At 34.6% G+C, this 61,029-nt stretch overlaps 4 protein-coding genes and 1 long non-coding RNA gene across 10 annotated transcripts; all 5 read left to right on the forward strand.

Moving 5' to 3' along the window:
- The first annotated feature begins 4,221 nt into the window (after positions 1 to 4,221).
- LOC145138022 (uncharacterized) lies at positions 4,222 to 7,708 on the forward strand. Its single transcript, XM_079072164.1, has 5 exons — positions 4,222 to 4,996; positions 5,083 to 5,630; positions 5,956 to 6,045; positions 6,660 to 7,241; positions 7,332 to 7,708. The coding sequence occupies exons 1-5, from the start codon at positions 4,915 to 4,917 to the stop codon at positions 7,449 to 7,451; spliced, it is 1,422 nt and encodes a 473-aa protein (XP_078928290.1). The 5' UTR covers positions 4,222 to 4,914; the 3' UTR covers positions 7,452 to 7,708.
- Positions 7,709 to 13,343: 5,635 nt separating this feature from the next.
- Positions 13,344 to 16,300, forward strand: LOC145138046 (protein-protein interaction regulator family protein). Its single transcript, XM_079072189.1, has 10 exons — positions 13,344 to 13,522; positions 13,604 to 13,717; positions 13,797 to 13,862; positions 13,954 to 14,109; positions 14,212 to 14,325; positions 14,409 to 14,480; positions 14,583 to 14,666; positions 15,013 to 15,113; positions 15,401 to 15,485; positions 15,792 to 16,300. The coding sequence occupies exons 1-10, from the start codon at positions 13,445 to 13,447 to the stop codon at positions 16,158 to 16,160; spliced, it is 1,239 nt and encodes a 412-aa protein (XP_078928315.1). The 5' UTR covers positions 13,344 to 13,444; the 3' UTR covers positions 16,161 to 16,300.
- A 6,165-nt stretch (positions 16,301 to 22,465) lies between these two features.
- Positions 22,466 to 23,877, forward strand: LOC145138364 (uncharacterized). Its single transcript, XM_079072461.1, has 2 exons — positions 22,466 to 23,122; positions 23,638 to 23,877. Exons 1-2 carry the CDS (start codon positions 22,562 to 22,564, stop codon positions 23,722 to 23,724), a joined length of 648 nt encoding a protein of 215 aa, XP_078928587.1. The 5' UTR covers positions 22,466 to 22,561; the 3' UTR covers positions 23,725 to 23,877.
- A 1,612-nt stretch (positions 23,878 to 25,489) lies between these two features.
- Positions 25,490 to 28,792, forward strand: LOC145137781 (uncharacterized). Of its 6 annotated transcripts, none has more exons than XR_013721217.1 (9): positions 25,490 to 25,746; positions 25,876 to 26,573; positions 26,710 to 26,863; positions 26,949 to 27,082; positions 27,230 to 27,305; positions 27,533 to 27,643; positions 27,711 to 27,834; positions 28,195 to 28,277; positions 28,394 to 28,792. It is a non-coding gene; the product is annotated as an uncharacterized LOC145137781 (long non-coding RNA). The 6 variants fall into 6 exon arrangements; XR_013721216.1 differs by having other exon boundaries at positions 25,491 to 25,746; positions 25,880 to 26,573; positions 27,720 to 27,834; XR_013721213.1 differs by having other exon boundaries at positions 25,492 to 25,746; positions 27,720 to 27,834.
- Positions 28,793 to 34,345: 5,553 nt separating this feature from the next.
- COP9 (COP9 signalosome, subunit CSN8) lies at positions 34,346 to 36,345 on the forward strand. Its single transcript, XM_079070080.1, has 5 exons — positions 34,346 to 34,471; positions 34,627 to 34,706; positions 35,453 to 35,634; positions 35,758 to 35,865; positions 35,941 to 36,345. Exons 1-5 carry the CDS (start codon positions 34,388 to 34,390, stop codon positions 36,078 to 36,080), a joined length of 594 nt encoding a protein of 197 aa, XP_078926206.1. The 5' UTR covers positions 34,346 to 34,387; the 3' UTR covers positions 36,081 to 36,345.
- The last annotated feature ends 24,684 nt before the right edge of the window (positions 36,346 to 61,029 follow it).

The following is a 61,029-nucleotide window of genomic DNA, read 5'->3' on the forward strand; positions in this document are numbered from 1 at the left end:
CTCCGGCTTCAATTGGTAAAGATGTGGTTGAGAAAGCTCCGAAAAAGCGGTAGCAGCGGAATCAACGTCAGAAGGAAATAGAGAATGGTGGCAGTCGAACGGAAAGGCGGAAGTCCAGTGGTCCTTGTCGCTGTCGCTGATCGGAAACGGCATGGCGGCGGCGCCGGAGGTGGAAGGTGAAGGTGGCGACTGATGTTTTGCATTAGGGTTAGGGTTACCGGGAGGGTGACGGGTTTATATACCCGATCCCCTTAAACTCATTTCCATAATGACGAAAATAGTCCCTCCTTTCCCTTTTTATTTCAAACTAAGTCTATAATTTACCTTTTAACCCCAACCATCCAAAAACTCTTCAACTTAAGTCCCAATAATTACCATGCAGCCCCTCCCTCTACAAATTATTTTCAACTGAAGTCCTTATATTACCAAATGGCCCCTCATCTACAAAACCTTTTCAACTTAGGTCCATAATTTACTCTTTAGCCCCCGAATAATCCAAATTATAACATTTGGCTCCCGAAAACCAACACCCCTCTAAAAATTATGGATTTTAGGGCTACTATTCATATTAATTTTATCTATTTATTTATTTATTAAACGGGATGTTACAGGTAAATATTTTATAGCAAAAATAGAATGGTATGGAGAATTTCATGACAACTGATGTGACAAAAAATTGGTGCGAAAACGATGACTCATACCTACTAGCTTTATGTTTCAAACTTTTAGTTGCATTAGCTTCCCCGGGTGAAAACTCCTCATAAGCACGTGTGGTACATTTTGCTATACAAAGGGTATAATGAATAATTTTTTTACTTTTCATATTTTTAGTTGTTGGCTAATGCTCAAATTGCCATTGCTAAATAATAACCATAGTCCGACCAAAAGGTTATTTGTATAATGGTGTTTGGGATATAAATGTATAAATATAAATAGAAGTAGTTAAGGAAAAGAAGATTGTTGCTTGATGATGTCATTAATATATCATATTGATTTTGTCATGTTTTCACTTGAGGAGTAAAATTTCAATTAGATATTTGTCCTCTATCAAAAACCAATATAGACAAGAGGAATTAAAATCGAGCAGTAGAAGAAAATATATGCACTACAAAGCCTAGGCATCAATAACAAAGTCAAATTGACCCAAGGAATGTATCTTAATTAGTTTTAGTTTTTCCACTTAAAAACAATTTTTTTATGTATTTTTGTTTTCTTTGTCTTATTAGTATAAAAATTCGGTTTTCATCTTTATTATTTATCTTTATAATAACAAATATATACATATAAATCATTTTAATAACCAATATATAAAATAATGTCTTAATGGATAAAGACACGTTTATATTAAATCATAAAATGATAATTTGAATAAATATGATATTTTGACAATTAAAGTAATAAAATGTTATTGTGGGTAAATATAACATTTTGATGCATTTAAGGGTATATATGATATTTTAAACATATCTTTATAAGAGGTGTATAATAAACAATTAATAAAAATAATGATTTAAAATGATTATAAAATGTTTAAACAAAAATTAGGACAAATATAATATTATGTATGTTTATTTAGGATATATATGATATTTAGATTTTAAAAAGTATAAGACATAATATTTTGTTGTTTAATTAGGACATATATAAAATTCTTTCAAAAATAATTAATGACTTTTATTAAAAATTTACTATTGAAAATACAAAAAAATAAAATGTCAAATCAACTTTTTATACAAAAAGGGTATGCAATATCGAGTTTTGAAATTTGCCAAAAAGTCTGAAAAACAAATTTTGTTCAAAAGTTGAAAAAGATATGATGAAATTTGTGATTTTGAGTCTTTACGTATATATTGGAGATTCATGGACTCTAAATTGAAACACAACGTGATGCACAATCTATTTCATAAACTCTTTGTGAAAAGGAAGGCTACGATATTTGTAAAATAACAACTTTATTTTGTGTCAACTTTTAAAATCAAACTTTTTGGATATAATTCAAAACGAATATATTAATTAGTGATCACAATACAATGAGTGCGAAGGCAAACGGACAACAAGTTGCGTCGTTAAGTTTTTTATATGATAAAATCAATTTTTTTTAATATTATATATAGATCTAGGAGACATAACATTGCTATGTCTGATCCATTGTACTCTATTAAGAAACTTCACCGCATTTGGTGTCAGAAAACCAAACGTATCAAACGCGAATGATATTAACATGTGTTGAATTTTCATATATGGTTTCTCATGTTTTGTGATTTTGCCCCGTTTTGAAACCCCTAACCTTCAACCCTCAAGCTCAAGCTCTTTGAAATCCCTAACCTTCAACCCTCAAGCTCAAGCTCTTTGAAATCCCAAGCTCAAGAGAGGATGTTGAAAATATCATCAAAATTGAGTGATTATTGGTTGATAATCTCCACTGCTATAAGTTGTTGAATTCATGTGAATTATCCAATGTACTGAAAACAAGAATACAAATATATGTTGTAATATTGTTTATGTTTCCACCATAAAATAACATTTTACTAGTGGATCATATGTGTGATTTTTTCTATCCATATACTTATATATTTCCACATTTATATCTATGTGTATATGTGGATATGATATTTGTTACAAGCTACATTGTTATATACCGAATTTGTGGAGTGATTATTTTAATTATAAATTCAAAAGGAACCTTTCCCATGTGAACGTTCTTACAACATTTGTTAATAAAGTTCTAACATATGAATAAATTCAAAAGGAACCTTTCTTGAAATAAGAAATTAATCCCTCAACCAAATCATGGAAGAAAGAATATATCCACTAGAAATGAATAATTTGGTTTTGAGAAAGCTTTCCCTTTCCATTTGAAACCATATACATTGAGTAATAAAGTTTTTAGTCTTAAACTCTTCATTAAAACATTAGAATTGGATTACATAGTAACATAAATAGACAAAACATCAATTGAAACAAAAGAAATATATAAGGGTATTACTAAAAGAGTATTTGAGCTCTACAATATAAGAAAAAAGGTAAGGGAAAACAATGATGAAATCACTTGGGCTCATTTATTTATACACAAAAAAATGCCAAATCTTTATAAACACGTATTTGTATTTGTTCACAATTGCAATCAATACCCATTATAATTGCTAGTAGATCTTTATCTATCTTGTTTTGCCTCAAACTATCAAAATTATATCTATGCAAGTTATAATGAATGTGGTGATAAGACTCAAAAGATTGTACCAAACAACATTAATATCTAGTGGTTATACTTCGACTACTTTCATATTATTGTGATACCTTCAAAAGAATATATGTTCTATTAGATGTTTTGGGAAAGTCAAAATAAATGAACTATTAAAGGTAACTCATATTTATTTTTATAGATATTTGTTTAACTTTTAATCAAATGGTTTATAATCTGACAATAAAAACTGGAAGTTATGTTCTTTAGGCATAGAAGGTTGAAGGTAAGGGTGTGTATATTAACCGAAAAACCAAATCAAAACCTAATTAACCGAAATAAATGAACTATTTTAACTGAACCATTACTAAAAACGATGATACTATTTCTGTTTTTGATTAACCAAATACATATGGTTCGGTTTATGGTTTTTCATCCAAAACCAAACCACTAAAAACCGAATCAAACAAATAATAGTAATAAATGTTTTTAATATAAAATAATATTAAATATCATGATATTTAATTATATTTAGAGTTGAAAATTTAAAGGATAATTATTTGGAATTAAGTGAGATACCTAATTTTCTATCATATTAATAAGGTTATAAACACTGAATCGTTCACTTTTTTTTTTATAACAATATACTTTATGTTTGTAAGTTTTTATAGCAAAATATTTTTTTATCTCATTTTTAACAATTATGATTGATCAATATTAACCATTAACCGAGAAAAAAACTAAACCAAACCGTCTCATTCTCGTAGTTGAAGGTCTGTTAGTGTAATTTAAGATTATATTAGAACATAGTAAAAATAAAAATATGTTCAGCTTTTATACATACCACATATATCAATATATTCATAGTTGTTTTTATCAAATTTAAGTTACATATGATATACACAAAAAATCCTTTTTTAGTAGATAGATAATCTTTTCAAAGTTTGTTTAAAAGTAGGCATGATAATTGCTAGAAATAAGGGTTAAGAACTTGTAACAAATTTATTTTTTTAAAAATTTTCATCATCACAAAAACAAACCCCACCCCCCACACCAAAGAGACCCCCACCAAAAACTTCCGCAATCCTTTTCTTCTTCTCCTTCCCCTCTCCCCCTTCTCTCACACAGTAACATAAATCTCTTCTTCCCCCACACGGCGTAATCACAGCGGTCTTTCTTTCTGCACACTCAATTCTCTTCGTTTACAACCGTTTCAAAGTTTCTTTCTTGTGATTCAAAAACCAAATTTCCATATAATACAATCGTAGAACTGAAACATCCGAAAAAACAGAGGCCGAATTAGGGTTTTTTTGGGTTTTCGTTTAATCCAACTTAGTCTAATCTTAATTTCGTGGGGGTAATTCAAGAATTTGGAATACCCATTTCTTGTTTATTCACGTTTGTTTCATTACTATATATTAAACGAACAAACCCTAGGTTTATATTTTCTTTTGCGTGTTGTGATGTTTTAAGCTCTAGGGTTTGATTATGTAATGGGATTGAAGTATCATTCATTCATAGGCGTTCTAAATTGCGTTTCTTTGATGGTATAAGACTGGTTTGTTTTCTCTGAAGGTGGTGATTCAACTTAGTTATAAGATGAGGGTCTTCTAAGTTTTGTTCAATCTCGAAAAATGGCGTCTTTCTAGTTCTTTTCTTCGATAGTGATGGTGTTGTACTTCGATGTCCATTTGGTCTTTTTTATTCTCTTCTTATGATGTTCAGTACTAATAATGGAAAAAACTGAGCCAACATTCGTACCCGAATGGTTAAAGAACAATGGAAGCTTAAGCACATCGTCTTCGTTGCATTCTGGTATGTTTTCTCCCACAATGTCGATGTTATTTTTCATGTTTTCTTAAGTTAATTTACTCATCGATAGACTTTTTAATGTGTTGTAGATGATCAACGTGTATCAAAATCTCTGAGAAATAACGATTTAGGTCGCACATCTGTTTCTGATCGAACAACTTCTTCATATTTTAGGCGTTCTTACAGTAATTTTGGGAGAAATCATCGTGATCGTGATTGGGACAAAGATTATTCTGATCCATTGGCTAATATTCTGCCAAGTAGATTTGAGAAAGATGGATTAAGACGTTCACATTCCAGTCTTTCTGCTAAGAAAAATGAGTCATGGCCTAGGAAAGTTGTAGGTGAAAGAAATGGTCATAATAATGGGAAGGTGTTATTTGAGAGAGACTTTCCATATCTTGGGGTGGAAGAAAAACAAGCTGATTCTGAGATTGGGAGAGTGCCTTCTCCGGGGTTGACCACTGCCATTCAGAGCTTACCGGTTGGTAATGTGGCGGTGATTGGCGGTGATGGGTGGACCTCCGCCTTGGCTGAGGTGCCTGTGATGGTTCAACCTACTCCGGTGGTGGCTACTAGCCGGAATATGGCTGAGACTTTGGCGCAAGGTCCTCCTCGAGCTCATACTGCTCCTCAGGTACCGTGTTTGACATGACATGACAGAATAGGTTATACTAGGTTATACTGTGTTTGACATGACATGACAGGATAAGTTATACTGTGTTTGAAAACACATGACATGACAGGATAAGTTATACTGTGTTTGAAAACACATGACATGACAGAATAGGTTATATTGTGTTTGACATGACATGACATAATATGTTGTATTGATTTGAATGGGACAAAAATTGTAAATTTTTTGTCTTGGAACTATGTTTGGTATGTGGAAAAGACATGAATGCCCTTTTCATCTTCATTACTTGGTCACATGTTTATATTTAGTTGTTTGTTGTATGTAGTTATCTGTTGGAACTCAAAGACTTGAAGAGCTTGCAGTCAAGCAATCAAGGCAATTGATTCCCGTGACTCCTTCCATGCCTAAAACCTTGGTAAGTGTTATTTTCCTTTCTTGTTGGTTTTTAAAATTATTGTTACCTTTTATATTGCTTATGTTGCCACTATTTATGGCCCATTCTTTTAGCATTGTAACATTATTTTTTTTTTTGGTAAAAGGTTAAGACTTTAGGGGAAAGGGCTTTTTTTTTCCTAACTTTCTATTTTAAGTTGTTCTTTCTGCATTAACTTACAAAGAAACACCTATATATAGTTTACCATATTAAGTTGTGTTATCATTAAGCCCATTAAGTAAAAAAGAAACAATGTCATGTTACATTTGAGTTTTGACAATGACATGGCTTATCCAAATAATAATAATAATACATCTCAATTTGGGTGATTCAAGCCTTTAAAGCATAATAGTCAAACATTATACCATACATCATTATTTCTATAACATACAAGGACAAATACATGTTCATTTAGTACAACTTTTTAAAGCATATGTTCCAAATTTTATTATAGTACAACTTGTACCATAGTACCATAGAAATAAAAAACATATTTTCTTGTATGGTAGTACATGTCTTTATTTTTACAACAAAACTTGTTACATAATTAATGTAAGCATTGGATTTGATTCTAAAATCTTTGGGAACTTTTTTAGGCAATGACCTCTTCTGAAAAGTCAAAGCTAAAAGTTGGTCAAGGTCAACCCTCCCCTCGACCTTTATCTGCAAAATCTGATGTCAGCAAGGTATCACCAACTGTGGGAAAACTTCATGTCCTTAAACCATCTCGTGAAAGAAATGGTACAATTTCAAAGGAGACCTTAAGCCCAACAAGTGGTGGTAAATTACCAAATAGCCCTCTTGCTGTACCCTCGGCTGTAACATCTAATATCCCATTGAGAAACACGGGTAGTAGTTCAGTCAATCTTGAAAAGAGACCCTCCCCTCAGGCTCAGAGTCGAAATGACTTTTTTAACCTTGTGAGGAAAAAATCCATGGCAACCAACTCGGTTACAGGGTCGGGTCAGAGTCAGACCGATGGTGCACCCAAGGGTGGTGTGGGTGATACGGTTGACCGGTCAACTAGTAATGGAAAGAGCAATTTGGGCAATGATGTAATTTTGTACTCTGAGGAAGAAGAGGCAAGATTTTTGAAGTCATTGGGGTGGGAGGAAACTACTGAGGAGGGAGGTCTTACAGAAGAGGAGATTAACTCTTTTTACAGGGATGTAAGTAAGGTAAGTACAAACCTTTTTTATTATTTTTCATTTAAATAATTATATCACTTTTTGATATTTGATTTTTCATTGATGGTTTTATGTTTGTAGTATGTGAAGAAAAGAACTGCTTCAAATTTTTTCAAAGGAACACAGCCCAAGTGTTTGATGCCAGTCATACAAATGGGGAAAAATGGTGATATTTCAGCTGACTCGAAGGTGGATTCGTGAGCTTGTGGGACCCGTTTAGTTACCCGATGGAGTGAAAGGTCTTGTTTTTATTAGGGTGTCAAGATCCGGATATTACAAAATGCTTAAAAGATTAGAACTGTGTTTTTCTTCATTTTTAAAGGGTTGATGAGGGGAGTAGGTGAAAAGAAATGTGGGTTTTAGTTTGTTTTTTCTTTTATTTTTCAATTCAACATAGTAGCTTTGTTATGGTTTATTAGTCATTTTTAAGGGAAAAAAAAGCAAGAAATTTACTTGTATGCTTGTTTCTTGATTGTTTTTTCTCTTTAAATGTTTGGTTTTTAGTCAAAAGAGTATGAGTTTTAGGGTTCCTCTTGAATCATGAGTTGATTTTGCAAAAACGTCAGACTTGTCAAAATTGACCAAGTGATTTGGATGGAATGGTTTTTGAAAGTATGTTTTTATTTAATGATCTTAATCCATTTATCTAGCTTTTTAGCATGTTAGTTTAGATGACAAATTATAATCGATGTAGAGGTTTTATTTGTATTTGAGTTAAATATAACTAAAGCATTGAAGTATTTACACACAAGATACTTATCATTCGTGTATAGACTCGAATATAGTTTATCTACTTATCATTTGTGTTAGAGTCGAATATAATTATAGAATATAGTTAATCACTTAATCTACTAATCATTTGTCTTTTGGACAATATGCTAAGATACGCCACATATTCTCTTCTGGCCAACTACTAGTTGTAAACCCCTAAGACTTAGGTCGATGCCTTACTCGATAGACCATTATGTAGTTGGTTTGAATACCATATCTAACTACATCATTGTATTAGATATTCATGATATATATAATCTGAAAAATTATATCCATGTTACATGTTTTTCATAAAAAATGAGTCTTCTATAAAGAATTGAGTTGATAACATATCTTGGTTTGTGATGTTATCTCTGAGGCTTTTTGGTAACCTTTGAATGATTTAGAGTATCTAAATAAATTTAGTTTTGAATATAAACGTGTTGTTTCATAAGGTTGCCAAATAAAAGTGCTCAATAAGAAGAATTATGATTTACCTTTCTATTTAGACCTAATAATAAATACTAACAAAACATCTTAAAAAAAAAAGAAAAATTCATACCAAGGTCAAAAGCTATAAATCTAAATATCTAATATAACTCAACAACATATAATAAACCTTCAATAACCCTCGATATCTCCTTCATGTCCATAACATGCAACAAGATATGTATATGCATTTACATTAGGCATAAAGGCTTTATCCAACGATGAAGCCGATATTTAATTTGCCCGACAAGTACTCTCATGTCTCCATTTTCCCTTATAACCACTTTGTTCGGGAAAGTTTGCCTTATTCTTTGTGCAAGTGTAACTTCAATACATGTAATGACACCAATGGAGTAAACTAACAAAGTTTTTGGTTAAAAGGAGCAACACACACAAAAACAACTTTTAGAACCCCACAAATCAATTCCACTTAAATGATCTTTAAACCAACAAATCCTTTAATTTTAAATAAGAAGCAACAAATCAGAAACCCTTATGAATATTCAAAATTTAACAAAAGAGAGAGATTATTGTATGCACTTCGAAGAATCGGATTGGGTTCTTTGCTATCAATACAACAACGTGAAGCCTCCAACACTTCAAGTAGAATGAACAATATGGACGACAAATTGGGTAGTCATTTTGTGTTTTTAGCTGACACAACATGATGTATTTTTATAAAACAAGGACATGACATAACACAAGGTCATGTTTTGTTTTACTAACACGAAAACAACCCAATTAAAACACGATAAAACGATTAACACGACAAAGAATGAAAATTATAAAATAAAACAAACCTTTAGTTTTTCAGTTAATAATTAATCATACAAAATACGACAAACACATGTTAATATCATGTCAATTTCGTGTCGTATTTTGAACATGAACACAAAAAGACACGATGTCGGGTTTTTTTATGTTTGATACAGACACGGCATGTTCCAAATACATGACTTCCTTTCGATGTATTTTATGCTAAATATTACAAAATTAACGTAAACACGGATCAACATCAGAAGCAACATTCGTTCCTTTTGACACCCAAAAATAGTATCTTAGACAATATATCCAAACATACGATACCATAAAAGCGTCTAACAAGGAATTACTAACAAGGAGGTCTTGGGTTCTGTGTCAAACAAATACTAACGAGCCGTTCTAAAAAAAATATTCTACAAACATAAATTTTGGAATCCTAATACTCAAAATATTAAACACTAAGACTATAAAAAGTAAAAGTGGTTTACAACATTCCTACTTAAAAAGTGTATCATCTTAGCGTCAGTTTCATTATATTCTTACTAATACTTACTCTATTTAGGAAATACCATCACTACACATAATTAAATATTTTTATTTTTAATTTTTTAAATACTCAAATTCAATAAAAATACAAGATTTTTAAAAGATTACTAAAAATGAAATAAAAATTATACTAAAAAAACTTAAAAAAAAACATAAAATTAAAAATAATATTACGCTTAAATTAAAAATTACATTAAAACCTAAAATTTATAAATCCTTATACTTGTCTTTCATCTTGTGTTGGAGCTTGTTGAAAAGTTCGAATTGATCGAGTGGAAGATCCGGATGAGGCGGCGTGTTTATCGTTTTCAAGTCGTTGATTACGATTTTGTACTCTAATTTTTTATTTTTTTTTAAGAAACTCAAGATGATCATCAAGTTTTTTTGAACGCATTTGAATGAAATTTGGTTTCGGTTCAACGTCTTTTTTTTTCCTTTGTCTTTTCTTGATGAAGATGTGACATGTTTCATCTTGTCCCTTCCATTAGGCGTCGAAGGGTGATCTCTTCCGATGCGTCGTTATCATCATCATCATCTTCATTGAGGTCAATTCCAAAACCCGCTTCCGGTTCCGAAGTTCTTGCTCGTTTGGTGGAACTGGTGGATTGTCTTTGCGAGTGACTAATCACGCTTGGAACAAGGACCCATTTTGGATCGGCTAGCATAACATGCCAAGTTTTTGATGAGCAAGTGGTTTACCACCATTGATGGTTTTGTATTCTTGAAAAGCGGTGCTTAAAGGTTGAAATCATTACACCCTTGATCATTTGTCCCTTCGTTGCCTTCTTGATGATTGTGGTTGTGTTTCCAACACCATTTCGACATCGTCGTGAGGATATTGGGGTTGAGAAGGTTGAGTTTGAAGTTGTTGAAATTATGATTGTTGGAATTGTTGAAATTGGTTTGGTGTTTGGAAAATGTTTGGTTGTTAGAAGTAGTTTTGTTGGTATGGTTGTTGGAAAATGGGTGATTGTGGAATTGGTGAGTTTGTTGGGAGAATTATATTCATGAAACCTCTCGGTGATGATTCAAAATTTGGATATTAGCGAGGTGTTGTGTTGAGTGTGAATGTGTCGATGTGTGAAGTGGGTGTGTGTGGGGTGTTTGGATTTTGACCCATTTTTAGGATTATAGTATAGAGAGAAAGAAATGAAAGTATGGTGTGTTATAGTGTGGAAGTTTTATTGGTATTTATACATTTAATTTAGAAGGTTTTTTTTTTAAAAAAATTGTTTCAAACGGTCAAATTTGACGGTCACAATCTCTCTCATTTGTATTGCATCGTAGCAACAACCATGATTATTCATACTTACGCTGCATGGGGGTGGTAATCGAAAGAAAGTCACGTGTGACTTCTTGTGCCAACTCATCATACGTGTAACACCTAAAATTTCAAGGTAAAAATTTCATTATTAATATAATCAAAACACTCGTTTATCTTTTACTCAAACATTTAGAAGTATTTTATAATAAAACAGTTATATGAGTACAATTCCCAAATCACAAAGTTGCGGAAAAACATGGATGTATGCGCTGCGATCAAGTCGGGCCCCTCGCATTCGAATCGGAAGTACCTGAAACCATAAACAATAAAATGTAAGCGCAAAGCTTAGTGAGTTCCCCAAAATACCTCATATCATACATACAATAGAGAATGCTATATGCCGGCTATAGTCTTGTCATTATGCCATGAGTCATATCATGATCTTTCCTTGCCAAGCTGGGGGCCAGTACCCTGGGTCTTACAGACAAGTGCCAATAGCCACCTCCTGGTCTTCCATGCAAACATCACAAAGACAACAAACATATAATCTACAACTAACAATCTACTTAACTGCCAGGGTCCGAACCTTGGTCTTGCATACAAATTTGCTAGGAGCCACCTCCGAGTCTTACATATAATACCAAGGGTCACCCCTTGGTCTTCTTATAATAAATAAGCCAATGAGCCGACATTGGTGCCTTCGACCCATAGTATAATGAGGAGACTCACTTTAGACAGCTGAAACCCATAGATAAATCTTTGACTGTAGATCCGCTAAAATCCCTGCGCTATTATTCACAAAATAACATCTAATCAATAATTGGATCCCGACTCACACTAAGAGTCTAAATTAGGGTAAAAGACCATTTTACCCTTTTCCGAACTTGGCCCAAGGCCAAGGCCCAAATCAATTGTCCAAAAGCCCAAAATCTAAAATAATCACCCAAAGCCCAAATATGGCCCAATTTTCCAAATTGGGCCTTCACCCAAGAAAGTCCAATAAAATCTCAACAGCCTAATAATAGAATTCAAATGGCCCAACAAGGCCCAAGACAACCAAAGACCAACATGGCCCAAAACCGAGAGCCCAAACGACCGAAGCCCACTTTGCTGAGTACGCGGGGCGTACTCAGCTTGTACGCTCAACGTACTCCATTAACTTGGCTAACTTCCCATTTTAGCTCTTAATCGATTAATACTTCAAGCCAAACCCATATCTGACTTCCTTAAGGTGGTTTATCACGTAAAATTACCAACTTTATGTGCATGCATGACTTAATGGGGCTTTAGAGCTCAAAAGAGTTTAATAAATGACTTAACACATGTGTGAGACCAATACCACCACAAAGTTTGCACCTTTATGCTCAAGAAGCCCTTAATGTGTCCAGATCTACAAGGATAAGCTCAAAAAATGACCTTAACTCACAATCACCAACCAAATGGACCAAAATGACCATAAACAAGCTAAAGAGTAGAACTATGAAATGAGATGCCAAGCTTTGAACTTTATACCTCAAAAGCCACGAAATGAAGGTGCTAAAGCTGGATCTCAAGGCCCTCCTCCAAAGAATGAGTCTTCAAGCTTCTTCTTCTACCACCTCAAGATGCACAACACCCACCAAAAATTTCTCAAGAGCTCAAAAGCAACACACAAAGGCTAAGGAGCGAATTAGGGTTTTCAAGGGTATGAAGGTTAGTTAAACAAGACAAAAAGAGGCTATCTTATGGTTTATATAGGGTATAAGCCCCTAAAGTGGGGTTTCTAATCTGCTCACGTACGCTAAGCATACTCCACGTATGCCGAACGTAGCTATGCGACCAACGCATGGGTACGCCCATCGTACTCCAACTTATCCGAAGTTGACAATTTTGCCCCATAGGGACCAAATCTACAAAACCTTCCACCCGTAAGGGTCTAAACTAAAAAAGCACAATGAACCAATGTTACAATACGCGTAGCAAAATAGCGGCAGTTTAGCCTAATATAAAGTTACTTACGAAAATCAAAAAGTTAATTCTAATCGTCTCAAACTCCAAAAATGTTATTCTACAAAAAACTACTCGATCGATTAAATAAATTAGATCTAAATATCTTCAAAGATTTTATTTAATAGGAATCTTACGGTAGGTTTTTCAAAACAAAAGGTTGATTTATTATTATTATTATTATTTTGGTTTGGATAAAATTTTCGGTTTTTTGCAACGCTACAAAAGTTTTGGGGTACAAAACTTAATTAATGTTTTGTTGGGGGTGAAAAATACAATTTGGGTGAACATATTCTGAATAAACGCATCCAACGAAAATAGGGGTTTTGCGAAGAGGTACAGCTCCGCTGAAACAAGGGTTTCTTGGAGGAAGAAGATCACAGAGAGACGTCCACAGATGGGAACCACCCAAGTCGAGAAGACTGAACAAGAGCTTCGAAAGGAGATCGAAGAACTCCACCGTCAACAATGGGAGGTATGTATAAAGATCCTAGGCGAGTTTGTTAATTTCTTTATGTATGCACACCATATGTTTGATAGATTGCTCCGTGTAAAGATTACAGAGCGGCTTCGTGATCCTAGAGGTATCCGCCGTGGAGGTATGACTGCTTCTGGTCCACGTAATTTCGCCGCCGGTGGTCCAGCTCGTCAGCGTGGTTTTGTTAGACCTGTAATCATCTCATCCATTTCACACTCTATCAATCGTCTACTGCTTGTTTGCTTATCTATTAACTGTTTATTTCGTATAGGCGGATAGGAACGATTCAGAAGATCAACCCGCCCCAAAGAGGCGACTTTCTTCCACTGTTGTGAAGGTACGCGAAACGTAAAACACGAATATCTAGTCGTTAATAGTTTTGATTTCTACTTTCTAATTTTTATGTGAAACTCTTCTGGATTGTGAAGATTGAAGAAGGGGAGATCATTGAGGATGCTGTGGATGCTTCAAAGGGTGACGATAGCAACAAAGAAGCAACTCCATGGGGAGGTAATGCTGAGAACCAGAACAATAGGAAGACATCAAACTGGGCTAGGAGGGATGGCACTAATAGAGCATTCAAGGTTGTACATTTTGAAATATTTATTGTGGATTTAGTCATTTAGAGTCTAAGTGACAATTGTTTGATACTTTGATGTATGCTTATTCTGTTCTGATTTGATTAGGATTCTGAAGTTCCTCCATTTGAGAATGTTCCTAGAGTGTTACCAAAAGATGAGGACCCTAGCTTGGTTAATAGGAATAGAAGAATGTTGGGACAACTCCTTGGAACTTTGGAGGTAAATATTTATTGTCTTTGTCTTTCTTGAATCTTGTTTCTATCGCATGATTAAATTTATGGTTTTTACTTGTTGATTTTCAGAAATTTAGGAAAGAAGACGTGAAACTGTCTGGATCAGAGGCGTTTATGAGGAGATCTGATTCTTTGAAAAGAGTGAGTTTATTTACATATTTGTCCTTCCCGTTTCTCTCTATCTTCCCTACCTTTAGCCTCGAGGGCTGGGGACTATATTGTAATTTTGATCACTTGACATAGGCCGAGCAAAGAGCACGTGAAGAAAGTGAAAGATTAAGGCAACAAGAACGTGAGCAAATTGCAGAGAAAAGGCGAAGAGACTTGGTAGGTTCTTTTGTCTTTATGCAATAAATAGCAACATAATTCTTTTTATTTGTTTAGAATGGAATCTTACGTATATTTCTTCGTATTTAAGTAATGTATTTTGAAAAATCTACTCATTTATAACAATAATTCAATTTTCACTGCTATAAATTGGATAGAGTTTCCAAACTACAATGTCTTAATAAAGAAAGCATTGAAAGCACAATGTTATAAAGTTATAAACTTATAATAAGTAGATTTTTCAAAGTACAATGTTGTAATAAAAAGAAATGAAAATAAAATAAAATAATAAACAAAAAAAATCAAAGTATGTTGTTATTTCATGTATTTAATTCTTTTTTTACAGACTCTTAGAGCAAGAGTTGCTGCAAAGGCAGAGGAGAAGAAATTGGAACTGCTGTTTCTTCGGTGGAGTGAGCATCAAAAAAAACTTGGCAATTTTTTAAGGTTTGTATAATGTATACGATTTTAATGTTTTTTTTTGTTAAAACTCCATATAAGTTTACTAAATTAAAAAGATTCTAACTTTGGTTAATTTTTTTATTACAGGTTATTTCTAATTTTGGTCCAAAAAAAGTATCCATATTCACAATTTTATTGAGACAAAGATAAGTTTCTTCTCAAGTGGATGGCTCGAAGATTCCTGGCTGCAGAATTTCTAGGTTAAATATATAAATATTGTGTTATAAAAACAGCTCATTTTATATTTTTTTGCTGGATTTTATTTTTTTCAGGACCAAAACAGAGCCTGCTATTTATTATTCATTTGCAAAACCGCTTGATCAAGATTCAACTTTACTTGAGGAAAAGAAAGAGCAGGTGAGCTTCTTGCTATATTTTTATATTTTTGGTCCTTGAGTATAGCTGATTTTTGTAATTTTGGTCCCAAAAATAGTCATATTACTTGGAACAGGGACCAAAAATGTCACACTAACCTTTAATAAGGGACCAAAATTGAAAAAATCATTTATACTCAAGGACCAAAAATGTAATTTACTTTAGGTACTAGGATTCATACAATAATATGTGACAACTAACAAATAAAGTACAATGCTCTTATCACAGTTTCCTACAAATTTTCCTTTATTTGTATATTCTCAGATTAATTTTATGTTTCTTTGATAGGCATTTCAAGAATGGAAGGCTATGAGGAGAGAGGAATTATCTCAATACCAAAACCAAATTGTTGAAAAGTACGTTGCCAATGTGGAAAAAGAGCTTGACAGGTGGCAAAACGGGAGAAAACCAAGAAATGGAGGAAACAACAATGATACATTAAACTTACAAGAAACAATGGACAAAGAGCTTGAGACACATAGACTTGAACATGGGCCCAAGACACGTAAGATCCCAGGTGGCGATGCCAACGAGGATGAGGATGACGTGGAAGATATTAATGTTGGTGAAGATGACATGATGGATGACGTGTTGGATGTTGATGATAATGTGAAGCCTGATGCAGGCGATCCGAGCCCACCGGAAAATAAAGATTAAATATAATTATTAAGGTCGTGGAATTGATTTTGTTATTTTATTAATGTTATGAGTGTGGGCATGTGTACTTTTTTTCTTTTCTTTTTGGAGTTTTGTTGAAATTGAATGATTTGGTGGTATTTAAGGGCGCATTAAAGATATTATAGACTTGGACACAAATTATATGGTATTGTAGATGAATTCAGATTAAGAAAATATACCTAAAATATAATAATTGCATCTGTTACTTTTAAGAGAAAAAACGAAATAGTTCGTGAAAGTACTTTTTTTGTTCCATTTTGGTCTCTCATTTTTTCTTGTCTCACGTAGGTGTTTTTTTTCTTTCTGTTTTACCGGTTTGTGTTGGTTTCAACATGACGTGGCATGAATATTTTTTAAAAATTAATTATGCCGAATAAAAATAATGACATGGAATTTTACACATCATATAAGTTCGTAATACTGAGACTGTTGAAGTTCTACATGTTTCCAAACTGTTCTACAACAGTGATCAGAGAGGTAAACGAAATAGTTCATGAAACTTTGTAGATGACATCGGTTAAGGTATTATGCTTTAGGTTGTGTTTGGCGCGTGCTAGCTAATAAGCTAGCTTATTTTTTGATATTTTTTAAGTTGTCATGTTTGACAAACCAAAAAGTAGCTTATAAGTTAGTTTTTTAAAAAGCTATTTAGATTAGTTTTTTTTAAAATTTTCAAAAATAACTCTTAATTAATTATAGAAACACATTCTTTTAAATGTCCATTTAAGTCATTTTGTATTTTTCAGTTAGTTTTTCAGCTATCAGCTAGTACACCAAACATAGTCTTAGTGTTTGTAGAAGTTTGAAAATTGAAACACTAATCTTAACAATAAAAATCAATGCATGCACAATTTAAAATTCCACAAACATTGGTGTTCCTGATTCACCAATATGCACCATAATTATTTTCTTGTTTTTCTTCATGAAACAGTTAATTCTATAATCCGCAACATGTATTAATGTACTCCAAACACACCAAAATTGTAATGGTCTTAGACTCTTGAAGTACAAAGATTCTTATAGGGAGTTCATAGAGCATGTGATTGAGAACGGGGGTAGATCAACATGAAAGTCAAGTACATGATAGTCCTCAAGTCAAGTACAACATGAGGATGACACTCATGATGAATGGTATTAGATGATAATGTTTCAATCGATCTTGAACCTGAAGATGAGTTTATAGGTAATGTTGAGCACTCATACGCTTTCTTGAATGAACTTGTGATAGACATAGACTTTGAGGACAAAGTAGACAAAGTACCAAAACATTATCCTACATAAAATTGGAAGGATATGATTCCGATTGTTGGCATGAGATTTGATGATCGAAAGGAACTTAAACATATTCTTACAAACTTTCAACCGCAAATAGATATGATCTGAGGCATAAGACTAAACACATGTTAGATATAGGAGCAGAAAGCCACTCAAAAGAGTGAACTAACTTGTCTTTTTAGGTTGTTTGCTTCCTAGATGAGCATTGAGAAAAGCTTTCAAGTTAAGACACTAACTAATAAACACAATTGTTCTAAACATTTTACCTATAATGGTTACATTTTGTTGGCTTGCAAAACATTACCATAAAGAAAACTTAGAGAACCCAAAAAGATCAATTAAGGTTACGCATGACGGCAAAGGGAAGAAGTTTAACTTGAAGTGGATCCTTGCACACATGCCATTACATCCTTATCATGCCTCAACAATGATGTGGAGTTATACATTTCACCGTATTTTTGAAGGGAGATGTTTAAAAATACTTAATAAGTACAACATACGATCAATAAATGGAAGTTCAATGTGGCCTAACTTACATACCTCCATTGCCAAGGAAAAGAGACTCCTTGATAGGACCACAACCAAGAGAAGGACATATGACAGTAAGGGTTAGGGATGGGTGGAAAATTTACAATAGTAAGGTTGGGACACCAATAAAACATAACTTGTGCAAAGAGATACGTGATAAGGAAACCAATTCTAAGAGGAAGGATCCTCCAAGTAATATGTACTAAGTTTAGGGGTGTTCGTTTGGATGGATCAGTTTGATCCGATCCAATCAAGTGAATCCGAATAGATTTTGGTTTTCAAAATATTGATCTGAATAGTCTAAACTAAATTTAAATCTGATCCGATCCAACTAAATTACTATTCGGTTGGATCGGTTTTTACAATTCGGTTTTCAAGAGGCAAAACATTTTGAAATATATATAACTTGAATATTAGCAAAATCTATAAAAAAAACTATTTTTTTTTTATAAATTATAATTTATAAACAAATACTAAGAAAATATATTATAATTAATATCTCATTGACAATTTTTTTTTGATAAGAAGTAATTTTAAAGTATTATATTGGATGAAAATTTCTAATAACTAAAAATAATAATTTAGTAAATTTATAAACAGTTAAAGATACATATGAAAATAGATAATAAGTTGTTATTCGGTTTTTTTGGACTATTCGGTCCTTAGTTTATAAACCAAAACCAATCCGAAATTCAAAATAATAATTCGGTTTTGCTGAAAACCAATAAAAAAATCCGAATATCCGAACCAAATAGTCCGATCCAAATTGTCCAATTGGACAATTCGGTTTTATGCAAAGAGTGAACAACCATAACTAAGTTTAGTGTTTATTTTAAAAAAATAAAGTAAAAAAATCAACAAGTACTTATATGTTTTAGTTGCATGCATATAAACCAAGATAAAGAGGAAAAAGAAGACAACCTGGAAGTGAAAATGTTAGAAGTGGAAAAGTATAAAAAGAGTCTAATGTGATAGAAATTCAAAGGATGATGTGGTAGCCAATGCTGAAGAATTGGCTAATCTACGACTACAAGTAGTGGAAAATCCACGAGCTGATGTGGTTGATGGAAGAATTCACAAGTTCTAACTTTCAAGGACACATCCTTTTATCATCTTGCCCCAACATCTTGGAAGTTGAGGCAATTACAATGAGAAATAATTAAGTTTAAAACGATAACCAAGTTAAATCTCAATAATGTTTTGTGACGTATGTATGCTATATTTTTCAAAATTCTAACGTTTTATAATTTATGTAATGGATCTCCTATGATGTGCACAACTTTCAAACTTCTGGTTATGTTTTGGCATTTCTATTCGTATTAAAACTAATCTAGACCGAGGCTTCTCGTTGAATTTCAAGGTCCGATGCAAAAAATAAAAATGGGCTCCTAAATATAATTTTTTTTATATATAAGCATAATACTATGACAAGTCGATATGTGTTATAAGAAGGATAAAGAATAAAAACAAATGAAATATATATATATATATATATATATATATATATATATATATATATTGCAAATGTAATTATAGTTCAATACATATCGATTGAAGGCAAACGGGCAACAAGCTGCGCCGCTAGCCCTTTCTGGATAGCAAAACCAATTCTTTTGAAAACAACATTTGTGGATCTAGGAGATATGACATTAGAATGCATGACCCGTTGGACTCTATTGAAGAGCTCCACCGCCTCTGGTGCGAGAAAACCAAATGTATCGAATGCAAAAGGAACAAACACATGTTGATTTTCTATACATGCATTCTCGTGCTTTACCACTTTGCACGCAGCGACTTTCAAAGCGGCATGCCCAGCTGTGAAACCCCGCTCCCCAAACCAACGAGAGAAAAGACCCCAGTAAGATCCACGCACGCATGCTAATATATATATATATATATATATATATATATATATATATATATATATATATATATATATATATATATATATATATATATATATATAAGTTAACCCCCCTCATGACGTGAGTCCTGTGCACTCGTCCACCTCGCACACGCCTCAGAGACGCCCTGAATCTAAATATGCCAAATTAACATGTTACATTAAGATCAAATGTCATTATTACATGAACCGGTTACACAAACAAGTAAAAGTAAATTGTTACGATCACACATCCACATACAGTCCATATAACACTAATTATTTTGGACTTAATGCCTTCTAAATCTATTATCATGTTTTGAAGTTCAAGACCAGACGAAAGTCTTCGTCTGTGTACAAACATATCCTTTTCTACAACTTTTGTATGAAACAATTTCTTTCTCCAAACTGTCAATCTTATCTTTGTATGAATCCATATCCTTTTCCACAACTTCAAGCATTAAATACATTTCTTCATTTATCATTGTCTTTTCATAACATCCAACTAATGCCCATGTGGAAGTTCGGTATCAAGGCAACAAAAGTATTTGCATTCCTTCTTAGGATCCTACATAGTTCATAAAATATTAACAAAATATGAAGACTATTATAAGTTAAGAAGTTAGCTTCACCTCCCATTAGGGCGCCCAAGAGTCTTCGAGTTGGGTTATCCTTACTCCAACTAACTGAAATGTTCGATTCCTTTCCACAATCACTTTGATGTGAGGATTTTCATTGAGATTCAGTTGCGTTATCGTAGCTTCTTATGGTCGATATAACATTAGTTATATTTTAAGAATTTTTTAAAATGATCTAAGATTAATATACCATTAGTTATAATTCAAGAAAATTACAATCGATCCAAATACATGTATACCATGATTTTATTATGATTAAGTGTTTATATAAAGATGGTTAATGTCATAAATGATTATGAACCATATGAAATATTAAAAAGTTCAAATGTACCTAACTACCAAAGGTAAATAAGCAACTCAATGTTTTGCATATCAAATAGCATTAAAATAAGAGTATTTTTAAATAAAGTCCGATAGTTTTTAAGCAACGATGTTTAGTACAAAAAAGCAAATAAAATGTTCTTTAAGTAAACATAACACGACTATTTTCTAAGAGAAAAGCTATGGAAAATATTATAAAAAAGACATCATCTTAAACAGAAAGACAATTTCGGAAAAAACAACTTAATTTTGAAATTTCAAAATATTAACATGTGTAGTACATTACATCTAAAATATAATATATTTTAAAAAATCCTTATTTTTAAAGATCGTAGTAATATTAACTACGGATGTTTGTATGATGTTTTGCATCTTTTTTTTTTAATAATTATATTTTCCATCCTATAGTTTATAAAATGTCACTTTTAACTCTTCAACTTTGAATTTTTTTAAAATGTTACTTTTACCTTATGCTTTATAAAATGTCATTTTTATCTCTCAACTTTGAACATTTTAAAATATATCTTTCACGTCTTCGTTTTCTAAATATTTGTGTTTACCCCGTAGTATATATAATCTGATTTTCTTACAGTTACCACTCTCAACTTTGTAAAATGTCATTGTGACCCTCTCGACTTTGAACTTAATAAATTTTGTTAACTTAAAAAAAGATATTACATGCTTACTTTTTTTATGTATGTGTCGGTATAAATTCTAGGTGGTTACCCTTTCAACGTAAATTTAGAATTTTGGATCGTTAATTTTTTTTTAAAACTGACTTTTTTATATACGTATCGGTATGAATTGAAGTTTGTCTACATTTCGACGTAATTTTGTGTACTCTTCCTATGTATAAGTCGGATCACATATAATACGTTTTAAATAATTTAAATTTCCATTCATTAACTTAAAATTTTTTTATTCAACTGTTAAAAAAATTAAAAAATCTTAATTACTTATTTCTATGTATATGTCGGTATAAATTCGAGTTTCTTTATGTTACCAGATAAATTTTATCTATGTTTACGTGTTTACTTTTATGTACATTTCATACGTATGAGTTGGGTCACATACAATTCATTTTCATTGACGGTGGAGTTATTATACTATATACTAACTGAAGTGTCGACACACTTCTTTTTGTCCACTTTAGTCCTGACGTTTTGCTTGTTGTCATTTTTGTTCCTTGCTTTTGTGACGTAATATATGTGGCAAAATTTAGTTATATGTGTCCACACCTTCGTGTATGTGGCGCCATTTTGTTTGCTCATTTTGTTTTTTCTCTGATTTTAGGATTTCTTTTGTAAACTTGTTCTATGTAACTTTTCGTATAATTGTTACATGTTTGATAAATACTACGTATGTATTTTATAGATGCAACTCATCATTCGTCAAATATATCGCTGCCACCGCAACACGCGTTCGTTATATTGAACTTGTATATTTATCTACCAAAAAATTTCACCGTACTTAACTTAACTTGTATGATTGCAATCATTGAAATTCAACTTATAATATTTTTGAAAAAATAATACTCATGATATGTTTGTTTTTAATTAATAAGGTTAGTAAATTCAAATTTTTATTTTGAAAAGCAAAGTCAATATATCCTCACTCTCACTCCACTTATTCCCCTTTTATTTTCTCATAAAGTCAAAAGAAAAGGTGTGGGTCCTTCCTTCATAGCTTACCTTTACACCCTCCTTGACAACCCCTTCGCCGGAGACCGGACTACCATGACCTCCCGCTACTATCCCAGATCTTCCTCATCCTCCACTGCCTCAATCAAAGGCTGTTGCTGCTGCCTAGGCCTCCTCTTCTCCTTCCTCGCTCTCCTCTCCCTCGCCATTATCCTCGTCATCGTCCTCGCAATCAAACCCAAAAAGCCCCAATTCGATCTCCAACAAGTCACCGTTCAATACATAAACTTCGCCGCCACCAATTCCCTCACCACCGCCGTCGATTCCCCCAGCTCCGCCTCTCTATCCCTCGTCATACGCATGCTTTTCACCGCCAAAAACGACAACATAGCCGGGATCAAGTACCGCGATTCCACATTCAATATCATGTACCGTGGAGTCCCGTTGGGTCGGGGCACAGTACCCGGGTTTTACCAGGCGGCTCACAGTGTGAAGAACGTACAGACGACTGTGTCGGTGGATCGGGTGAGTCTGTTGCAGACGGATGCTGCTGAATTGGTGACAGATGCTTCGGTTAATGATCGGGTGGAGCTTCGGATCATGGGTGATGTAAGTGCTAAGATCCGGGTCATTGGGATTACTTCGCCCAGTGTGCAGGTTAGCATTACCCTTTATCTTCCTTCTAGAATTAGGGCATTGTGTCAATGGCGCATTGTTGCTTGCGTTTTGTTTTACTAGTATTTTAGTCAAACCTCCACATGCCTTTTTTGCTAATTTACGCGGGTTTTTGGGGTTGCATGTGGTGCTATCGTGCTCCTGCTCCCATCTTGAATGATTTTCTTGGTTTGAATCAGAGAGTAAATGCATGGACATTGTTTAGTTATTATTTATTAGAGTTATTGTTTCCTTTTTGCTTTTTCAGTAATTAATTTTTGATATTCATATTCATCTCCATGGAAAACTTATTATTTAAGAGAATATATATGAAAAAAAAAATCATACTTATCCTTTTTAATATAGTTTTTACTTACATTTGTAATTGTTACTTATATTATGATAATTCTTGAAGTTGTAAAAAATAATTTCAAAGATTTTTTTTATTAGTTATAGATAAGCATCTTCTAAAGTAAATAAATAAATAATAATAAGATGTTTTTTTGTTCATATTGCAGGTATCCATAGATTGTTCAATAGTCATAAGCCCAAGTAAACAATCTCTTATTTCCAAGCAATGTGGATTCGATGGTTTGCAAGTATGATGAAGCAATGTGGAATAATCTTCTTCTAATCTTTTATATATTAGTTGAAAATTTTGCAAAAAAGAAAAAATAGAATAAAATGAAGATATATTTAGTTCTATAATCTTATTATTATTATTATTATTTCTTTATTTTGATTTTCAATTTTGTTCTTAATATTGTAAAATGGTTGTTTCTTCGCGAAAACAGCGAGAAGCAAGAAGTGTTCTTTTTTATATCTTCATAGTGTTTTTTGTTTCTTGATCGAATGTGTATTTTGCATCCGTGATCAACACAGTTGAAGAGCCCTAGGATATGGACGGGCATACACACCAAATCACGTATCCATCACAACATTAAGTTTCAAATTTCAAGAGAATCGTCTTTATTAGTTTTGTTTACACTTTCAGGGTCATTTCACATAATAAATCTACAAATAATGACTAAGTGATCTTTAGGTTAAACATACGAAAACATAAAATCAATAACATATCATTATAAATACATATGAAGTTCAATCACTACATAAATGGTATCTTCACCCACATCTATCCATATTCCTACGGATGTGTCTGTCTACACGCATGCTCATGTTTATCAGCTTATGTCTATGTCTATGCGTATGCCTTATGCTTATGCTTATGATTATGATTATGATTATGATTATGATTATGATTACGTCTATTCATGTGCCCATGTTTGTTCCTAAGCCTATGTATATGCATATGTAATTATGTATATGTCTATCCCTATGATGCCTAAGCCTATGTCTATGCGTATGTATATTCCCATTCTTATGTTTATGTATATCCTATGTTTATGTCGACGCATATGTTTATGTCTATGTCTATGTCTACGTATATACTTATGCCTATTCCTATATTTATGTATATACTTATAGGTTGTTGTAGATATACATCTATTGTATTATTTTGTTATAAAATACTCCATTCTTTAAGCTTAAGCTCTTGTTATTTGTGTTTTTTGTTAGATGGTTTTTGATATTGTAGCCAAGTCGTCTATCCCCTCATCTAAATGAAAGTCACAATTAAAATATGGACTATGATATACATGTATTTTTAATAATGTGACAAAAAAACACAAACTAATAAAGATGATTTATAATTAAAATATATTTTCAATTTTATGTGTTTCTTTTTTATTATATTGAAATTGGACCCCACGTCATATTGATTATCATACTCGTCTTTAGTTCCCTCTGATATATTTGATCATTCAACTCTTAGTACATTTTTATTTTTATACATTGTAGATAACATTAATGAAAAAAGAAGAAAAGAAAATGTAAGGATTCAAACATTAAAATAATGTTCTTCCAAAAAAAATTTAATGAACCAAACATGTAATTAGTAGAAGTTGAAAAATAAGAGTTTTAAATAAATATGGTAGGATATGTATAATTTAGCTTAGAATCATATTGATTTAGATATAAACATAAACATAGAGAATTCCTTTTTCATCAACTTTTTTGTTAAGTGGACATTTTAATTTACCTCTCCTATTGATGACTAACGATGACGTATACTTATTTATTTTATTATTATTATATTAAAATTGTGGAGGAAAAAAACAGTAAAATTGACATACTTTATCCACCTTTGGCCCCTTGATTTACAGTCTCAACTTCTTTAATACTTTATCCACCTTTGGCCCCTTGATTTACAGTCTCAACTTCTTTAATTAATTTATATCGTATCCTTTTGTTTGTCTTCTATTCGGTTACTTTAATTTATTACTTTCTTTTCTTTGTTTTGATTAATTTAAGGGTTTCCGCTCCACCGCTTTCACCAGATTCTCGATTGTTCTTCACCCTCTCATATTCTCTTCATTCTTCCTTTTGGATAGTCACGTTTAGTCCACCGCCTTACTATCCAACCAGTCGATCTGCTTCTTCTTGATCCTTCAGCACCGCCTTCGCATCAAGTTAGCCTTTCCTTGCATCTGTGTTTCTATTTGTTAGCTATGCACCTCCGCCACCCTTTTCATTTTTGGTGCAGACGACTGAAGAGGACTTTGGAGCAGGTAAGCTTCCTCCCAACAGATACATGGCGAGAAAGTCTCCTTTTTCCCTCTCTCGCATCTTCTACACTTTCTCTTCTTCCCACAACTTCTTTTTTATTAGATTAACTGAGTTGGGTTTCTTCCACACAGCAAGAACGCCATGAACGATCGACCCTTTCGAGGAATTGTCGTCGTGTGTGCCACAATCTGGATTTTCAGGCTTCTGCTGAAGCCCTCGCAGGTAAGATTTTCCATCTGAAGGGTCGATTCATAGAAGGTTGTCGCTTCTTCCCTATTTTTCTTGAGTTTTCATCTATGATCCTTGATTTTCACCTGTTGATTCCTTCAATCATGTGAATCTTCTCTATGACAGCTTAGTTGAGTTCTGTACACCACAGATTTAGCCGACTGTTTTTTTTTTTTTTTTTTTTTTTTTTTTTTAATATTTTCATTATATCTCCACATATGATGCTTTATGATGTCTGAGAATCAATTTTTTTTCCCAAGGTAATATCACATTTTTCTTGAATTTCTTTGGTTTCTTGCACACAAGCTGTTTGATGCATTGTCTGTATGTGTATTCTAATGCAACTGTCATCTGAGCGCCATGAATGAAACTCCCAAGTAGAAATTGCACAGACTCACTCTTCCTAACGGTCTCTGTGTTGCCACCGAGTCTAATCTAGCCTCCCAGACGGCTACCGTTGGGGTATGGATTGATGCAGGGTCATAATTTCAGACGGAAGGGAACAATGGGGTTGCTCAGATATATTGCATTGCAGAACTCGAGTTTTGATGAAACATTGATCAATCGTGAGCGTGGTATTATTCTACATAAGACGGAAGAGGTTTGTGTGTTTGCATTCTTATTTGCCTTCATTCATTTTGGTTTGTAGGCTAAGATTAGAATCAACACTCAGTTCCAACTACAGCTATAGGATAATCATGTATCAGCTGTTTTACTGATTGTATATGTTATTTCAGATGAGAGCACAAACAGAAGAAGTAATCTTTGATCATTTGCATTCTACTGCTTTCCAATACACCCCCCCTTGGAAGGACCATTCTTGGACCTGCTGAAAACATCCAGAAGATAACTTAAGATTACATTTCAACCCACTATGAAGCTCACAGAATGGTATCCAACTCAAACTTTAATCTTTCTACAAACCATTTTAGTATGATGTAAAAATATAAGTTTCTACTCTTTTTATCTGTCACAGGTAATTTTAGCTTCTGGGACTGTTAAACATGTGAAGCGATTGAGGAGCGAAACATGATTTGGGAGTATATGCTTACACTGTCCGGTGGTAATGGAAAGATAGACAAAGACCGAACTTTCTTAGATGGAGAAGAAGTAAGTATTTAGTTTACAAGTTTCTAATGATTAGTTTTCACAAGCCTTATGTTTTTTTTTTTTTTTTTTTTTTTAATTTCAACTGACCTAAAATCGTAAATATGTGAAAACTAATTTTTTTTTTGTTTTTTTTTTTTTGTATTTCAGCAGATGTGAAAATGATTCTGACATTAAAATAGGACATTTAAAACAATTCGATTGAAAAGGTCAATTATTGTTGAAGGTGTGGACTTTGTTGTTGCACTTACACATTTGAACTGCTAAACATTAAAAACTAAATCTTTTAAAAATTATATCGTCTTCGATTCAATAACATTAGGGCCAATATTTTATTTTTCACGTTTTCATATCAACATGTATTTTATTTTTTATGTTCCTTTTCACACGTCTGCAATTTGTTTTTGTTGTCTATTCTAAATCTGTGATTTAATACAAAATGCTTATCAACAGTTCTTGGCTGCAAAGAATTAATGACACAATCATGGAGATGAGGTACCATAATACATGGTCTTAAAGACATGAGGAACCAAGATTTACAACCGATGATTGCAAACAGGGAATGTATGTCTATTTGGATTTTCATATCAGCAATGATGAAATGCAGTTACTCAAATGATAATGAAAATAGATTTTATAGGAACAAAAAAATCACTGGTGGTAAATAAAGTACTTGGAGCTGATGACACAAATGTTCAAAAAGTTACACTTGCCGAGGCTATCTCTAGCAGCGGTCAGCAAAACAAAAGGCTCGGGTAAACACTTAATAAGCAATGACATCACCGAACTACTAATATTATCAACTCACACATTTTGATTCTTCTTTAGTGGAATAATATGGTAAATGTGTTATTTTGTTCAGACCAAACATTTTTTTTTTACTTCTTTTTTTTTGTTGGGAGATAAGCTTTTATCATATATAATTTATTTCGTAGTAATTTGCAAGGAAAGCCAATGGAAACACCGTTATGTCTATATTATCACTATTGCAAAATTTGAAATAATTGTGACCTGTGAGCACATTATTAAATTTTAATTTATTTTCATTGTCTTTTTTGGTTACTAAATCCGTAGTAATAAATCTGTGCAGAAACTAACATTCATTATGTTTGCAGTTTTAATTTTGGATTTATGTTTTAATTAAACTGGGGATTTAATTCAAATTACAAGTGACCATATCGACCCTCTCTGCAGCCGGGTAAGTAATTAGTAACTGCGCTTCACGTCTATTTTGTTTTATAGATTTACGGTTACCAATTTTGGTTTATATTGTTTTCAAATCCCCTGTTCACGATGTAAGTTGTTTATGTTCAGTACTTCAAGGAACTAAAAGTGTCGGGGAATGGTGCATCAACATTGTTGCACATAGCGTTTCATGAATGTGAATCATATGGGGGCCAACTACTATAAGAGGGTTGATCAAGGAAAATCTCCAAGGACTGTCATTTGGATCATTTCATTGGTGTTGAGTGGTGGAGCATATCATATCTGCAATTATAGATTACTGGAATTCTTTAAATTGAAATTTTGATGGGTTTCACCATACCTAGGGGCAAAGCCCGGACTTTTCATCCTTGCACTTTCTATGTCTGTCATATTTATCAATTCGGAAACAACATTGAAAGCTTCTGGCCCCCGCGTAACGAGGGTAACCTTTCTAGTTGTTATTATTATTATTATTATTATTATTATTATTATTATTATTTGCATTTATTGCTATCTTGTTAAAAAGTAATATGCATCTCCCATAAATCTCTCATTAACACTTAGGTGTTGTTTGTTTTTTCTGAGGCAAAATGTTTGCAGTCTGCGGACCACATCTGTAGACCTCTGCAGTAGAAGAGGTGGACCAAACGTCTGCGGTCTGAAAAAAGAAGACTGTTTGTTTTTTTAACATCTGCGGGCTACTAAAAAAAACCGAAATCTAAATAAACTGATTTTTTTTAACTTTAAAGTGATTTTTTTAATATTTTTATGACTTTGTTATAAATAATTAACGAATCTAGATCAACTTTTATTAGGCCTGACAATTGGGTTGGGTTCGGGTTGGCGGGTCACGGGTTGACGGGTTGGCGGGTCAGAATACAATGACCCAACCCAACCCATATAATATATGAGTTGGCGGGTTGGCGGGTTACGGGTTGGCAGGTTGAAAACATCAACCCAACCCAACCCAACCCATATAACCCGTATAAGTATATGGGTTCGTGGGTTAGTGGGTCGAACCCAACCCGTATAACCCATTTAATAAGCAACACATTTTAAAATGAAATAAAAAAAATACAAATAAAATAAATAAAGTCTTAAATATTCAACATAAAGTCATAAGTGTAAAGTCATAAACAAGAGTGACGGCGACGAGTGGTGTGCGACAACCGGAGGACGAGAAGACGAGTGGTGTGCGTGCGACACTGCGACAGTTGATGACTCGATGCCTCAATCGACAAAGATGGGAGACACAGAGTCGTGAGTTTGGACACTGAAGACTGAATTTCTTTTTTATTAGAGGCTTATTAGGAGCTAGGGCACGCTAAGTCGACTCGAAGATGTTTTGCAGTTTTGGAATTCGGAAAACGATTAAACGATAATCAAATATTCAAAACTGATATATATATATATATATATATATATATATATATATATATATATATATATATATATATATATATATATATAATCGGGTTGGCGGGTTGACCCGCGAACCCAAATAGGTAACCCAACCCAACCCATGAAATAAACGGGTTGACGGGTTGGCGGGTCAAAAATCTCAACCCAAACCCGTTTATTTTCGTGTTGGGTCAGTGTCGGGTTACGGGTTGGGTCGAGGATTGCCACCCCTAACTTTTATGTATTATTGTATAAAAAATAAAAATAAAAATGGTATGAATTAACGTATATATTTGATGAAAACCAACAACTTTGGTTGCAAAGTTATAACTAAACATTATAATTAGTGATCAAAAAATTTGATATAAATGGATGGAAATAAACTTTGATTTTTTCAATTAAATCCATTAAAAACGTACCATAAATATTTTCTCGAGAAATTGACGATACTGTATTAAATAATGTTTTACAAAATTTGGCAAAAAAATATAAGAATATATTATGATTTTTTTTTTCATATTTATATAAACAACTTCAACGACTATTATTGTAATAAATCTTTATTTATAAATTTGTCAAAAATATCATGTTTGTATCGTCGAACGTTTTTTTTTAAGTTTTGTAAATTTTTTTTCAAATTGTTATCATTAATAAAGTTGGAAAAAATATAAATTAAAAAAAACTTAAAAAAAGAAAGATATATATGTTTTTTTAGGCTAGAAGATGTCCGAAGATGTTAGAAGACTCTGGTCCACATCTGCGCCAAGAAGAGGGCGCGCAGACGTTTTTAGGTCTGCAGTCTTCAAAAAAACAAACAGTCTGCGAAGGCTAATGTCTGCACGTGGTCTGCGCGGCGTAGACAGAAGAGGCCACGCAGATCTGCAGAGAAAAAACAAACACTACCTTAAACTAGGTAAACATATCCACTTACCTTGGATCCTATTTTTTTCACTGCCAAAACATAAACCTTCATTAGAATTTTTATTTTTCTTCATGATTTAAACAATTTTTATTATCAGCTAAACAATAAATTGCCATATTTCACTATTTATACCATTTTGATTATTTTTCTCCCTATAGTTGTCCTCACGTATACTAAACACATATGGTTATTGCATAAATTGGAGATATAAGAAAAACAAAATACATAAAAATACAACCAATTATATATATATATATATATATATATATATATATATATATATATATATATATATACAAAAAAACCTTTATATTATTTTTATTTTTTAAAAAGTATTTTTTTTAACACTCACCTTTAAAATAAACCAAATTACCCATTTTTAAGAGAAATGATTAGGTAAAAGACATACATTTTTGTTTTTTAACATATTAATTGGGTTAAAATCGATTAGTTAAGGAGAGAAAATCAAATATAGAGTTCCATACACAAAACACAATCGGACAAAAGGAGAGAAGTAAATGTAAGGTTTGACATATCTTCACACACAATCGAGCAAATGGAAGATATATTTATGCTATATCACATTTTTAGTAGGTTATTTCTCATAAAACTTGCAATTTGGTGTCATTTGAAAGGTAAAATATTAATATGATTTTTTTCTGAAAATAAAAAAATAATATAAGTGGTTTTTGAATATACATATATTAGTTTTTTTCTTATCCACATCACAATTCACAAAGTGTTAGTTACTAAGAGCATTAGGTATAAGTCCAATGTTATAACACCTAAAATTGTCACATCACATGGCAACACAACAATAACTAGAAGTGGGGGTGGTGTGCATATGTTATAACATTTTAAGAGGTAGAGAGAGAGAGAGAAAGAGAGGAAAATATTTGATGGGTTGAGTTCTCCGTTGCAGCTAGTTGTCGTTACTACGAGATTTGCCTTAACAAGATTTTTTTTGGGGGGGGGGGGTGTTTTTGATGTTATGACGGTGTTATGGGCATGCTACATCAGCCTTAACGACGTTGTGGTGACCCATACCGTTTGCTCTAAGGAACTACATATATACACTCTAAAACATGCAAAATGCCATTCACTAAATATATACTGCTTGAGTAGATATGTGATGAAATTAACTTTCAAGTAGCCAACATACATCCATGTTGAAATCCTTTTCTTGGTCGGATCTTTAACACTCCATGTTGAATCCCTGAATATTTGACATGGTACAAAATCATGATTTTTTTTGGATATTACAAAGCATAAACTTAAATTTTTGTTGAAACCTATAGCAAATACATTATAATCCTAAACTACTCCTAAATCCACTTATGTCTCAGATGAGACTTGAACCCCAACCTCAAGGAGGGAGGACAACACCTGATACCGCTGGGCTAGAAGCCATTTGGTGCGTGTGTGTGTATATATATATATATATATATATATATATATATATATATATATATATATATATATAGAGAGAGAGAGAGAGAGAGAGAGAAAAAGAGAGAGAGAGAGAGAGAGGATCATGTATAAAGTATAAATATTATATTAACGTATGACTAGATGTGGTCCAATCAATTCATAAAAGACATTATATTAAATTGTTTAATTAAATTAATTATTATATAAATTAAATCCCTATAAATTTGGAAACTTAATGAATAGATTTAATTTAAAATTCACAATTTTAGGATTTATTCCTTATTCATCTCCAGGTTCACTATTCAGCCGTACCTTTCTTCATCGCCATCACCGCCATAAGCGATACCACTTCTTGTTCGTCAAGGGACGATCTCAGATTGTAAAGGCAAAATCAGGATTCTAGTCGTTGATTGTTAAGTCATATTGGCTTCCGGCACCATATCCGATTTTTCAATGGTATATAGCTTTGATTAATCCGTGTACTACACGGATTAATCAGGATTCTATATATAAACAACTAGGTTTGAGACCATTGTACTACACGATTTGATTAAAAAAAGCTATATATAAAGATATAAAATTTGAAAATGACAATGAACTTTGAAATAAACATGCCAATTTCGAATTATGTATATTGAAATAAACATATTAAAATTTGAAAATATAAGGAAACAAAGTAATGATACTTCAATTACTTTCTATAACCTGTAAATTATAATAGTTAACTATAAAAATAAAAAATTAACACAAAATGAAAGTAGAAATTAATTTCTAAGAATTAACCACAAAATTAAATATGCCAAAATACATGAGAATGATGACAGATTATAAAAATGGTTTTTATTTATTAGAGTAGAAATGTAAAAGTTTTTTTAAATGCTTAGAGGTAAATGATTGTGTTTTTCTATATTTTTCCCAATTATCTAACACCATAGCATTCTAATAAAAATAACTATGTCAATTATTTTCTTTCATATTGATTTGAATTATGATAAATGGGTCAAATGAATAAAAAAACTATAACATTCTAATAAAAAAATAACCATGTCAATTAATTTCTTTCATATTGATTTGAATTATGATAAATGGGTCAACTGAATAAAAAAATATAGCAAAATAAATAAGGGTAAATACCATAAAAGACACTATGTTTACACGAAAATTTTAATTTGACACCGTGTTATTTTTTGTCTCAAATTTGACACTGTGTTATTTTTTGTCTCAAATTTGACACTGTGTTTTCTAATTTGTTACAATTCTAACAATTTGACCGGTCAACCCGGTTACTTGCTGACGTGGCATAATGACGTGTCAGTTTTGATGACGTGGCATGTTGACATGACATGCTGACGTGTCAGAATTGAATTTTTTTTCCACAAAAGACACTAAGTTTTTAATTTTTTTTCGATTTTGACACTACGTTTATTTATTTTTTTTTCAATTTTGACACTTTATTTTTTTGTTCCAAATCGAACATCATTTTTTTCAATTTTGTTCAATGCTGACCATTTTCCATTTGAAACCGTATAAATATTTTTTTAATACATGTTAAACCATATAAATATATTTTTTTTTTCATTTAAAAACCATATTTTTTACATTCAAAGCATATGTTTTATAAATATTTTTAGTTATATAATGAGAGTTGAACTAGCCATAAACTTCGAATAAGAATAACAAAATTTTATCAATTATCACTTATGAAATATTATTTATTTTATTTTTTGTTGTAGATTTTACACATATTTTTATTTACGATTAAATAATTATAAGGTTTTAAATAGAAAATGATCGGCATTGAAAAAATTGGAAAAAATGATTTTCGATTTGGAACAAAAAAATAGAGTATCAAAATTGAAAAAAAAATAAAATTAATGTCAAAATCGAAAAAAATGTAAACTTAGTGTCTTTTGTGGAAAAAAAAAAATTCAATTTTGACATGTCAGCATTCCACGTCATCATGCCACGTCAGCAAGTAACCGAGTTGAACGGTTAAATGGTCAGAATTGTAACAAATTAGAAAACACAGTGTCAAATTTGAGACAAAAAATAACACAGTGTCAAATTAGAATTTTCATGTAAACGTAGTGTCTTTTGTGCTATTTACCCAATAAATAACGATTCCGATATTTGTAAACATCAAAGGAAGTATTAAATTTATCAAAAAAATCAAATATTATTTTAACACATTATTTGTAAAATTTAAAATAATAAAAAAACAAATTTTAGGCCCAGACCGGCCCGGCCCACTGAGTTGGGCCTTATCCATATCTTTGCCTTTACTTTTTCTAACAAGTCAAAAAAACAGCAGCAAAAGAGAGCATTGTTGCATTGCAGTGCTGAGTGCAATGGATTTCTCTCAACTCACAGACGCAATGGCGTCAAGATCGTACGACAAAGTCGCTGATATCTGCGATCAACTTATGCTTCAGGTATCAAAATATGAATCCGTGTAATGACCGTTGTGCGCTAATCGTTGCTTAGTGCTACGACTGATTGTGTTTTGGGTTTGATTTGAAACCCTAAGTTCATATCTGCTGGTTTGAATTCAAGCTTACTGCTACTTTATTTTGCCTTTTTCATGTAGATTGCTTCACAAGGCGTTGCATTTCAAGACGAATGGCCATATGCCGTTCATCTTCTAGGGCACATTTACCTGAATGATCTGTAAGTTAAGACAAATTGTCTCTGTTTTTTTCTTCTTCATGGGTTCTATCTATACATATATGGCTTTGTCAAGTGTCGACTGAGCCTGGGATTTTTGTGAAGCTAAGTTATAAGCAGTTGGTGAAATTTCCCCTCCAGAATTTAAAAAAAATCAGTGTTATATTATTGTTACAAGTATGATGTCTTTGAGAAGTATATAGATTTCGATACCTCTTTTTGTCTGTTATAACTTGTCGTGTATCTATTCTTGTATATGCATATGTTAAGGTGCAAGGTGGTTTAGTTTAATATCTGTGACCTTTCAACTTTTCTTCTTTAAGTAAGATGAGTTCCCCCTAAATCCTACTCCAAATTCCCCCAATATTCTTGTTCAATTACTGTGAGGTGTAGTGGTGATATCTATTAGTTAAAAGATAGGTGTGTAACTCCATCATGCAAACAAGAAACTTGTATGCAATTATGTATGAAAGATCTATTTGTCTGAGTTCTAGAAAGACTTATTCATCAAAGGTCCAAATGCATGACATAACTTGAAAAAACAATGAGACTTCATGATTTCACTCATATAGAATTCATCTCCACATTAGAGCAAGATTACTCATTAAAAGAAATAGAAGTAAAGATTATATGAATTAAAGACAAACGTATGTGGGATGCTTGCATAATATGTTACTCAGAGCCATGCTATAAAAAAAAGATGATGATGGAAATAGTTTTCACTAATTGATTTATTTAAAAACTTATAGAAACAGTGCTCGGTTTCTATGGAAATCTGTTCCAGTTTCAATCAAGGAGAGTCATCCAGAAGTTTGTGCTGTATGGAAAATTGGACAGCAGTTATGGATTCGAAATTATGCAGGTGTCTATGATTCCATCCGTTCATTCAATTGGAGTGCAGAAATTCAAGATTTCATTGCCTCATTTTCAGGCAATTTCCTACTTCCCACTTACTATTTCAATAAAACTGTTTGACTTTTTAGTCAAATATCTAAAACCCCTTTAAATAGTTACATAATAAAGATATATTGTGGATCTTGATTATATTTTACAGAAAAATACACAAGAAGAATGTTGGAGCTACTGATGTCTGCTTATTCAACTATAAGCATCCAAGATACTGCTCTCTTTTTGGGGATGAATGAGACTGATGCCACAAACTGTAAGTTATCTTGTTGGATACTTTGGGGTTTTGTGTGTTGATTTTTGTTTGACTTTGTGTGATGGAAAAATGCAGATGTAATGCAACAAGGGTGGAATGTGGATGCAGCTTCTCAAATGCTTACAGTTAAGAAACAAGTGACTGTAACTGAACAGAAGATAGATCCTTCAAAATTGCAGCGTTTGACTGAATACGTGTTTCACCTTGAGCACTAAAAAAAAACTTAAAGAAATTGTGTCTGTAGACATTAAGATTTGCTTCTCTCATGTTTTGCTTACTTGTTATTTGTTATGGTTACTGATATGATTAGATTAGTAAGTGATGCTTCTTGAGTAATATGCGAAGAATGGTTGAAATTTGTAAATTTCAAAGTATGAAGATATGCCATGAATTTGCTAAGAGTTTTAGTAAAGTGGCATGTAATATGGTATGTTGATAATATGGAAACTTGCTTCTATGAGACATGTTTACTTATTGGAATATGTTGGAATGATATTTAAATGACTAGATACATGATAGTAATTGATGGATCGTAAAACTTAAAGGAAAATTCATAATTGATGTTATGTAGTTATAAAGAAAGTATGTTTCCTAATCGAAAATAAGAGACTTGAAATGTAGGTAATGTTTGGCATGCTTTGTGAAATAATTAGCTTAATAATATATTGAAATTAAACTATATGGAGGATATCTAGATCACATATAGCAATTTATCATCATGTGATATTAAAGGATTATGAAATGAATGATTCATGCAATAAATAGTTAAATTATAATGTGAAATGCAAAAAAACCTTTCAATGATGGCAAATACCAACAAATCAATGTTGGTATTTGATAGGTATGATATAAGATCAATATGCAAGGAAAACAAATTGAAACTAGATTGATACCTAGTCTCCTCATATGTTTAAAGAATATTATGTTCAAAATTGAATGATATTATTATGTATAATATGATTACTATTATTTCTGATTGATGTTCTTACACATATAGGGAACCTTGGGCATGTTGTACTTTTTATGAGACTTCTTGCAACTTGCGATATTCAATTTCAAGTTGAATAGACAGATTTTTAAGGCTCAGATATATAACAAAACCAAAGAGGTGAGATTGAATCGTGTTAAGATCTTACAATCCTGGTCGATATCCTAATATCCCACTATGGATCTTGCTTTAGATAGATCCTAGTGACATCAGAATCATTTTTGGTTTGTATGATCTTAAACTGTAAGATTTTAAGATTGAGATCGAGATCTTAACAACCATGAGTTTATGAATATTATGATGGATATTACAGAGTGTTTTCAAATGAAAATATAATATAATTTCAACAAATTGGGCCAAGAAATGGTTATCTTCAAATAACTAAATAAACAAAGAAGCCAAGGTCAAATTTCTAGACAGAGAATGTACTATGGAGGTAATGCTCATTAAAGTTAAATTGTTTTAAATTTATTGTTTATAATAATAGCTGAGGGTATTTGGATCGCAAAAGAAAAACTATTAGCTTATGATTATATTTTAAAGAAGTAGATAACTAATTTTTAATGTTTGAACAATTTTTGATTATGATTATTCCTTTTACAAGATTAAATAATTAGATTTTCATAAGTGGTTATAAATTATGAGATATCTCTAGTATATTCCTTAAACTTTGACATTATTTATGAAAAACCTTGATTTCTTTTTATAGAAAAGAAAAAATAAATGAAAATTATTTATATAAAAAGACAAGAAATCGACAATCATCGATACATATGAGATTTTAGACGATACTCTTTGTAAAGTCATACTATATGCTCATTAATGATAAAGATATTGACTACCAGAAAATGATCGAAAATGTTATTTTAATATAATTTATTATATTTTTTTTCTATCCATAACCGTAAGATATATTATTTTACTGTAATCTTATTGTATTTTTTATATGACATAGTGTATTATCTTACTATAAACTTATTTTTTTAATCCTATAGATGTAGGATCTTATTATAATTTTACTATATTCTCTCTGTCTCACAAATGATATATCTTAATTTAATCTTACTCTACTCTCTCTATCTAACATATCATATCATCTTAGTCTAACCTTACTATATTGTGGGCGTGTTCGACACAGAACGTTTGGGAGCGTTTGAGAGTTTCTAGCTTCTAGCGTTTGACAAAACGCTACATTTTGAACAGAAAGTCTCGTTCGACACTACAAGCTTCTAGCGTTTACTTTAAACAAAACGCTTCAAATCCAAATGCTATCTCATATAGCGTTTAACAAAACGCTACAAGCTACAAGCTACAAGTTACCCGCTACCGCTACAAGCTATCCACTACCAGCTAATTTTGCCGAACACACCCTATATCTATTTGACAGATGATTTTGTCTTATTGTAATCTTATTATATTCTATTATATGATAAATGATACTGTCTTAATATTGTCTTATTGTATTCTCTTTGTCATTCCGAAAAAGAGTATATCTTGTTGTATTCTATCTGTCTAATATATGATATTGTTTTATTGTAATCCTGCTATATTCTATCTCTCCATTTGACAAAGGGTATTTTATTTTTGTATTCTCTCTATTTGACAGATGATAATATCTTACTATATTCTCATTATGTGACATATGATATTATCTTGATATAAATTGTTAGAACAAAGTTCTTGTCGGATCGATAGATTCTAAGCAGAAACACAATTAAAGACGTAACGAAGAACACATGAATGGTTTAACTGATGTCGAATGATTAAACTTTAACACCTCAGAAGAGCTCGATTAAGAACTTCGACTGTAGAGGTGTTTAGGGTTACAAAGCAATAATAACTATAATCACGTTAGATTCTAAGGCATACATGCATGCACTATTTATAGCTAAACCCTACTCAATAATCACGGATGGAAAGGCCCAATCCGGATATACAATACTAAGCTCATGACGCAACATAAAATACCCAACAATCTCCCCCTTTGCGTCAATGGAGCCGAAAGCTCAGTTCGGTTGAGCTATAGAAGACTTCTTGACAGTCTTGAACACATTCGGTATGATGGCCAAAAGAGTATGACGAAAATTGATATACCACCGAAGCATGTCCGTGAAGTTCTTCTTGTCTGCCTCAGAGTTCTGCTTACACCGATGGATGATACTAATTATGTGCTCTAAGCAGTCCGTTGAGAACAGATGCTTGTCAACAAGAGCGAAAAGAAATCTGTTGGCTTCGCCTCTTGTGAACATCACTGTGAGATGTTTAGAATCAATTTGACCCATCTTTATTTTATTCACATCTCCAGGTTTTGCATTTGGCTTTACAGTGGGTTTCTTCCTCAAAACTTTAGCTATCTCCTGATCCATTGCAGCTACTTCATGGATATAGGAGGCCAACATCCTCTTTAGATGATCTAGGATCGGCTCATATTCTTTCGCATTAGTGAGCAGTATGTTAAACAACAAGATCCAATCATGAGGATTCAAGTTTGGAAGATCTGCCAGGGATATAACCGAAACCGAGTTTGCTGAACCTCGGGTTATTTTGAAACGAACATTGATAAACTTCCCTACAGGCGAAGGTTTCAGCACCTTGACAGTTATAATCTTCTGTGCACTCCATGTCAGGTACTGAGGCTGACCGAACTTGAGATAAAAATCGATGAGTTCACGGTCAACCTGAGGGTGAGGTGAGGGAACTTGAACAGTCGAATCAAAGCAATGAAAAGTAAATGCCTTTCGTGTTATAGGCATATCAAACTGTGAGTCCCTCGAATTCTCACAATCAAAAGAAGCTACAGGTTCCAGCCAGTACACGCTCGGAAACTCTATTGCTTCTTTGATGAGCGTTTCTCTAGTCCAAAGAGGAAACAAGGCCTTCTTGCAATGTAAGGCATCTTGCTCTTCTTTGTTCTTTCGCTCCCTCTCTTCTGCTTCCTTCGCAACCCGAAGGGTTTCATCCAATTCCTTATCCCTTTTCTTTCGTTTCAGGGCTTCGACAATTGTTTCCTCTTCATCACTATCATCAGCAAGTCCCTTCTTTTTATCTTGATTACCAGAACCCAAAGCTTCATTACCCTTCGGTTCGGTTTTGACAGTGACCTTCGGTTGAGTAGTTTGAACACCTTCTCCCCCTTTTTTTGGAGGTACGGATCTCTCCGAAACACCCTTCATCTCATGTAAGAGTGCAAGGACAGTAAGAAGCTTGGAAGTCAGATGATTCCTGATGGTCAGAGTAAGTATCAGATCATGAGCACTAAGAATATTGGTTAGCATATTCGTTACATCACCAGCACAACTCCAGAATACAGCTCGCTCAGTCTTTAATAATGAAATCTCCCTTTCAGCTTGAGTCAATTGAACTTTCTGAACTTCAATAGTAGAGGTTTGTCGTGCAAGATCCTCCTTTAATGCACTCTCCTTCGCTAAATCAGCCTGGAGTGTTTCAAGGAGAGAATTCACTGAGCTAAGTAGAGAAGTGTTCTCAGCTTGAATGGAAGAACGAACATTCTCAAATTTAGCTTGCTCCTCTTGAAGTGACTTGGATAAAGAATCAACTGAAGCGTTCACTTTAGCTGCATTTGAATCAGCATGACCTTTGAGGGATTCGAGAAAAATCTGAGAACTGTGAACAAGTTCTGCAACTTCAGTAGTGGCCTTCTTGCAGGAAGAAGTGGAAGCTTCAACCGCCTTTGTTGATTTGTCTATTGCTCCAGTATATTGCTCAAAAGCGGTGTCCAGAAAAGCTTTGAGCACAACATCGTTATATGTTTTTATAGAGGCAAGCGATTGATCAAGTTTCTCATCTAGACTCTGCACTTGTTGTCTGGTGACAGGAGCCTCTTCATCTTCGTCTGTTGGAAGCCGATAAGGACTGTAATAAGTCGAGTCAAACTCAATATTATCACCACCGAGAGTTTCACCAGAATCGGTTGAGGGTGAGGGTGAAAGAGGTTTGGAAGTAACCGGAGGTTCGGTTTCAGTATTAGCCCCCGTATTAGATACGTTGACGTTTACTGGAGGTTCGGTTGTTGTGGTGGTTGGAGTAGTTGTGGTAGTTGCTTGTGAAAGGATAGGAGTTGGTAAAGGAGTTGTAGAGATTGGTATGGTACTAACTGGTGGTGGTGGTGGAATAGAAGTAACCGAAACTGGAACAGTGGTTTTCGGTGGAGATGGAGGAGGTGTTGGAATCTTGTCATTAAGTGGTTCAGTTGGAGTTGGAGAACGAGGAGGTGTATTACCTCTCGGTGAACCATGATGCTGAACTTCCTCTTCTTCATCTGCCGATCGCTCCTCATCATTGTCTGAGTTTGAAGGAGAAGGACTTTTTGATTTCTTTGCCATCTTTTTAACCTTCTTTGGAGCCGAAGAATCACCCTTTTCAGCCTTTCGCTTTTTAGACTTGGCAGCTTTAGACGAAGGACCTTCGGTTGTCACTTTCTTGGTATTTGCCCTTTTGCCTCGGTTGGCTGGCTTCTCCACAGCTTCTAAAGCAGCTTGCTGTTCAAGAGTCAGTTCTCTTGGTCCTTTAGGAGGAAGCTTTTGGTATTCGGCCATCACTTTACTTTCGGCTGACACACACCTGTACATCATCTCAAGTATTGAACCATTGTAGGAGAACTTGGTGGCATCAGAGAAGATGATCTTCTTCGTATGAAAAGTAGCCACAGAAGAGACCAATGCATCCTTCATGACTGGAATCTGCAAAGTATCAATGGCCCTGCGTGTGACGATGGTCCAGAAACGTCCACAAGAAATCTCAGAATGTCTCGTCGAAGTGTTGAGACTTTGTACCAATTGCGACCAAATGATCGACCCGTAATCGAGATTAATTCCATTGTAGAGACCATAGAGAATGGTCAGAAAACCCTTACTGGTACCATCTGATCCAGCAACCCTCTCCGCTAAAACCTTGTTGAGAAGAGTAAGCAATCCATTCCATTGTGGCGGAAAACACGATTTCTTAATCTTCATCACTGTGGTAAGAACATCAGTGTATCCCATCTCGTAAAGCATCGTAAACAGTTGGGTTGTAGTGACAAAATCGGGAGAGATAACAGAGGCATCGACAGCAAGCTGTAACAGGGAATAGAATCGCCCTTTCGAAATTGATGCCTTGTGCGAGAAGATTTGAAAGTAGATCCTCTCCTTGTTCTTGTCATAGGTTGCAGTAGAATAGACTTGGGAAAGAAGAGACATTGGGACAGATTCCACTTGTGTGAGTGCGATAACCAGAGGAGAGTATTTGAGACATTCAACAACCTGGAGCATGTACGAATCATACAGAAAGGGGTTCAGTTGAATGATCATGTTCTGATTGGGTTTGATCACGAGCAATGAGGACGAAGCAGTTTGATCTTGAACAAATGAGGAATCCGCCATTGTTGAGGTAAGGAAGAAGATGAACAGTTGCAAATCGCCTTGTGTATTTGAGAGAATTTGAAGAAGGTGAGAAGGTACAATTTGTGCGAGAAACCCTTTATATACCGTTGCCAGGAGAGAGAAAGAATCTTCATGATGATGATACGATCACTGAAAGGTCGCCTGAAAAAGCGTGATGTGACAGCTTGGTTTCCCCAGATAGACGTCAGCAAGCGTGGGTTTAGAAACCGTTCAAATTCACGCGCCCAAAATCTTATCCACATATCGTCTTTTCAAATTCACCTTCGCTCCAGATGTGATAATAACCACTTTCGCGCCTAAAAGAAACTTCAAATGAGCCAGAAGAAACATCAACCAGAATTTTGGAAAATCACAAAGTATTTTCGTGCAAGAGTGTGCCAAAAATTAAGAAATAAAGCAAAATGTGTATAGGATGTGAGTGATGTCTGTTCGAAGACATAAAGCAGATGATTCCGGGCATGAATCTCTTCCTTCAAAGTCAAGAGAGACTTGAAGTGCTTGCGTGGTTTCCCGAGAAAATACGATCTAGTGCTTGTAAAGAAACACCGAAAGGCTTCTTTTAAATAATAGTCTAAGGGTGGCTTATCTTCAACCGAACATCGATTCTTAACATAAGACCGAATGTTGGATGAAGTACTTGTGAGACCGATATGGTCTGTTGAACAAGTAGGTTGGATATAATTTGTTGTGACTAAAGATGTTATAAAAATCTCAAAAACAAAAACAAACTGGATCTTGTTGGGAAGAAATGCCTTGGTGTTAGACAATTTCATAAAAGACCACTCAAAAATAAAATGAGATTTCGTTAGGTAACAAGTAAGATCTTGAATATAAAGATTCACCGTCAATTCATTGTTGGTGTTGGATTTTGGGTCTCACTTAGCATGTGGTGTACGTATCTAAGATCATAAACACATATTTTATGCAACCATAAACCTCAGTGGTAAGAGCTGAGAGTCTCAAGGGTTACAGTGTTGAACCGAAAGTTGATGGAGAATGTAAAGGAGGTGGGTAAGGAACCGAAAGTACCTCTGCTATATAAACGTGACAAAGCAGAAAACTCTTAACTCATTTGAGAAGAGTAAGGTAGCTCATGACATGAGTGGATTTACCAGCCTAATTGGGAAGAACCGATAGGTATAAATCGATTCATTAAGGCCTTGCTCTTAGTCTTAGAGGCTTCGGTCGACATGCAGCATCATGCTTCTAGGGACACTTAACTAGTTCATATTAAAAGAATCATACCTGCCTTAGCTCCAAATTATGTTGCACTGAAGTACTTGAGACCTAGTAAAGAGAACAAGCAAACAAACAAACCACACAAACAAAACAAACAAAAAAAAACAAAAAGAATAATTAAGAAACAAAATAAAAAAAACTTTTGGAAAAATATTTTTTGGATTTTTGAAATTTCTGAAAAATAATAAAAAACAGAAAAATAAACAAAAAGAAATTAGCACAAAACACTAAAAAAAAAACTCTTAAAAAAAACTCTTAAAATAGAGTGAGAAATAGACTTAAAAACGAGTGTACAAAATATACAGCCGAAACCAAACCGTAAAAGAATGAAGCGAAATAAGCCGAGCGTTCGGTTCATTTCGGTTCCCTAAAATTCCAGAGCCGAAATAGACCGAGCGTTCGGTTCATTTCGGTTCCCGAAAATTATGGAGCCGAAATAGACCGAGCGTTCGGTTCATTTCGGTTCCCGAAAAATCCGGAACCGAAATAGACCGAGCGTTCGCTCTATTTCGCTTGTCTAATTTTCAGAGAGAGATTTGAGGATTCGGTACCGACTCTGCTTCCATCATTCCCAAACCTTGTAAAATTTTATTGAAGCTTGCTTCTGGTAAGGCTTTAGTGAATATGTCAGCCAGTTGATCAGAGGACCGAACGAAATGTACTTCCACGTTCCCATCTTCTACATGGTCCTTGATGAAATGGTATCTTAGTGCAATATGCTTTGTCTTTGAGTGCTGCACTGGATTGTGACATATTCTAATCGCGCTTTCTGAGTCACAATAGAGAGGTATTTTCTTCATACTTAGTTCGTAGTCTCTTAGTTTGCTTTGTATCCATATCACTTGAGAGGTACAGGATGCTGCAACTATGTACTCAGCTTCGGCTGTTGAAAGAGACACACAGGTTTGCTTCTTGGACTGCCAGCTAACAAGTTTACCGTCAAGGAATTGACATCCACCAGTTGTGCTCTTTCGGTCCAGTCCACATCCTCCAAGATCGGCGTCAGAAAAGGCTTGAACAAAAAATCCAGATCTAGCAGGGTACCAAAGACCGAGAGAAGAGGTTCGCTTCAGATAACGGAAAATATTTTTCACTGCCACCATGTGAGGTTCTCTTGGATTTGCTTGAAACCTGGCGCAATAACAAACAGAAAACATAATGTCTGGTCTACTAGCCGTTAGATACATAAGAGACCCTATCATTTGACGATAGAGTGTTATGTCAACAACAGGTTTTTCCAAAGACGGTGTTAACTTTGTGCCAAACGCCATAGGAACCTTCACTTTCGAATCACCCGTCATACCGAACTTTGCCAGCAAGTTCTTCGTGTAGGCCTCCTGGTTGATAAAAATACCTTCTGGTCCCTGTCTTATATTCAAACCAAGGAAAAAATTAATCGGACCCATTGCGCTCATTTCAAATTTAGTCTCCATCAACTTCCTGAATTCAGCCGTTAAGCTAGGATTCGTGGAGCCGAAGATGATGTCATCGACATAAATCTGAACTATCATTAGATGTTCGCCTTTTTTCTTTCGGAAGAAGGTTGGGTCAACCGAACCTTGCTTGAATTTTGACATTTTAAGAAAGCGAGTTAAAGTTTCATACCAGGCCCTCGGTGCTTGCTTCAGACCATATACAACTTTATCTAACACATAGCAATGATCAGGGTATTTCTCGTTCACGAACCCAGGTGGTTGCTCAACATACACCGTTTCTTCTCGTTCTCCATTCAAGAAAGCACATTTCACATCCATTTGGAAAACTTCAAAGTTTTTATGAGCAGCATATCCCAGAAAGATTCTGACCGATTCCAACCTTGCTACAGGAGCGAAGGTCTCCTCATAGCTATATTTGGTATGTACTTGACCCGACCCGACATGGTCCATTTGGGTTGCACTTCACCGGCACAATTTATATGGATAGTCTTTTGAGAATAGTATATTTATGATTTATATTAATATATTATAAGTTCTAATATATTAATATGAAATCATATTATTTAATTAGTATTGATCAAGAATTAATTTAGAATTAATTAAGTGATCAAAAAGAACTAATTAAATATGGACTCTTATATATATATGGAATGGGCCAAGTTCATTTAGGTTGGGCTAAGCTTTCATGGATGGTCCATGGAGCTTTTAACCCATGGATCCTATGTAAATGAAAGGTCATGGTTATTAGGGTTTACATGGATGTAACCCTAATCCTCCATAATATATAAAGGGGTCCTTGGCTCACAAAATTGGCACAAGTGTGTGAAAATAAGAGTGGGCCGATTTTAGTGTGCATACATATTCTCTCAAGTTCTTCCAAGGTGTTTTGGTGATTTGTGATTCCATTTGAGGCTTCCACACTATTGGGGCTAAGCTCTTAAAGCTTGAAGACATCAAGCTACATCAAAAGGTATGTCATCTAACTAGAACTTTGTAGTATAGGTGCTTCATAATATGCTAGTTAGGATGAAACCTTGGAATAGTTAATATTTGCATGTATAATAGAGAAAACATAGATCCAAGGTTTATATGGTTGCATGTACACCATAGGAGTGTTAGAATGCTCAAAACCCAACAGATCCAACTCTGCATTTACTTATTCTTCAAGTTCTGATTGATCACCTTAGTCATTTATATTCTCATTCTCCCCCTCAAATGGCGAAGCGTATCCCTTTTCAGGTTCAAAATTCTCCTCCTCTGTTGGAGTTGGATGCTCCCCCTCGACTGGACTTTTATGGGTTGGGGATGGAGTTGGATTCTCCCCCTCGACTGGACTATTGGTTGTTTTTGGTGTAGTTGAACCCTCCCCCTTGAACGGTGAGCCGTTGTTTTGAGGGTCAGTTGAGGGTTGACCGCCAGTCGGTTTAGGAGGTTCATTTTCCATTTCTTTTGCAGCTTCATCAATGATCTTTTTCAGATTGTCGATTTTGTTGTCTGTTGCTTTCACCTCCGAGTGTGCAACATTCTCTGGTTCATCAAATAGCCTTATGTACCCTTCAAACAGGTTGGAAATTGGAACCAAGACTTGTCCTGATTCAGGAAATATTTCCCCCAAGGCACTTTCGCTTCTTTGGACTTTCTTCATGTAGTTGTCATCAAAGGTTACATAGTATGTCTCTTCAATACGTTTGGAGCGTTTGTTCAAAACTCTGTATGCCTTTGAAGTGAGTGAATAGCCAAGAAAAATTCCCTCATCAGCTTTGACGTCAAACTTGTTTCGGTTTTCTTTGGAATTGAAAATTAAGCACCTTGAACCGAACACGTGGAAAAATTTAATGTTGGGATTTCGATTGTTCAGAATCTCATACGAAGTGATGGAGAATCGTTTGTTGAGTAAGGATCAGTTCTGAGTATAGCACGCGGTTGCAACTGCATCAGCCCAGAAGTATAGCGGAAGAGAAGCGAAGCTTAGCATGGTTCGGGATGCCTCACATAAAGAACAGTTTCGTCTTTCAACAATCCCATTCTGTTATGGTGTATAGGGGCCGGGAAGTTGTGAGTTATCCCCTTGTCAGCCAGAAAATCCTCAAAATCTTTATTCTTGAATTCAAGCCCATTCTCGCTTCTGATATTCCTCACCAGCTTTCGCAGCTGCACTTCCACTTGCTTGATAAACGTTTTCAACTTGGGAGTCGCGTCTGATTTTTGTTTAAGAAAGAAAACCCAGGTGAGGCGTGAAAAATCATCTACTATGACAAGAATGAACTTACTACCACCGAAGCTTTCGATAGCCGAAGGTCCACATAAGTCAATATGCAGAAGTTCAAGAGCTTCAACAATCTTTGTATTGATACGTGTAGGATGGCTCTTTCTGCTTTGTTTGCCCATCTCACACGCTGCACATAGGTGTTCCTTATCAAAATTGAGAAGAGAAAGGCCTCGAACATGATCACCAAGCACCAACTTATTAATGTCTTTGAAGTTCAGGTGCGATAGGCGTTGATGCCACAACCAGCTTTCATCAGTGTTCGCCTTTGACAGCAGACATATTGCTGGTTTTCCTCGAATTGGGTTGAAATTTAAAGGATACATCTCTCCCTTGCGTTCAGACTTCAACATAACTCTTTTGGATTGCTTCTCAATTATTTCTGATCCCTCATCATCGAATGAAACCTTCAAACCAGTTCCCACAACCAATTGTGATACACTGATGAGGTTGTGCTGTAACCCTTCCACATAAGCTACTTTTCGAATCGAGAAGTCTCCGTTGGTTAACTGTTGGATTAGGTGTCTAAGCCCATAACTATAATTGGTATGTACTTGAATTGATAGCAGCACAGTCCTTTTGGGTTGCCCTCAACCTAGCAACTGGACAAGGAAATTATGAAAGGAGAGATATTAATTTATAAGATTAATGAATTAATATAAATGATTTATTAATATGTTAAAAGATTAATATATTAATTAGAAATCATTATGTTTAATTAATAGTTAGCCAGAAATTAATCAGAATTAATTTTGGGGTTAAAATAATTAATTATAAAATGCAGGGACTAGTTTGCAATTAACTAATAGTTGAGTGGAAAGTTCCAGAACCCCCTTGGAAGGAGGTGGACGAAATTCTTAGGGGAAACCCTAGAGATTTCGTCCAAGGGGTCCAAATAAGGCCTTTGGGTTTTGCTTAGGCCCTAAGCAAAGGATAACTAGGGTTTTCCCTAAACCCTAGATCCCTCAGCTATTTAAGGAGCCTCCTGGCTCACATTTGAGGTCACTGATTTCTTTGGAAGAAACCCTAAGGCCGAAATTGCATACTCTCTCCATCCTCTCTCCTCCAAGTTTCCTTCTTGCTAGTTCTTGGGTGTGATTCCATTAGAGGCATTACATTTGTGGTGCTAAGCTTCCAAGAAGATCAAGATCAAGATCAAGAGGATTATCAATTGTTTGCTATAACAATTGAGAGGTATGTAACTCCTAAACCCTAGTTTGTTAATTTCGAAATTAACCTCTCTCCTCTAGGGTTCTTGTTTTGTAATTCAAAGTTATATGTTCAATAGTTAAAACATAGATCCAAAGTAGGTTGCATGTGAACTTAGGAATTGTTTTCTAGTTTATTTGTTTTACCTAAAATCCATCAGTGGTATCAGAGCCATTGTTTGTTTTAAATTGAATTGCTATAATAGTTAAATTGCAAATTAGGGTTTATAGCCATTAAACCCTAAAGGCCAAATTTTCGCAATTAGGGTTTTGGATTGAAGGGTTTTCGAAAACCCTAGCCTCCAAAGAACCCTAATCGAAATTAGGGTTAGGGTTTTGAAAACCCTAGCCTCCTCCCTTGTAAATTTCAAAATTGCTAGAAGTTTTAGGGTTTCTTGTTTTGGATAATTGTTACTTAATTAGATTAATTGGATAATTATCCTTACCCTATTTTTCGAAATTTAGAGGGATAAGGATTAGGATTAAATTAATTGATTAATTTAATTAGATAATCCTTACAAGATTTAATAATTTGATTAATAGTTAATTAAAAGATAAATATTAAATCTAGTTAATTGGTTTATTTAAATTTAAATTTAATAGTTTGAATTTCGAAATTTATATAAACCCTTGAAGTTTTAAAATGTTTTAAAACACACCTTATATATGTATTATGATTAAATGTTTAATATTATATATGTATAAGAATATGGTCAGTCAAATCGCTAGTATGCCTCATTCACGAAGCTAGTCTATAAGGGGGGTATAAGGAAACTGCCTATAAAATGGTAGTTGAATGGGTGTCCACTCTCACCCACCGCTTCCTTGATTAGTGGAGGGTCGTTAGCAGAACGGATTTGATAAGACAACTACTTCTCATTAAAAGTATAATGACATTAAAGAAAGTACTAGAACATTATTTTTAAAATCCCAACTCTAGTTACTTTAGGAAAAATGTGAAAAGTATGCTAATCCATGAAATTGCACATTATGCTTTATTGGTCGTTAGTGGAGCGTGTGTGGTTAACCAGCACACTAAAGGGCACTAATAAAGAGTAGTAATGGGTATCTCATAATTATCATTTTGATGGAGCGTGTGTGGCTTACCAGCACATCAATAGTTAATGATAAAGACAATGAGGTTACCAAGCACATTTGCATGGTTATTCACATCTTGTTTGTGATCCTCGGCATCCCAGTCACAAATAGAAGAGCATAATCTGAGATTAAAACATGCCATTGAATAGTTTCAATGTATCTCAAAAGAATTAGGAATTTCACTTCGTTTGTTTCGTCTAATGGTGGAATTGGTGAATCGTCATTCACCTACCTTTATGAAATTTACACTTGGATCTCGGCATCCCATTTCTAAGTTGTGAATCTTCATAGTTGGATCCTAACCTTGATATTTTATCTTTGGGTTATTATATTGAGGTATCTTGAAATCTAACTAAAACTTTCTTTCTTTTCAGATGTCTACTCCTGGAAACACTTCTGCTTCATCCTCCTCCAACCAAAACTTCTCTTTGCTCAATATCTGCTCCAAAGTCGTTATGGATGGCTCTAGCTATAACGATTGGATGCGCAACATCAAGATGGCTCTTCGTTTTGAGAACAAAGAATATGTTCTTGAAAAGGAGCTCAAAGAGCTTGATGAGTCTGAAGCTACTCCTGAAGATCTAGCTGCCTACAGGAAACATTACGATGATGCTACCAAAGTGGCATGCATCATGGTGGCAACCATGTCCCCAGAATTGCAGAGGTACTATGAGGACTACTGGCCTTTCGAGATGAACAAGGACCTTATGGAAAAGTACCATAAGCGAGCTCGTCAAGAAAAGTTTGAAGTAGTCAAGTCACTCATGGCTTGCAAAATGAAAGAGGGGGAGTCGGTTGTGTCACATGTGCAAAGAATGCAACGCTACATAGAGCGTTTGGTCAAGCTTAACATTCACTTTGATGAGGAATTGGCCATTGACATGGTCTTGAACTCACTACCTGATTGTTATGGTCAGTTTATTCTAACTTACCATTTGAACAATACTGAGCAGACTTTGGCCCAATTGCACAACTTGTTGCAGACAGCTGAAGCAGGGATGAAGGGTAAAAGTATACCCTCCACACCTGCAAGTGCCCCTGTGTTGGCTATTGGACAGGGAAAGGGGAAAAAGAGGAAAGGTCCTCCCAAGCAAAATTGGAAGAGCAAGGCTCAAGCTGGGTCGTCTAGTAATGGCCCAAAGGCTAAGCCCAATGGTTCCACTCCCCATGTTTCTGATCCAAAAGAGGCCGTTTGCTTTTATTGCAATCAAAAGGGGCATTGGAAGAGATCTTGCCCACAATATCTGCAAGATATCAAGGATGGCAAAGTGAAGCCATCTTCTGCAGGTATTTACACTATTTCTGCTAATAACTCATTATCTTCTCGTTCATGGGTCCTTGATACAGGATGTGGTTTTCATATCTGTTCTGATTTGCAGGGACTAAAGGAAAGTGAGGAGATAGAGCGAGGGAGGATAAACTTGATCATGGGAAACAGAAAGTCTTCACCAGTAACCAAGATCGGAGTTTATCAACTTTTGCTTAGTAATGATGTTAGATTAGATTTAATAAATTGTTGCTATTCGTCTGAGATGACGAGAAACATTATTTCATTTCATGCATTGTTCAGACAAGGTTTCAAATATTCTTTTAATGATTTGAATGGTTTAATTTTTGTTTATAAGAATGGTGTTTTTATGTTTGAAGCTTTACCTTGTGATGGTGTGTATGAAACAGTGACTTGTGTTGATAGCTTAGGAAATAGTGTACTTAATATTGACTTGTCTAATAGTGTAGACAAGGCATGCTTGTGGCATTGTCGTCTTGGACACATTAACAAGAAACGCATAGCCCAACTCCAAAAGGATGGAGTGTTGGAATCATTTGACCTAAAATCAGATGATATGTGTGAATCTTGTCTTTTGGGAAAGATGACAAAATCACCATTCACAGGGTCTTGTGAAAGAGGTGAAGGTCTGTTGGATCTCATACACACAGATGTGTGTGGGCCCTTCAGATCAACTACAAGAGATGCTAATCGATTCTATGTGACTTTCACTAACGATTATAGCAGATATGGATATATCTACTTGATCAAGCATAAGTCAGAAACTTTTGAAAAGTTCAAAGAGTTTAAGCATGAAGTCGAAAATCAATTGGGCAGAAAGATAAAGATACTTAGATCCGATAGAGGCGGGGAGTATCTTAGTATCGAGTTTAACGACTATCTGAAAGAATGTGGGATAGTCTCACAGTTGACTCCTCCTAGGACACCACAGTTAAATGGTGTAGCTGAGAGGCGTAATCGAACCTTGTTAGACATGGTTCGTTCTATGATGAGTCGGGCTTCGCTTCCTATTAACTTCTGGGGGTATGCCTTAGAGACAGCCGCTCACATCCTCAATCTTGTCCCTACAAAGAAGGTTGCCAAAACACCTCACGAAATGTGGACGGGGAAAGTTCCCTCGTTGGCACATATTAAAGTCTGGGGTTGTGAAGCTTTCGTAAGACGAGAGACTCACGACAAGCTAGAAGCTAGAAGTGAGAAATGTGTTTTCATTGGTTACCCAAAGCAGTCTTTTGGATATTTGTTCTACAGGCCTAGTGAGAACGTGGTCTTTGTAGCACGAAGAGGAGTCTTTCTGGAGAGAGAGCTCATATTCAAAGAGGACAGTGGGAGCACCATTGACCTTGAAGAAATTCGAGAGTCAGCCAATGAAGGAACCTTAGATGACACTAGCACTCAACCAGAGGAAACAGTTCCTGTTGAACCAATAGATAACTCATTACCTCTTAGAAGATCCACTAGGGTGAGTGTGCCACCTGAGTTGTATGGTTTTCATATTACTTCAGATGGTGACACATTCATAAGTGACAGAACACTGGTAAACTTAGATGAACCAGTCACTTATAAGGAAGCAATGGCAGGCCCAGAGGCTTCCAAGTGGAAAGAGGCAATGTACAACGAGATTAAGTCCATGTATGACAACTAAGTTTGGAATTTGGTTGATAGTGCACCAGGTCGTAAGACAGTTGGGTGCAAATGGATCTTCAAGAAGAAGACAGACATGGATGGAAATGTGCACACATTCAAGGCTCGACTGGTTGCAAAAGGTTTCACTCAAACCCCAGGGGTTGACTATGATGAGACCTTCTCGCCAGTGGCTAAGATTAAATCTATTAGGATATTGCTCGCCATAGCTACCTTTCATGATTATGAAATCTGGCAGATGGATGTCAAAACTGCTTTCCTTAATGGGAAGTTGGCTGAAGATGTTTACATGAGTCAGCCAGAGGGTTTTGTTGATGCAAAGTTCCCCAATAGAGTGTGCAAGCTTGAGAAATCCATTTATGGATTGAAACAAGCATCTCGCAGTTGGAATCTTTGCTTCCATGAGAAAGTCAAAGAGTTTGGTTTCTCTAGAAGTGAAGATGAGTTCTGTGAGTATATCAAGGCTAGTGGGAGTATAGTAACTTTTTTGGTGTTGTATGTCGATGACATATTACTCATTGGTAACGACGTTCCAACCTTGAAAGAAGTTAAGTCTTGGCTTGGAAAGTGTTTTGACATGAAAGACCTTGGAGAAGCTGCCTATATTCTTGGGATTAGAATATTGAGAGATAGAAAGAAGAAACTAATTGGACTTAGTCAGAGCACATACTTGGATAAGGTACTAAAGAGGTTTAGTATGGAAAATTCCAAGAAGGGAGAGCTACCTATCCAGAGCAATACCAAATTGAGTAAGACTCAATGCCCGAGTATAGATGTTGAAATAGATGACATGAGTCGTGTACCTTATGCTTATGCTGTCGGATCGATCATGTACGCTATGACATGTACTCGCCCTGATGTGGCATTTTCTTTGAGCATGGTCAGTCTCTATCAGGGAAACCCAGGTAGAGCTCATTGGATAGCAGTTAAGAATATACTCAAGTATTTGCGAATGACAAAGGACTGGGTCCTTGTGCTTGGTGGCAGTGATACTTTGAGAGTAGATGGTTACAGTGATGCCAGCTTTCAGACGGATAGAGATAACTTCCGTTCTCAGTCGGGCTGGGTGTTTTTACTGAATGGAGGAGCAGTTACTTGGAAGAGTTCCAAGCAAAATACGGTGGCTGAGTCTACTTGTGAATCAGAGTACATAGCAGCAAGTGAAGCGTCGAAAGAAGCTGCTTGGTTGAGGAACTTCATCGGGGATCTCGGAGTTGTTCCAACCATCCAGGAGCCTATGGAACTGTTCTGCGATAATGAAGGAACGGTTGCCTTGACAAAGGAACCGAGAGATCATGGTAAGACCAGACATATCGACAGAAAGTACCATTTCATCAGACATAGAGTTGAAGAAGGCCATCTTATAGTAAAGAGGGTGTCATCTGAAGATAACCCTGTTGGGTTATGAGCATTCTAACACTCCTAAGTGTACATGCAACCCTAAATACCTTGGATCTATGTTTTCTCTATTATACATACAATTATGAACATCCAAGGTATTATCCTAATCTAGCATACAAAATAATAAATATAACAAGATAGAATACATACCTCTTTGATGTAGAATGTCTTCATGAAGCTTGAGTGCCTAGTGCCCCAAGTGTGACACCTCAAATGGTTCACACAACACCAAATACACTTGGAATAACTTGAGAGAAACTTGAACACTCCTTGAAATCGTCTAGCCCTCACACTCACACATTAGTGCACGATTTCTTGAGCCATGGGATTCTTTTATATGGTGGCTATTAGGGTTAAACCATGTAACTCATAACTTTACCCATTCCTTATGCTCCATGGATTTTAACCTCCATGGAGTATCCATGGGTCACCCCATGGACTTAGTCCAACATAAGGAATCTTGGATCACAAGCCCACATATATAAGAATGAATGATTTACACAATCAACCCATATATTTAATTAGTCTCCTTTTGATCACTTAATTAATTCCAAATTAATTCTTGATCAATACTAATTAAATAACCTTATTAATATATTAGAACTTATAATATATTAACCAACCTTAAGTGTTATTTCTCTCATTATAGTCTATCCAAATGCATGATGCCATGCAACCCAAATGGACCATACCGGGTCGGGTCAAGTCTTACCAATTATAGTTATGGACTTAGACATTAATCCAACAGTCTCCCACTTGGATAAGTCTAAAACTATTATTGCGTATGACTTCAGGAACCGATTAGCAATCGTAGCTCTCAAAAGCTTCTGTCGAACTCTGACCTTGTCGATGAACTCTGACCTTTGTCAATGACTTGTCCATTAGATAAGGGATCATATATTCCTCCATTCTAGATATCATATGGACTGAGACATGGATTATCAATCATTCTCTATGTCCATTTGTTGTTTCCCGATTTCCGATTCATGATGACTGACTGATTGAACAAATCAAATCAGTCCTGGCTTGGCCAAGCACTCACATGTATCATCTTTAAATCATCGAGGGGCCCTCAGATATCGCTTTTATCCCGAAGGTAAAAGGAATGGATAAACTTCGACTCATATGGCTTGTTCTACTACTTGTTGAATCATACACCAAGGCACGTTTTATAACATCGAGTTACCAATGCGTTTTCGTGCAATCAATGTATAACCAACTCATAGTAACAACTCATATCTCTAGGTTTGAAGAATATAAGATATTATCGTCTCATGATCACTCGTGATAAAATCCATGAAGTGATTCAAATGAGCGCGGGTTGAATCCAATACTCAGAACTTATGAGCACTCATGAGTGTTGTAGCACCACTTTGTCCACCAACTTGGACCTCTACAAACCAACCCATGACAGTCTTGATTCATATCTACTTCCAACATATGACCGACTGTGGATGGTTTGAATAACTTAATCATTCAGGAAGAGCGACTTAGTTATTCTGGAAGTCAAAACATGCAAAGTGAAACACAAGAATAAATGAATCAAATATGGTATCAAACCCTATGAATATAAATAAACACTTTTATTTATCACCATACTGATTACTCATTATTCATTGTTTCGGTTTTATCAACTTTATACTTGAATTTAAAACAATAGTTGTCCCATGCTCCAAGCATGTACACTATGTTTTCTAAACACTAGTCATGCCATACACCAAGTATGCATACTATGTTTGTCTATGATCTTTACTTTGTAAAATAGATCAATTGAACATCACTCCAATGATCCTCTTTTCACAGCCCCAAATCCTTACTGCAAATGCAAGAATTCCAAATTCATGCCATTTACTGAAATCTATTAGATTCTAAACTTATATGCATTGATCCTCTTAATGATTATGAACGAAGTCAGAAAGACTTGACAACAATCATTACAGAGCATTCCAAAGGAGATCAGCTCCTTGGAAACATCCTTCTTTCATTAAGTTTCCTAATCTTACACAGATTGAATAATTTCTAACTTTGAAACATTTCCATATTCCATTTTGACTATCACTTCTGAACAAGAGTTGCCTCCTTACAGATTATGTCAATATGGTCCTTCCAGAATTAAAATTATACTTCCAACTGTCCTTGAGCAACCAATCTTTGGTAAACCTTAGATTGTCCTCGACAATTGCTTAATCATTTTAGTCATATCCAATTCTAGACCTTTTCCCTTCATAATGCCCCAGGCATTTGGAAAATTTTAGAAAGGATGAATATAGCACATGTAATCGATCCTATATCCGAAGCATATGGGACACGATTCATGATGTCTCACATAAAGACTAAACCAGTCTTTTGCTATAATATTTCCATTTCAATTTGCCAAGTTCTCAAAATTCAGATTATGAAAAGGGATGCCGTAATCATAATCGAATTTTAGAACGCAAATAATGGACCCATATATAGAATTTCCTTATGTTGAGCCATTCCAACATGAAATTCATATATATATCCTTGATTAAACACGATTAAAATATCAATCTAAGCTTTTAGAATTGAAATGAAGTATAATTTCCTCTCCCTTAATTATAGCAAAACAACTTTTTCAACCCCTGCAACCTCACGAATTGAAACTTTTGTTTTCTATAATTAACATTGCTAACTTGCAACCTTTGTCATAATTATCATGCTCCCACTAACATGATGATTATTAGCATAACACTTATGCTCCCACTAGCTTTGACATGTACTCAGAAATCAGCTGACTTTCTTACCAAAGTTCAGATTTCTGATACTAGATTGTTTTGATAAAACTTTATCAAAATCATACACCTCTCTTAGATAGCTCATATGTGTGTCTAAACAATTTTAGAACTATGAAAAGGGATGCCGTAATCATAGTCTCAATTGTTTAGACCTTTGCCACTTCTCACAAGTCCATGTTAGTGTGCCGGTAAACCACACACGCTCCACTAACGACTTTGAGAATGCAAATATCACAATTGCTATCTAGCTAAAATCTACTTAGTGAAAGTGTTTCCTCACCAACATTTTCATGAATCGGAGAGAAACCTTATGACACTTAGATTTAATAGTGTATGTGTTCTTATCCATGTGAATTTGTCAAAACCATAATCACAAGACAAGGTTAGTGACAAATCCAAACTCATATTGATTAAACTTGTGCAATCTTAAATTCTTGCCATTTGGCAGCTCAGGTGCCTGCCATTGCTTCCAAGTAGTTGTGCAACCAATTGAGAACTCTCAGAACTCCTATGCAAAGCCAACTTGAATAGGCACAAAAATTTCAACACGATAGGTTATAAACCTCAAGTCGTGTGCTAGTGAAGGACTTTAGGTTTTATTCTTGATTAAGTCTTGAAACTTTCAAGAGCTTTAAGACTCCCACTGTCCTCTTGACATATAAGACTCCCTTGTAAAATATTCAAGAGATAGTGCGGATTCTTTATCAAGACTAACACTTTACACAATTGGCCTAAGTTGGTCTCTGTTTTATCCAAAACATCACAACTTACCAATTTCAAATGTACAAGAGTAGATAACCTTTTACTCTTACATTTGACTAGTGTTAACAAACCCTCTTTAAGATATGTCACTCAAGTTACAATCTTGGAGTATGACTCTAAGAATTGTTTTGGAACGAAGTATGACTCATCTTTTTGATTTAACCATTTCAACAATTCATGACTCCTCTTCTTAGTCATAAGAATGCACTAAGATGACTTTAGAGGACCAATTGTGATATGGTATCTTAATCATTAAGATGATCATAAACATGATACTAAAGTACTCTCCCATCTTTTCAGATTTGAGAAACTTTTATCTTTCTGCCATACTTTGATTCTTCTTATTCGTTCTGTCTCACATTGAAACTTCTCCAATGCTACAGACTTATACTTAAACTTATAAGTATAACCATATTTACTGAACTTAAGTAAATCATGACGAATAGTCTTCTAGATCTTTTGTGGTGGACTTGACCAGTGCACAAGAATGTGTACTCGATCCCTTAGTCCTTTCCTTATTCACATAAGGAATTAGTCTTAATTTTCCAAGCTGAAAGTTCTCATTCATCATACTATACAACTTGCATGATTCCAAGTTTCAGTCCAATTGAACCTTGCGTGATGAGAAGTTATGGAAGTCTTTAAACTAATTAATAAAAAAAAATAACTTTTTTTTTATTGTAACTTATGAAACTAATTAAGGTTACACTTTTTTTTTAATTTAATGAAGAGACTCTTGAACCTCCATAACTTGAGGACAAGTTATGGAGTCATAAAACCATTTAATTAGAACTAGACTCTTCATTTTGTAACCTTTGCCAACTTTTATGAGTTTTATGATTCTTAAATGTGACTTTTCATATAACTTGAGGAAAAGTTACAAAAACACACTTTGGAATCAACTCTTAGATTAAAATGGATTGAAAACAACTATTTCACACAACTTTTCTATTAATCTAAGAACCTCATAAGAACAAGATAATTCAAATCATCAATCTTCAAGAAATTAGCATGAACATACAAACTAATACAAATCTTGAAATTATGACAATTATCTTAGAAATTGGATTAGCATGAACATTACCACATCAAAAACAAGTTTATAAGTCCAAAAACATCTTAGGGTAATGTTCCTAGTCCAATTCCAGCCAAAACAATCGAATATATGCATCCAACTCGATTTTTCAGCTACTTTTGCAAGTATAACAAGAAAACAAGCCTAGGCTCTGATACCACTGTTGGGTTATGAGCATTCTAACACTCCTAAGTGTACATGCAACCCTAAATACCTTGGATCTATGTTTTCTCTATTATACATACAATTATGAACATCCAAGGTATTATCCTAATCTAGCATACAAAATAATAAATATAACAAGATAGAATACATACCTCTTTGATGTAGAATGTCTTCATGAAGCTTGAGTGCCTAGTGCCCCAAGTGTGACACCTCAAATGGTTCACACAACACCAAATACACTTGGAATAACTTGAGAGAAACTTGAACACTCCTTGAAATCGTCTAGCCCTCACCCTCACACATTAGTGCACGATTTCTTGAGCCATGGGATTCTTTTATATGGTGGCTATTAGGGTTACACCATGTAACTCATAACTTTACCCATTCCTTATGCTCCATGGATTTTAACCTCCATGGAGTATCCATGGGTCACCCCATGGACTTAGTCCAACATAAGGAATCTTGGATCACAAGCCCACATATATAAGAATGAATGATTTACACAATCAACCCATATATTTAATTAGTCTCCTTTTAATCACTTAATTAATTCCAAATTAATTCCAAATTAATTCTTGATCAATACTAATTAAACAACCTTATTAATATATTAGAACTTATAATATATTAACCAACCTTAAGTGTTATTTCTCTCATTATAGTCTATCCAAATGCATGATGCCATGCAACCCAAATGGACCATGCCGGGTCGGGTCAAGTCTTACCAATTATAGTTATGGACTTAGACATTAATCCAACAAATACAACACAAAATAATCAGAGACTCGCTCGAGTATACTCACACTCGATCACTCCCCCTACTTGCTCCTTATCATCCCAAGGATTCTTACTTGAACTGCTCACCGACCCGGTGCTTCCAGTAGTACGGGCCCAATACTACTTTCCACACCGCATCTATAATCACCCCAAGTCCTCCTCCTAGGATTCTATATTACAAGTACTATATATCTTGCCGAACACCGACTACTCTCATAAGCTCATTTCTGCTACATACTCGAACTAAAAGCAAATCACATGTAGCAGTAACTCCTAGGCTAAGGCATCACAAATCAGGCCACTCTAGTCCTAAAATATGATATACCTAGCCTACTCTCTAGCATGCATAATATATCTCATAATATCTCATACCACAGAAAGTAAGGGTATTTTGGGAAATCACCTTTCGGGCGCTGGCTGATTGTACACACTGCTATTTCTCGTTTTTCTCTTAGAAACTCTTACTCATTTTATAAAAATCGTTTCTCTTGGAAAATTTTCTCAAATCCTCAGTTTGAGTCCAGACATACCCAAAGGTGCATCCAAATCCCTCAAACCAAGGCTCTGATACCAACTTGTAACGACGTAATTTTTCAATCCAATTTTTCATTTTTAAAACACATAAAACTCATATATTATATTTCATAAAAATCATAAGTGTCTCAAAGTCAACATAAATCCACAACAAAAGTCAAATCATAGAATCCTCAACATAATCTCAAACACGTGTGTACAATCACGCCGGTGCCTTCCCGCGATCCTCGGAAGTACCTGAAACAGATAACACTTAACACGGTAAGCATAAAGCTTAGTGAGTTCCCCAAAATACCACGCACATACAATTAGCCACTCGAGGCTATAGCTCTGGAAGACCCTCTGGTCAATGTGGCTTAGTGGGACCCTCCAATCCCACGGCTCGTTGGACCCTCTGGTCCGGTCTCTGTAAGGACCCTCTGGTCTCACTGTTCGTTGGACCCTCCAGTCCGGTCTCAGTGAGGAACTTTCGGTCTCATGGCTTGTTGGACCCTCCGATCCGGTCTCAGCAATACATAATATATCATATATCACACAGAACAGATGCATAATATCACATAACCCAAATAAACACATAAGACACTCCGGTCACACGAATACTACCACTCTAGGTAAAGTATAGTGAGAAGACTCACCTCGCAAGCTAGCTAGTAAAATCTCGTGCTCGGAATCCTCGATCTAGCCTCCGCCTATCACAAGGATAATATCTCTAATTAATACCCTCCTCATACTCGACTACACCATTCATTGGTCTCTCTTACACTCTTAGCCCTAGAAATGGGTAAAAACCATTTTACCCTTCCCTGACCTCCATTACTCATTTGACCAACCCTAATGTCAACATAAGTGAATTCCAGTCAACAGCCCAAATTGACCAGACTCGTCGAGTGCACTCGCGCGACTCGTCGAGTCCCATCGTTCTCAGTAATCTCATGAAGGTCCAGCTCGTCGAGTTAACCCCTAACTCGTCAAGTCGTCGCATGGTAAAGCTCATCGGGACAAACCCTAATCTACTCGCCGAGTTGGCTCATCAACTCGGCGAGTCCATTCAGACTCAACTTGCATTGAGACGATTTTAAGGCAGGATACTTTCCCAAACTCCAGATCTACACTCTTAGAACTCCT

The sequence above is a fragment of the Lactuca virosa genome, chromosome 9 (genome assembly GCF_052849685.1).
Source record: "Lactuca virosa cultivar CGN04683 chromosome 9, Lactuca_virosa_CGN04683_v6, whole genome shotgun sequence".
NCBI classification, from domain to species: Eukaryota; Viridiplantae; Streptophyta; class Magnoliopsida; order Asterales; family Asteraceae; genus Lactuca; species Lactuca virosa.

Coding starts and splice junctions, on each gene's coding strand:
- LOC145138022 (XM_079072164.1), top strand. CDS start 4,915: ATGGAAAAAACTGAGCCAACATTCGTACCCGAATGGTTAAAGAACAAT. Junction 4,997..5,082: donor ATCGTCTTCGTTGCATTCTG/GTATGTTTTCTC, acceptor AATGTGTTGTAG/ATGATCAACGTGTATCAAAA. Junction 6,046..6,659: donor CTTCCATGCCTAAAACCTTG/GTAAGTGTTATT, acceptor GAACTTTTTTAG/GCAATGACCTCTTCTGAAAA.
- LOC145138046 (XM_079072189.1), top strand. CDS start 13,445: ATGGGAACCACCCAAGTCGAGAAGACTGAACAAGAGCTTCGAAAGGAG. Junction 13,863..13,953: donor TTTCTTCCACTGTTGTGAAG/GTACGCGAAACG, acceptor TGGATTGTGAAG/ATTGAAGAAGGGGAGATCAT. Junction 15,114..15,400: donor AAACTTGGCAATTTTTTAAG/GTTTGTATAATG, acceptor TATTTTTTTCAG/GACCAAAACAGAGCCTGCTA.
- LOC145138364 (XM_079072461.1), top strand. CDS start 22,562: ATGACCTCCCGCTACTATCCCAGATCTTCCTCATCCTCCACTGCCTCA. Junction 23,123..23,637: donor TTACTTCGCCCAGTGTGCAG/GTTAGCATTACC, acceptor TTCATATTGCAG/GTATCCATAGATTGTTCAAT.
- COP9 (XM_079070080.1), top strand. CDS start 34,388: ATGGATTTCTCTCAACTCACAGACGCAATGGCGTCAAGATCGTACGAC. Junction 34,472..34,626: donor GCGATCAACTTATGCTTCAG/GTATCAAAATAT, acceptor TTTTTCATGTAG/ATTGCTTCACAAGGCGTTGC. Junction 35,866..35,940: donor TGAGACTGATGCCACAAACT/GTAAGTTATCTT, acceptor GGAAAAATGCAG/ATGTAATGCAACAAGGGTGG.